The 70,126-nt window shown below is 38.5% G+C and overlaps 1 protein-coding gene across 1 annotated transcript; it reads right to left on the bottom strand.

Moving 5' to 3' along the window:
* Positions 1-11,896: 11,896 nt before the first annotated feature.
* LOC141914601 (uncharacterized) lies at positions 11,897-61,521 on the bottom strand. The gene is made up of 5 exons (XM_074805840.1): positions 61,357-61,521; positions 52,519-52,597; positions 18,195-18,331; positions 15,032-15,517; positions 11,897-12,056 (listed from the first exon to the last, which is right to left on the bottom strand). The coding sequence occupies exons 1-5, from the start codon at positions 61,519-61,521 to the stop codon at positions 12,033-12,035; spliced, it is 891 nt and encodes a 296-aa protein (XP_074661941.1). The 3' UTR covers positions 11,897-12,032.
* Positions 61,522-70,126: the final 8,605 nt, after the last annotated feature.

The raw sequence follows: 70,126 nt of genomic DNA, 5'->3' as shown, positions 1-70,126 counted from the left end.
GTGGATAAGGTGTTGACTCACTATCCAGGAGGTGGGCTCAAATCCTACCGAAACCATGCTATTCAGGCAGGACACATATCAATGCCAGTCGACTCACTAGTTTGACAACAAAAGTCGTACCAGCTTATAATACTTGTCTTACTTGTGCTCGGTAGTAACTTATAAGAAACCATCAGCGGATCTGGGTGATCCTAATGGCTATCCACCGCTAGAAGTATCATGTACCACAACCAAAACAATATCTCTGACCCTTAAATCAGGCTGAGGGTGAACCCACTTTTTCATAGAATTTTGTTCAGGAAACCACTCTTTTAGCTAGCAGCGCTAAAATTGTTTGACTAACTCATGTACCCTTCTCCACTGACATCTAGGAATAAAGCCTAATGAAATCACTCACTCTGGTGCGAATCTTCTACCTGACAGTCCAAATAAGAAGTTGTTAGGGGTAAGCGGAACAGTGCATAAGGCAATGGATAGGGTAATGGCCACTAATTTAATAACGACTCAGCACCTGTGAATACTGAACACAATTCCTTGTCATTTATGTTATTTAAAATCCTACACACGGCATGTTTTGCGTACATTTCCATTGATTCATGTACTCCCCCGAAACGTGGAGTGGCTGGGGGATTAAAGTACCCCTTCACTGCTGTATTGAAGTTCTGCGCTTTGTCTTTATCAATTAATTCGACCAACTCCAGTAGTTTCTTGTCTGCTTCCACAAATTTATTTTGTTATCTGAGTTCATCTCTGCGGGGCAAACCACGATGGTTTAAAAATCGATTAAAATGCATCCAGAAAGCTGTTTCAAGGCCATATGCCATTTCTAAATGAACTGCCCGTATCTTCAAACATGTGAACAGACATAAATATCAATTTCGCGCAAACTTTATCTTTTTTCATAAGAAACAGACCAGTGAAGACCACGGTAGTAGAACTAAATGCTCTGAATGACAAACGCAGATGAATGTAAGGCAGCAGAGCCATGATCTGATTTCCAAGTTTAGCTTCATGCCTCGTACACACTGCTCACTCATTCTCCCATTCATGACCAGCTTTTTGCACTGATATAATCCAATAACAAGCCAAAATATCCGACAGCATATGATTCGTCGCTGCAACATTGGTGATGTTTTACAATCAGTTTCCTTACCAAATTCTTTCTTGGTAAAAGAATAGGGAAACGCAAATGTAGAAATTTAACATATTTGAGTCAGCCGTCCAAACGCATAAACCCATCATGATCAAGCTAGTTCACAGTATTCAACTCAGTCAGACTTGAAAACCCCGTTGGTTCAAGCCTCTAATTAGCATCCGCAACTGTAACATACAAACTCGATTTGGCTTTCTTATCAACAGAGTTCTTCGGATGAAGATCCATGACTTCTCGCGGCCACATACTTATTACTTATCATTAAGTAACCTGGTCCATTCTAACATATCTGACAGTCAACTTACTTTGAAACGGTTGTTCCACGAGATTCTGGATCTGCCAGGTTACCAAGCGTTAATACGTAGCACAACTGGCTAGGGTCCTAATTAGACAGAATATAACCTATACAGTTAGCAACAAATGGATTGAATGTTCTACTAGACAGCAAATCCAACAGAGAACATCCATACTGTTTGACGTAAACAGACGGTCATTAATTGAGATTTCTAACGCTTTAACGAGAAGAGACAACTTCAATCCCAATAATTTCACCATAAGTTCTAAGCGAGGTATGGAAGTTGCAATCAGCTTTAGTTTTTGATGCCACGATACGACACGACACTTCACTAGTTAAACACATATCGAGCATAATGGCACCGTATGTTTTTTGGGAGGCATCAATGAAGGAGTGCATCTCCATGGAGTCGATGACTAGTTCCTGGTCTAAGCGTAATCACCTAGGTATGTTCACCAACGACAGATTACACAACTCATCAAACCAGTTTTTTGCTTTTCACACTAACACGTGATCTAATTCATCATCCCAGTCATAACCTGCTTCCTAAATTTCTTGTAGCAGGATCTTGGGACTCTCAATGACACGGGCAAAAAGACTTGAGTGGGTCAAATATTGTAGCGGCTTTAATAAAAATATTACGCCTCGTAAAGCGGAACAAATTAGGTAACTAAACGTAATTGAAACTGAAAACATACTCTTCCACCTTCCACAATAATCTTAATGTTTTTATCGATGGAATCCTTCTGGGGTCCAATTTTCTAGACCTATTTCTGCAGCTCTTTTCTCTAACAGAATCTGCTTGAGCACTGCAGTTGTGTTGAAAAGCCAGCAACAGTTCCAGCAATTTCCCGTAATTGGGATAACTGCTTACATAACCCAATACTGGTCTAATCGTCTTTTACTGAGTCCATGCTGTCTACATATACATTCTGAGCTTGAAATGGTAACCCTTACCGGTGTAAGGATAACTGGGTCAGAGGCTCAGTAGCTAAAAACGCAACTGCAATAGTAACTACGAACTATGTTAATTGATGAGTTTTGATAATGGTGCTGAAAATGAATTCCTTGAATATCAGACAGGCAAATTTGAAATATTAGAAAATTCTGGTAAAACTTGAAAAGTGGCAACTCTGTGTACATGCGCACTCTGGCTAATGTGGCAGGTATTCATGTTGTGGCTAAGTCTAGTGACGCAATCAGGTTCGAATCCCTGCCGAGGAAGCATTTCTAAGATTATCGAATTGTATAAAAGATCTTTGATCAGGGCGCTTACAATATCTAGGAAATGTTCTTTCGCCATATAAAACCAATATTCACTGTACTAGTATACACCCGATCACATTTATCTGAAATTTCATTAGGTAGTGTTTGAACTATGAACTTACCTGAAGGCTCAAATGAGTTAACACTAATCGAATATTGAACATCTTTGCCGTCATCCATATCATCAACCTTCTGAGGCTCATTGAGCGCATTGGCATTAGCAGAATCAATTTGTTCCATTTTTAAGATTCCTGAGTTATCCCTCTGAAAAGAAACTAGGGGTCCAGGGACGCCATGCCCACTTGGGAAGTGGTTTCAAGTGCTCAACAATCTAACAATTTCAATATTCAACACCCTTTGGTGACCATATACAAGAACCAATGACTTTGAAACCCACCACAATCATAGAACATGTCAGCAGCTACGATTTTGTAATGATTATGATAACGAAATATGCCTCCTTACCAATTCAATATGGAAATACTAATAATAAGTTATTCTACTATTCAACGCCCCCTGGTGACCATACGCAAAACCAAATGACCTTGAAACTCACCACAATCATAGAACATGTGATGAGCTACAACTTTGCAATTGATTGTGGTAACAAAATTTGCATAGGTACGATTATAAGATAGAAATACTAAGTAATTGTATAATCCAACGTGCCCTGGTGGCCATATACAAAATGCAATGACCTTGTTACTCACCAATATCATAGAACACATTATGAGCTACAACTTTCCAATTTATTGTGGTAACAAAATATGCTTAGGTATCAATATAATGTGGAAAAACTTTTTCCATAAACGAATGAGTACTGATGACACCAAGATGGCCTGCAATTGAAAGGCTGAATCCAAGAACATGTCTATTGCACTTTTGAGCCCTAATGTCTACTTTTACTTAGTAGCCACTTGAGAACAATAAGCAATAAACGATATCAGCTACTTTTCCAGTAGAATACATTTCAAAACAGTCACTCTGAAATAGTATTCCTTTCAATTCGGTTGGTTTTCTATAGTGGCTGTTTCGAAGAGTCTACTATTGAAAAGTGACCATTTTAAAACATCTGGTTTGATAGTGCACACTAGCAGTAGAGGTGACTGTAAAACCACCCGCCTGTTAACAGTGACTTTGTGATAGTAACTCCTACCATAACAGCTACTCTCATAACACATCGTTTCTAAGTCAACTATTGAAAAGTGACCATTTTGAGATAGCATGGTTAATTCCTGTTAAAAATAGCAGCATCTGTTAAAGATTTGCAGTGATACGTTACAAGTTCAAAGGTACTGTTAAACCCTATATGCTCTGTATACAGAACTCTGTATGCTTTGAATACCTTTTCTGTGAATAGAAAATCAAAGTTTTTGAGTTGCTAAGAATTATATTAAAAATTATATTACGCTAAAAAAATGGCAATATCCAATATAATATAAACAATATAATATCATCATGGATTAAATCCATTAATACTAAAATATCAGGGGCGGATCTAGACAGGAGCACGTGCTCCTGACGCAAATTCTGAATGCCCTTTTTGAAATAGGTGCGAAAAAAATTTTTTTACCGCGATTTCCACCCGCAAAACTAAAGTCCGCATTCCGCGATTTACATCCGCGTTTTAGTGTGAACCCGGAAATAAACTACATCTCGTACGATAACTTCCGCGAATTTCGCATGTGCTCTAACGTCATAAACGTGGTTTTTAAGATTTTCAATAAGATTTGACGGCCCCAAATTTGAAGGCAATCATGCCTAAACGAAAACATCGACTTCAGGAGATACAGAACGTAGCAAAGAAGAACAATCATAGAATTGATATCTTATTCAAAAAGACCTAAGTATAGAACAATTTAATGATGATAAAATTTGATGATAGGCCTACTAATCATAAAAGTGAATACGTGTGAGGAGATATGAGACAAAAACTGTCATTTGCTCAAGAAAAGGACACATCTTTAGTTTCCTGAAGGCATATTAGTTACTCCAATACTCAGTGGCATTGCATGGCGGCTGTCTATCATCATCGTCAAAAAAGTCAAAAGAAAAAAAGGGCACATTTATTCTCAAAAAAGGGCATTTGTTACTCGTGGGGGCGGACTGTTCTGAAGAAAAGGGCACAATTATATTCTAAAAAAGGCATTTGTTACTCGTGATGGCGGTCTGTTCTCAAGAAAAGGGCACAATCATTCCAAATAGGGGGCACTGATTATGCAGCATAGCAGTCTATCCTCAAGAGTCAAGAAAAGGAATAATTATTCTAAAAATTGATAACATGCAGCACGTATCTAGCCTCAAAAGAAAAGGGCACCATTATTTTTCGAAAAAGGGCATTTAATATGCGTGGCGGCTGTCAGTCGCTCAATTCAGTCAAGATTAAGGTGCATTATTCTCATAAAGGGCATTTAATACTCGTGGGCGTGGGCTCTGTCCAAAGAAGTAGAACCAACCTGTTTGGGAATAAATCATTTTACGAATGAAGTATATTTTTTTATTTATAGAGAGCCGATCAGTGAGAATGATACTGCATGTGACATCAATGATTCAGATATTCCTCCGTCCATAGAACTGTTATCTAGGTAAGTTGCATTTATGTCTTTATTCCACTGATTATTTACATGCATCGGCGGTCTGTCTCAAGTAAAGGGCATAATTATTTTCACAAAGGGCATTGTTTACATGCGGTGGCAATCTGTTCTCAAGAAAAAGGCACAGTTATTTTCAAAAAAGGGCATATAAAACACATAGTTTCTGTCCGTTGCTGAAGTGAGTCGAGTAAAAGGCGAATTATTCTCAAAAAGGGCATTTAATACACGTGGCAGTGGTCGGTCCTTATGGCAAGGGCACATTTCTTTTTGAAAAGGGCATTAATTTACACGTGGTCGCTGTCTGTCCATGGATTAGGTATCTGTTTTTGATAGAATTATAGAACCAACCAGTGTGGGAGTCTGTTTAACAAGCAAGATAATATTTTTATTTATAGCGAGCCAAAAACTAGTGAGAATGATACTGCATGCGACATCAGTGATTGATGAATTTTGTAGTGAGAAAATGGTTGATGATAGACCTGCTAGTACCAATGATGTAATGTATGATGACACTTCTTTAAATGATTCGTATGGTGATATTTCGATGGATGATTCCGATACAGATGATGATTTCTACGGCCCTTTACCAACAGATTCTAATAATAACAGCTTCAGGTAGGCTTTAAATCTTAAAATCATGTGTCAGGTTAGGATTTAATCATAACTGTATCTAAATCATAATTATAATAGTAAAAATGATAAAATAAATATTTCTTATCTTGAAATAAACTTTTCAACATTATATTATATAACTTTAACGCTCAAAAAGTCATCAAAAGCGCTATTCAAATTAGACACGTTCGAATCATTCCATGTTTTATAGGTAATAGAGACTCTGAGCTTCCAAAATTCCTTTCTTAAGAAGTTTTTTCATATTTGTATTTTGCAGCATGTCCAATCCAGATAGAGGTTTTTCAGTGAACACAGGTGATATGACATCAAAACTTTCTAATGCGGAGAAATATGCTGTCTTAAGGAACATTTGGACACCAAATGAAGATTATTCTTTTCCACGTCAAAAAGATGGTGAGAAGAGCCGGGCGTTCATCCATAAATGGTTCAAAATGTATCCTTGGTTGGTATATTCAGAAAATCTGGACGGTGCTTTCTGTCGGCCGTGTGTTCTGTTTGGCAGACCGTGTACTGAAAAAGGTGGGAAGCCGATTGAGTGTTTGTATACAAAACCTGTAGTGAAATGGAAAACAGCTATTACTAAGTTTGATGTACACCAAAGGCAATTGGACATGCATCCCAATGCTGTTATCGATGAGCAGAATTTTATACGTATGATAACGAATAAAGTGGTTCCGGTCGACGCTCAGTTAGACCAAACCAGGAGTGAGCGTATTGCAGAAAATCGTAAGATTTTAGAGTCCTTGGTCCAGTGTGTGCTCTTTCTGAGAAAACAGTGCTTGCCTTTTCGAGGACACCGAGATGATTCAGCATCATACTCAGATAAAAGTACAAATAATGGATTATTTCAGAGACTTGTAGATTTTAGAATTGATGGTGGCGATACAATACTGGCAAATCATACGAAAACCTGTGCTAAAAATGCGACATATCGTTCGAAAACTGTGCAAAACCAAATTATAAATTGTGTTGGAGATCAAATCGAAAAATCGATAGTGGATAGGCTAATTGAAGCCAAATTCTTTGCGATAATTGCTGATGAGGCAGCGGACTCCAGTAATAAGGAACAATTGGCATTGGTAATAAGATATGTGGACGGTGATGGAGAAATCCAGGAAGACTTTCTACGGTTTATCCATTGTGATGATGGGACATTTGGAGCTGATCTAGCCGAATATATTAAAACTGCCATTAAAGACCTCAGACTAGATATGGCTAACTGTAGAGGTCAGTGTTATGATGGGGCAGGCAATGTAGCTGGAAAGAACAAGGGCGCATCATCATTAATTGCGGCACAATTTCCCAAAGCCTTGTACACCCATTGTGCTTCTCATCGTTTGAACCATTGTTTGATGTCCTCCTGCCAGATTCAAGTTATCAGGAACATGTTAGACACGCTTGGTGAGTTGAGCAGGTTTTTCTCATTCTCGCCCAAAAAAGATGAGCTGTTAGCTGAAAATATAGAAATATGGTCCCTGAAACGAAAAAGCGGAAACTGTTAGATGTTTGTAAAACGAGATGGGTTCAGCGTTTAGATGTGGAGACATTTTCTGAACTCATTGAACCTGTGATAGCGACCCTGAATGATAATGCAACGAATCAAGGTGGTCACTGGAATGCTGAATCAACATGAAAAGCAAATGGTTTGGCAAAGGATATAGGTGATTTTCACTTTGTTATGTGCTTCATAGTTGCTCGAGAAATCTTTCAGCTGACCCGCGGATTGACTCTAAAATTACAGTACATTGAACAGGATGTTTGCAAACATATTCAAACTCTGCATGACAGCCTAGAAAAATACCGTCAAACGATCAACGCAAATCACGCTGTTTGGTTCCAGCAGCCTACATCACTGGCTGAGAAACTCGAAATTCCGGTCAACAAACCAAGAACATGTGGACGCCAGAGAAACCGTGAAAACACACCTGCTGATACAGTTGAGGACTACTACCGCCGCATAGTGTCAATACCATTTATTGATCACCTTCTCGAGCAAATTAAAACCAGATTCTTTAGTGGACAGCAAGATATTATACAAGCGTATTTGGTGATGCCAAATTAATTGTCAGATGCGAGCAGTGACTGGAAAAAATGCTTTCTACAGTTTTGTGATCAGTATTCTAGTGATTTGCCATCATGTACCAACATTTTATCAGAACTGCTACTTTGGGAGGCTTATTGGAGCAGGCAGGAGAAGAAACCTACATCGCTACGCCAGCTCATTCCACTGGTTGATTGTGGTCATGTTCCCGAACATTAGTACTGCACTGCGTATTTTAGGTACGATTCCGGTCACTAGTTGCCAGTGTGAGCGTTCTGTTTCTGCTCTGCGCCGACTTAAATCCTACATGAGGTCTACTATGTGTCAGGACACACTAAATGGGCTTGCACTCATGGCAGTCTATTATGGAACGGAGGTAGATGTGTCTGCTGTAATTGATGAATTTGCGAGGCGAAATCCACGTCGCATGACTTTTCTTGACATTTTTGAAGAAAAGTAATTAGCTTTAGTTCTTTATTCTTCTATGAACGTTGTGAGGTGTCTGACTGTATTAATCTACATTTAAAACCGTGGCATTTATGATAATTTGTAATACTACTGCATATTGAGTGACAGTTTCAGACAGTATACTGTAGTTGGATTACTTAAGTCAAAATCAGGAGAAACTGCTATTATTCTGTGAAATGCAATTAGTCAAAATCAGGAGAAACTGCTATTATTCTGTGAAATGCAATTAGTCAAAATCAGGAGAAACTGCTATTATTTTGTGAAATGCAATTCGTCAAAATCAGGAGAAACTGCTTGTAACAAGGATTTTATTTTGTGCATCAGTGCATAGAAATTATTGGAATTATTTTTTAGTCTACACATGGATACACTAAGATCACTTTTAGACAGATGTGTAGATTTTACAGTAAAGTATGTGTATTGTTCTTCATGCTCCTTGAAAACTTTTCTAACAATCATTATCCATAATCACCTTGTATAATAGTAATTTCAGGTAGTTATTAATCTGTGCAATACAATTAGTCAAGATCAGAAACTGCTGGGGTTCTTTGTGATATTGGATTATTTTTGTAATCTTTTCTGTCTTTAATGAAATGTGTGATTTTAAATATTCTGTGCAAAAGAAAACTAGGACATTCTTACATGGGTTAAATGTAAGCTATTGAAGTTATTCATGTTAAATGAATCTAGCTTACTTATAGAGAGAGAGAGAGAGTTCATTGAATCTTAATTAATTAAATTCCATACTTGGGGATCATTGTCAAATTCTAAAGTTAAATTAAATAGCATTAAAACATTGAATGGAGCGTTTTGTTTCACATTCCTTTTCATATGTCATTTAGTCCTGCTGTGAAAAATCTACATGTACTTTTTTAGCTGTCTCTTACCATAAGATACTGTCTCTTGTCAAAAGACACAATTAGTAGGTACTGTGCAATGCTTATTGATTAGTCATTACGCCTCTAATATTGGATATTATTATGTTACTCTTCTGATAATATCTTAAATGTAATCAGTGTATGAAAACTGCTGAAAAGTACTTACCTGGACACTTCAATTATAGAGTCCAAAATGTGAGATATTTCACTTTTTGCTTTGATTCAAATTACCTCATCTTAATGTGTAAATCTTTCTTAGAAAATGAGATATGTGCAATCTCATTTAGATTGTAGTTAATCAAAATTATTTTGTTATGTACCTTGTTTATTTTATGAAATACTTAATTGCATTCTATAAAGTTCGTTATCACATTGTTTCCATATTTATAAATTCCCATCTCTTAAAGAATTGTTGCAGAATGTCATTTTTGTGTCTCAGGTGCCTGGAAATTGCATTAAAATGGGTTGAAATTCAAAAATATTCTGGGGGAGGTCCCCCAGACCACCCGCGAACGCTTTGCGCCTTCGGCGCTCGTCTGTCATGGATAGTGCCTTTTCTTATGAATTGCCTTTTTTAATTCTGTGCTCCTGTCATTGTCTGCCTCTAGATCCGCCCCTGAATATAGTGCCAGTCCTAGAATTTTTAGAATTTTAAAGGGTAACTGACACTTTTTTGAAGATATTCTACTTTTTACACTAAACGATATGTTATAGTATACAATAAGGCTATGTGATTTCATAGTTGTCAGAATTGATGATTTTGATGTTCGCGCACCTGTTCAGTGTATACATTGCTTCTGCTGAATGCATGGTAATAAGCTACAAGAGCAATTCAACTTAATTTTATACCTATTTGGAATTGAGACAAAATGCCTCTTGATTTTGAAAGTCTACATATTAATGATTATAATTAGCTGTTTAACGGATCATATACGTTCAAACTAAGGGCAAAAATAGGATCTGAATAGCAATCCATGGCATTTTCTAGTAGACAGCAAGGAACACAGATGTTTAAATCATCCTTTTGTAAGTAAGATCATGGTTAGATCTAAGAATATTTCGACTTATGAACTGATGAAACTTAGACAGAATTAGCTGCAAGAACAATTTCAATTCTTTTCTTGAAATATACCTCGTATTGGTGGCGGCTTTGGTAAAAAAAATTCGAATATTTTCTCATCCACCCTATTTTAAAACTTAGAAATGATGTTTGTGAAAGATTTGTGATGTTATCTATCAAAACTCTTCTGCGGCGTGAAACTTAATAAAAAAACATTAAAATCAAGATCAAGAAAAACATCAAAATCAAGAAAAGTGGTCGATATTTATTTCAGGTCATTATTTACTACCAATTATAATCTATTTTGAACTATTTTATTTTTACTTTGATTGTTCCATCACCGCACAGCGGCAATGGTATACATTTATATAACGCGCGAGTTCATCGTACTACCACGTGTCAGTTCATACATTAGTATATATGCAAATCAGCAGTGAGCCGCGTACTGCATGTATGGCTGTGTGTATAGTAATCAGCTGAAAGAGTCTATATATAGCACAGTCACTCGGCGATGATAGTATACACAGCACTCTCACACATCGGCGGGCGCTACTGTCAGCCTCTTAAATCGTCAATTAAGACGAACTAATTGACAAATCAGTGAATTAAAATCTCTGATGAAGGGCCTCGGCTTATTGGGCGAAGCTTTATGAAATCCATGTATTTTAGGCTAAAAAACTGCCCTCGGCTTATTGGCCGGAAAATACGGTAGTAAACGAATATTATGAATCTATTTATTCTTTAGCGAGATCGAAATCTGTGATTGCTTATAAGACTCTGTATAGTATGCTTGTGGTGCTGAACTATAGGTGAACTATGGAGCAGCAGTAACAGTGCTGAGAGCTTAGCATAGTGTACTTTATTAGCTTCATAGCAGCGGATTGAAATCTGCATCTTCAATTTGATCGATTTAGCCTATTCAAATTACTCATTGATTCTTTGAAATAGGTTTATGCAATAGACAATAGATCCTTTTACCTCCCTGGCCAGTTTCAAAGCTGTAAAACAATCTGGCATTGAGATATAACAGAACATACACGCAGTTTCCTCAAAATTCAACGCATTTCTATAGACGCTATTTCTCAGCTCTGCCTTTAATGACGTTGCAGCGCGCCCCTGCTGATTTAGCCGACGCTGAACAGTAAGCGATTGTAAATAATGAAGTGAGGTAAAAAATCTTGTTACAAAATCACAAATTGCACGTAAACTAAACATTTTGGAACAGAACGGTTGAAGATGAGTGTATAGATCAATAGAATACATCATATTTTGAAATTTAAAAAAAGTGTCAGTTACCCTTTAAGATTTTTGTTTTACATTTGCGATTATAAAACATTCTGGTGCATTCATAAATCTTTGATTTTGTAGAAAAGAAAGACAAAAAAATAAATTTTAATTTTAGACTTAATTTTTTTAAAGGGTATATGAGAGAGGAATATACAAATAAAATCATACGTTAAAAAAATGAATTACGAAAAAAATACTAAAATACTTAGAATTAACCTTGAATTAATTGTTTACTTCGATACAAACGATTTCCATGTGATCCATGTGATGTTCACTTTGTCACGCTGTTCTCGCTTGTTCGTTAATGAAAATTGAATCGTTTAATCGCTTGCTAGAAGTAATACCCTAATCAAAATCTTATTTCGTAGTTATACGGTTTGGCTGAAATGAAATTACCAACTTATTATAAAAGATCAAAAGATTAGCGTTTAAAAGTGCAGTGTTGAGATGTTCACGTAATTTTGAAATCAGCAATTTCATTTGATAAAGAAATCTTTTTTGGCTTAAGATGTGAAAGAAATGCAATAGGCTGTAATTCTAGTTTCACATACTTTCCTACTTTGTTGAGTAAATTGTTTATACAGGTTATCAAAAACCCAGCAGCAGCTATCAGTCAGCAGGTCAATTACACTGGCTAACTAGACAGTGATTGATGAACGAATGAACAAACTGCACTGACCACCATAAGAGAACGAACCAATAGTAATTACCTCTTAATAGTAATAAACTTAGCACCGCAATATCTCTATGAGACTTTATTTCAAGGTGCCAATATAATAACACGCAAAATGTACGGTGTTTGAACTTCGCTGAATCGATGAACCAATGAATCGCTGAATTATAAGATAATTATCAGTTTTCTCCAACTAAACACTTTTTCTAAAATTATTGTAAACCAACGTTAAAAATACTTGAATTTGGAAGCAAATATGGGCTAGAACCAACAAAGGTACTGGTTTAAGGTGCAGATATACAGGGAATCCCTTTCATAGCGACCAACACGGTGGTATATCCCTTTTGTGTCGAAAAGTAAATAATTTTCGATCTAGACGACTACAGGGCCCGAAGAAGTCAAATAAAATACTCTAAACCATGTTAACTGTAGATCGATGAAGAAATTCCACAATAGAATTTTGTATCATGAAATTTATTTAAGTTAAACCACAACGTTTCGGCTGTTGACTGACAGCCATCTGACTAAAAGCCCTTAATCACTAGGAATGTCTACATTCCACCTGATGATGGCTGTTAGTCAACAGTCGAAACTTTGCCGTTTCACCTTAACAAATTTTATCATATTTAAAATTCTATTACGGGATTTCTTCATTCATGACCCCAGGGACGATCACCAAAGGCCGTTACCGTAATCCAAATGAAATCTTGAATACCATACAAAGTTTCTTCTATTAAATTCGGTCAAATATGGGCTAAATTTAGATGATTTCTTTAGAATGTTTAAAATCCACATGGATATAGCATATTTTGTTTAAAAACAATCAATGATTTCGCGTAATTAGAATTCAGGGAAATTCGAACACTCCGAAATGCACATCTTAATTTAAAATGCAAAGACATCCAGGCCACCGTTGAATATAAACCACCATTTCAATAATGAGAGGTTAGCCTGAATTTATGATTGCGCTTTTAATCTAAGAATTTAAATCAAAAAGAAATGCAGACCTATGCTTGAAAATAGCTGCATTTGTTCAAATTGGATTCTTTATTAAATTATAATATAATTAATTTATCATGAATTCTCATCTCACGCTTCATCACTCAAATGTCCAAAAGTGTTATATCAACGAATTGGTCCAACCTAAGTCGCTTTGTTGATCTAGCATTATCCATAAGACAATAAGCACACTTGTTATTACACATCAAGTCATTTTCTTAGCGTAAATTTTAAGTAAAAGCGCAAAATTTTTCCATTAAAACTCTTGAAGTTAAGTTTGTGTCTGTACTACCGATATAGTTCTATCAATATCCGCCAGGTGCAGACACTTCCTAGTGATATTCATTCAGCTCCCGACTATTTCGGGAGCGACAGTTTGGGGTGAAATTACGCTCCAGACTATCTCGGGAGCGGTAGTTATAGGGTTAAAGGTCCATATTTGTCAAATGTTTCATCATGGATAGGGCTGCCTAAATTATTCTTGCCATGAATAAATAAATTGGCTTGGACAGGAGAGAGGGTTTAACGTAGCAAAGCAGATGAGAAAATTATTTGATGAGAAATGATAGCGCCTTTGAGAAAAATGCCTATTTTTTATGAAATACTTCCATTTTTAGAACTAAAATTTGTACCTATGAATACCGTAAAAACCGGCGTATAAGTCTACGCGGCGTATAAGTCGAGGTCGATTTTTAGACCTATATTTCATGATTTTAACATATATCCGGCTTATAAGTCGAGTCCCTTCTCTCAGAAGAATAATTTCTAGTATCATTGTATTGAATAGTTTGTTTTGATAACGATGTGTGCCTTCACGCACGCCGCCGCGCGTCAGCCTGATTGCTGCTGTGTGTTAATCAATAGACTGTTACACACACTCAGGTATAATACACTACCATACAGTGAAACAGTAGTGTGAGTCACACGCTATATATAGCCTAATGTATTAAGCGCTGCTATGAGCGCGCATATATAAATACATCGTTTTAAATGAAGCTGTGTCAAAATGAAAGAAGTTTTTTTCATTAAATAACTTTATTTATCATGAATAATTATTCAAACTGTTATAGCAGTAAGAAGATGAACACTGTCTTTTTTGTCTGGTAGAATCAATATTTCTTGTGACCTGAAAATACTTCGTAGAAAACTGTACTCGGCGTATAAGTCGAGGTCAATAATTTAGTAAAAATAATTTAGTAATTTGGTAAAATCAAGGGTTAAAAACTCGACTTATACGCCAGTTTTTACGGTAGTTCTTGCCAATATTCTCTGAATTTGGATTGATTCCCAATAATTTTTTCTATACCACCACCCTGCAAGTGCTTTTAAGCAATCCAAGGCGATATCCATTATCTTTTTTCTCAGTCACAAGAAGTGATGCAGACTCCCACCATAGAGAAAGATAAGTACTGTCAAGTGGGGATACTTTTAACATGGGGGTTACAAATGTGTAAAAAGTGCAGATTTTGGTGAACAACAATGGCTGCCAGTCGGCCATCTTGAATCAGGTCCGGACAGTTTTCAGGCATAAGATGTATCTAGGGTAGATACATGCACAAACCAATGATCAAAGTTCTACAAAACTTCCCAAAATAACTGGACCTGTCCACAGACAGAAGATGAACGAGAAGTGAACGCAATTGCCCATTGGGACTTAAGTCCCAAGTGGGTTACAAAATCTTACCTCGTCCATGGCATGTGTGCCATTACTCATCTCAACTTCATGTTTGGAAGATGAGGTAACAGCCGCTAGCCCCTTTTGTTTCCTTCGCTTCACATGATTGTATTCATCATCCGCAACTTGATCCCCAGTAATCATAGAATCATCAATAAAATTCTGTCCGAATGAATGACTTTTAACTTCCCGTCCTCTCTTACTGAAAACAGGTTTCAAAATATCGCAATAGATACTAGAATCTTTGAATTTGACGGTATCTGTTTGTGTTTGAGTTGTTGAGGTGGCTGACAACCCAAATATTTGCTGGCGAAGTGAATTTTCTAACTTCATCAGATTCATGATGTCACCCTTGAAGAGTACAGATGTGCTAGCTGAATCAAGCGTACATTCAACTTTGTAGTCATCATGTAGAGAGGTCAACATCAAGTCTTCACTTCCATGGATCAAGGAAAATATAGCCTGAGGAAGCTTCGCAGTCACTTCTGAAAAAATCTAGAAAAAAAGGTGTATTGTATAACGCAGAAATGTATAAATGTAATAACTGTAACGTAATAACGTATAAATAGCTGATAAAGATGAAATCATGGTATACTGCGTAGTAAGGATGTACATGGTATAGGGTTTTTCCCTATGACTCACTAGCACATGGCAGAACAATCAATATTATGTTCCTTATAAGGATGTCACTGGGAAAGCCCTTCTTAAGGCTGTAGTAACACTCATTCAGTAACATTCTTAATTTAAAGTTATTTCTAAAAACTACTGAATAGCCAAATTTTGATTCGGATTAACCCAGTAAAAATACCTTAAACAGTGGCATATATTACAATTAAATATGGATTTACAGCATCGAATTAACCGATAATTTTGTTAATGTATTAAAGAGGAATTTGGACTAGGATAGTGTATGTATAAATCAAAATACAATATCAAGCCCAATATCAAACATGTTTGATATTGGGCGACGGAAAATTGCTCGTCGCTGAGAAATTTCTCACCGATCGCTCGGGAGCTGCCCCTGTGCGGAAGCTGGAGACGCCGAGCAATGAGCAACTCATGAACTAGCCAATGAGTAAGCGAATAATTATCATGTAATACTTCCAAATACGGCAAAACCCGAGGTAGTAGCGTTACCATCTTGACAAGTCACATGATACAGATGTTTGGCATGAAAGATAATCGCCTCTCCGTCACCAGTGGTAGCACACGGGCGACACCAAGCGATCGATTACTCAACTGTTGCTTAAAAATTGGTCGCAGCAACCAGCGACTAAAAATTGCCTCATGTGTACCGGGCTTAAAAACTAGGTAAACATGCTTCTGATGATATGCAAAAGCACCATCTTATATCATGTCTGGATAAGATCCCTTGATATTTCAAGACAGTCGACACTGCCAGAATTTTCTAAATTTGATGCAATTTTAGAGCTATCTGGGCTTTTCTTGGAAGCCTTTGCGAATCCTGTATCCAAGACATATATTAAATAGCCCAAGACATGTATTAAATAGCAAAAGATATGAGTCCAAAAGGAAGAGTCGTCTAGGCCCCCACATGAAAGTCACCAGAAAACATCAACTATATTTTTGAAACAGCCAATTACGAATGGTTTTAGTTTAATGAAAAATTTCACTCAAATAATTTTTAAAAAAATTTTTCTAGGGCACCTTGAAATTTTGAGGAGGGAGCGCTCCCCTGCTACCCCCTTGAATCTGCCCCTGTATAAAACAAGAGGCCCACGGGCCTTGAATCATTGGTACGTTATACTGTGGTTTGGTTGATGTTTTACATCTGCTGGCAAATTTTCAAAATGATTTTGTTGGTTGGGAGAACCACAGACTTAAGGTAAATTTGTCTTAATGTACGATTTTCATTTATGCTGAAAATGAATTTAATTTTTCTGCCGAACGATTTAGCCTCTGCGTATTATTAAACCTCATTAATGCGGGAAAGAAGAAACTAGTTTAACAGAATAATTTCGGCACTTTCGCCTACATGATTCGTATGAACGATGTACAACTGTAAGGGTCATCTCGACTGACTGCGGTCTTTCTTCCATGAACTCATACAGTAAGGCCCTCTTGCTGAGTAATGAAAACAAAAACAGAAAAATTTTTCTGAAAGCAGAATCCTTACTGATTCATAATAAGTAGCATCGAAACGTCGCCGGCGTTAGTGTCACAGTAGACTCAGGCCGGCTGATGATTCAATTCCGTATACAGCAGCAGCAAATAACCATCGCAATATTGCAACTTGCGACAAATAACGTGTAAATTTAATCACTGTTGTTCAACATATGGAAAAGATAATAAAGTTTTTGTAAAGCTATTTTTCCTGGTGCGCATTACAAAGCGAATCCATCTGCCGAGTGCATAAGGGGCCGCTCCCGCCTTGTGAGTGTGCTGAGCTGGCAGGGCAATTTAAGTGAAAACTTATGTTAGAATATAGCCGAACCGATGGAATTTTGCAGACCATCATCATCTAGCTTTCAATAAACATTCTCACCTACCGCCGTCATATTGCCGTGGCAACATTCAGCCGTATCTAATTTAGTGTTAAATTCTCCCGTAATAATGCCCCTCGCTTTCCGCCCACCGCCACACAATTTACAATACATTCCTATAGTAATGCATTGTTAATTTGTCCCATAATACCGCCATCGAGATTAAGTCTACCCTGCACGCACGCTATGTGTCAGCGTACAATGTGTGATAGTGATGACAAGCAATGACACACCAGTAGGAAGGGTACCTGCTAACCTGGTGTGTTCCTGACGCTTTAAGATGAAGGCCTTGCAAAAAATCTGTCATGGTAGGCAAAGCAGCATTTTTAATCTGAATCAGGGGCCGATTATGTCTAAAAATAATTTTTGGCTGCCCTTTTTGAATTGAGTCTACACCTTTTTATTTGGTATTTTAATGCTTTTGGTAAATGATTTGGAGGATCATATAGATAATTTCTTTATACCGCCATTCTCGTTATAACGCCAAAATTAGCCAGGTCCCGATGGTGGCGTTATAACGAGGTTTGACTGTATATACAGTTTGTATCTAAATATTATCCGTACACAACAATTCATTCATTATTCCCAAAATCTCAGCATTTGAACAGAGGGTCATGAAAATGCACAATTTCAGTTGGTCATACGTTAAGTAATTAGTCCACCCTTACCTTATATGGTTTTAGAGTCAAATTAGCAATTTCATGAGGTTCATCTAATGGCTGTGATGCCTCCACTGCCAAATCAACTATTTCATAATTATCAACCGGTATATCTTCAACACGGGAAGTTACTATATCTTGACATTCTGAAAATAAAACTGGTTTATGTTAATGGTAAATATGAGCTAAGATATTTGGAACTGGGTAAAGATTAAGTTGTTTTTGATACATGCAGTTTCAAGATTTTGCAGGAAATGGTCAACCTTGGGAACTCCATATTGGCATTAACATATGTATTTACTTCATTAGTAAAATTCAATGGTACATATTAAATGCATGCATAATATTTAAGATATGATGTTCAAACATCAATTTTGTGTGGTCAATTTTAAAGTACTAAATGGAATTACAAAATACAGTAGACTCCTCTCAACTTGAATCCCATTAAGTCGAAAGTTATTCGCTGTCTCCTATGTTAAACCAGACATTTGAATTCACTCTACTCGAAATTGCTCAACTCGAATATTCGTTCAACTCGAACTATTTTTTACCAAAATTACGTTCAAACTCCTCTAAACTCAAATGCCGACAGCAACAACAAGTATCGGTTAAAAAATGCATGTGTTTACTGCTTTGAATTGTAGGCTACATGGAGACATTTAGTCATTCGTACGTAAACGATCTCCAGCTTGGTTAGTGATCCTAAATACCCAAAAATTAAGGGCCTGTTGCCCGTTCACTTATTAAAAATTTCACTACGGTAATACGGCAAGTGGCTGTTCATGATCGATCAATTTTCGCACCAAGTAAATTTACTTTTATTTTGCATCTTTTTGTCAAACAAGCCATGTTGGATTGAATGTTTTATTGAGGTTCAATTTTTCAATGATTTTTCTTACAAATTTCGTCAAAACCCCAGATCGAATTCCGCTAAAATCGTTGATTTTTTTTTTCTGGTCCCAATGATATCGAGTTGAGTGGAGTCTACAAACTGTACTTAAGTGCGAAACAAAATAGGTTACGAAATAGGTCCTAGTAAAGTTGAAATCAAATAGGATGAGTGTCATTTATTTTCACATAGTAGTAGCGGTCTCATGGAAAAACAGCCAATCGCATTCGCTCTTTGAGACAACGCCCCCCCCCCCCCCAATTGAGGTCATTGCAATTTTATACTGTTACCTGGTATTTTATTGTAAGAATTGTATTGTACTGCCTGGCTGACTTGCATTTCCGGCAGTGGTTCACTGGTTTAATCCAGCTGTCACAGTTTGTGCCTCCTTAATGCCGGCTCATATATATAACACTGCCGGGCTTGTATTAGTCATTCAGACCTAGGCCGTTCTTGGAACTATTAAAGTGTTGCGCTGTTTTATATCCGTTGTTAGCAGTTTCTTGTTAGCTTAGACGTTTACTCCACATCAGAGGATTTGTCTTTGACCCGCGTGTAACAAATTGGGGGCCTGTCAAACTGGCGAATAGCGGTCTGGCTCCGGAGTCGTGAAAAGGTACTGTAATCGTTTTTCTACCTTTTCCGGCCCCGTCAGTATTTAGAACTTTCGCGTTCTGTCGGTGTATGCTTTTTGCTTTTTGTTATGTTCTTTCTGAACTAACATTTGGAAATTTCGAAACTTTATAGTTTGAACAGTGTTGTATATTTGAAAATTAATGACAATGTCTGAACGGTCTGAACAGTTCGTTTTATCCCCGTCAGCGGAGGGATTGTATAGATTGTTGAAAGCAGATCTGTTCAGTGTTGCAGCACATTATGGGCTTTCCACGCAAACCTCTATGAGGAAGGCTGAGCTTCAAACCTTAATTGCTAATGCTCATGTGGTTAAGGGTATGTTAAAATCTGAGTCTTTAAGGTTACCAGTCGCGGATGTTGGTGGTGAACTGGAGCAGCGCAGATTGGAAATGGGATTCGAGGCGGTGGAACGGGAGAAGGAACGGACTCATCAATTGCATATGTGTCAACTGGAGAACGAGCAGCAGATGCGTTTGAGGCAGTTGGATTTAGACAGTCAACGTATGCGGGCTCTGTTTTATAATTCAGATATCAAGTCTGGTTCACTGAATGAGTCTATGAGTTTTCAGGCTGGCAAGGTTGCTGTTAGTCCAAAGTCAAATTACGCTCGCGATTCTGGAGGTCAAGTAATTTGTCGTTATTGTAAAAATGTGGGTCATTTAATGTCGAATTGTTTAAAACTTCAGCAAAAAAGAAAAGAGCACAACTCCAGTACTTCCAAGACTGGTGTAGAAGTTGGTGGGAATGTGACGATGCTTACACACCCAAGAGAATCGTATGGTCTGTTTTTACGAAGTGGTCTGGTGTCTATCTCTCAGTCTGACCCGGTGAGTATCATTGTCCTTCGGGATACTGGGGCATCTACGTCCTTGATTTTGAAAGACGTATTGCCGTTTAATAATGATACTTACACGGGTAAAGATGTCTTGCTCCGTGGTTTAGGACCTGATATAAGTGAATGTCCCATTCATAATTTGTTTTTGCAGTGTGACTTATACACTGGATGGGTAGAGGTCGGGGTACGCCCATTTCTTTCAGTTCCTGGCGTGTCATTTCTTCTAGGAAATGATTTGGCGGGCGATAATGTACATAACGCCAATCCTATTGTTTCGGCTAAGCCACGGACGGACGATAGAGTAGAGGTCTTGATAACGGAGATATCAAGACCTATTCCCTCATTGTGTAGTTACTCGCTCTATGTCGAAGAAGACTTCTGAAGTAGATGCTAGACCCACTGGAAATAATGTAACAGTTATTCCCGCCTGTGAAAAGAAGGCTATTGAAACCGTTGATTTGTCCGATACATTTTTGGCTAAGGTATTTTCATCAGCTGGTGTTGATCCTAACAAGTTTATGGAAATTGCAAAACCTAGTTTAATTGAAGCTCAAAGTCAAGAATTATCATTCAAATGGTATTACAGTCTGGCTGCAGACAGTCCTGATAATGTGGATGGCCAGACTGGTTTCTTTTTACAGTCTGGGGTGCTGATGCGCAGATGGCGTCCATCTGATGTTAGAGTAGATAATCAATTGGAAGTTGTCTATCAAATTTTGGCACCCTCAAGGTACCATAATTTAATCATTTCAACAGCTCACGAAACGCCATTTGGTGGTCATTTAAAGGTTGAGAAAACTTATAAGAAAATTCTCCAACATTTCTATTGGCCTGGGATGAAGGATGTGTCGGCATTTTGTGCTACCTGTCATACATGTCAAGTCACTGGCAATAGTCCTAATCAAGTTATACCGCGTGCAACCTTGATCCCAGTCCCGGCTTTTGGAGAACCTTTTAGTGAAATTCTGTGTGATTGTGTAGGGCCACTCCCTAAGTCACGTAACGGAAACGAATATTTACTTACGATTATGTGCAAGGGGACACGGTTTCCTGAGGCAGTTCTGCTCAGAAAGATTACTGCCCCTGTTGTTCTCAAGGCATTTACAAAGTTTTTTACGGTTTTTGGTCTCCCAGCTCACATCCAAAGTGACCAAGGGTCAAACTTCGTCAGTGGGGTCTTTCAACAAGTAATGGACCAATTGGGTAAATCACAACATTGTTCGTCTGCGTATCATTCCGAGAGTCAAGGTGCAATTGAAAGATTCCAACAAACGTTGAAGGCCATGTAGAGAGAATCCCACAATTATAACGAAAAAGTCCGAAAATGAAACTTTGAGATAGTAGTTTATTTCAACGTTTCGACTATATCCTAATAGTCATCTTCAGGAATAATGAGAAACTACAAAAATTATGAGATATATATACAATCCAGAGACAAAGAGACTAATTCAAGTAATCAGAGATGATACAAACTAAAGGAAAATTAACGTAGAAACAGTTACCCGCTAAAATAGATTAAAGGGAAGCAAACTAAGGGGTAATTATAAACAACAATAGAGAGTATAAATATAAATCAGAACTAGAAATCAGTAGTAAAAAGACAAACAGGGGGCACTTAAATTAAAACAATGGTGATTACAAGTACAGAGACTAAAATAGATGAGAGAACAAATAACAAATAATCAAAGGGGAATCAAGGGTTGAGTTTAACCAGTTTACAGAGGAGTTTAGATATAAGTTTATTATGGGGTGAAAAACCATTGTTTAGGTTTACAACGTTGTTAGAATTTTCAATTATTAATGCAGATTCCAAAATATGTCTTTTAGTTTCATCGCTGCAAGGGTAAATTAATTCAGCATTAGCGAAATCAAAATTGTGTGAAGTCTAAAATACATGACTAGCAACTCCTCTTTCAGGTTTAAAGTTTTTTACATCTAACGTATGCTCTTTTATGCGTTGATTAAGGTTCTGACCTGTTTCTCCTATATATACTTTGTCGCAAACTTTACAAGGTATATTATAAATTCCACAGTTTAGGGATTCAGTTTTCGGTTTGTTATTGATCAATATATTACTAAGTTTATAATTGTAAAGATAAGTTGTTTATTTAGTGACCGAAGAGAAACTTTAGAATTCTCGAGGAAAGGTACATACGGTACAATGATAGGCTGTTTATCGGTAGCCAAGGTAGGAGTTCTAAGGTTGTTATTTCTAAAATGCGTAGTACGAGCTTTAAGGAGAGCTTTTTTCAATATGAAATCGGATATGGCAAGTTTTTTGAGAGATTGGTTAATATGTTGAATTTCATCGGGTAGAAATGAGGGGTCGCGAATTCTAAAAGCGCGAAGAAATAATCCCTGAGCTAAACCGAGTTAAATATCTGGAGAAGTAAAAGAGAAGTAATGGAGGTAGGATTCAGCGTTGGTTAGGTTTCCTATAAACCGCGAATTTCAAAAAGGATCCACAGTTAAAAATCAAAACATCCAGAAAGGGTATTTTACTATTAGATTCCAATTCATATGTAAAAGCCAGAGACGGGTAAAGGGAGTTTAAATATATAAGAAAGTTATCAACATTGAAGTCAAAGGGAACCAAAGCCAGAACATCGTCAACATATCTGAGCCAGATTTTAGGGTGGAATATCAGTATAAAGAGGCAATATTTCAGATTCAACATGTTCTAGGAATAAATTAGCTAGAATAGGACTAAGAGGGTTTCCCATAGCGATACCGAATATCTGTTCGTAAAAACAATTGTTGAATTCAAAAAAGGAGTCCGTCGTACAAATAGAGATAAGGTCGATGATACAATCCGTTGGAATGCCGAAGTTAATATTAAGTGATGGTAATCTGCGTTTTAAGAAATCAAGAGTAGGTCCAAGAGGAACATTGGTAAAAAGGGAAGTAACATCAAATGATATAAATTTGTCGTTGCCAGGGATAATATTCTTAATACGTTCAAGTAAGTGTTGATTATGGCGAAGGTGTGACGGAGAGAACGAACCGAGCACAGGAGATAACTGTTTCCCTGTAAAACTGTGAAGGCCATGCTCAGGGCCTACTGTTTTGAACATCAAAGAGATTGGGATGAGGGTGTTCCCTTTCTGCTATTTGCAGTTAGAGATGCTGTTCAGGAGTCCCTGGGGTTTTCTCTATTTGAATTAATCTTCGGGCATCAGGTTAGGGGTCCACTGAAATTGTTAAAAGAAAAGTGGCTGGCCGAAACTGATAAAACTGCGCATTTGCTTAAATATGTGTCTACTTAAAGACAGGTCGATTAACGCTTGGTCATGTGCCCGTCAGCATTAAGTAAGTGCACAAACCCGTGACTTGCAACCTACTTCATTCAGTTTTGCCTCTAAGCTGGTCTGGATCTTCATTGCCTCCATGGTTGAGGAAAGAGCTCTGTTGATGTCTGCTTCATCAAGACTTAGGAGCAAATCATGTGGCCTACTAGTATCCAGCCGGCCTGTCCCCCGATTCCTCTTGAGTCTGGGTTGAAGTAGATATTGTCATTTAAAATAACTTGTTTATGTTATTCTGTATGAATTATGCATGTGTCGTGCATGTTGTTTTTTCTTATTATAAAATTTGTAACTTCATAGAATTTGGGAATATGTAATAAGGATCAATAAAGAATTGAATTGTCACCTAATACACAAACCATCAGAGGACGCAGAGCCTTATATGACAGCTATGCTATTATAAATTGTTAATCTCATGAAACCTGCATACCCCCTAATATCGAACATATTTTCTAAAACATTTGAATATGGGAATTATATGCTTACACAATTTATATTGACTGCTTGTAGCCGCCGATGAAATTCACGCTGGCCCCATAGAGATCGTAGATAGCTTCGTCATTCCACCAGTATCCTCATGTTAGGGTCTTACTTTTATAATAATTAACAGACAAGTAATAGTTAGGTGCATTCTTGTTATATTCTCTTTATGTAGCCACTACTATGGGGGGTCCCATCATTTTAGTTGGAACAGCCTGTAGTCGGTTTTATATTTATTTCCTTAAAGTCCTTATGTTTTATATCTAATTTTTTTTATCATTAAATGTTCGATCTTAAAGTTAAATGTAAAATCTGTTGGTTCGTGTTGTCCAGTTTTCATAACAGGCATTTGCTGAATTTAGTTCACTAGTTTAAATATATTCAAGTTTTACGAGGTCGCTGGCTCATGTAGCCTTGGTGTTAATTATTATGTGATGTGAATTTTGACACGTATTGGCTGATGCAATTTTTACCGGAAGCTATGGGGTTCACAAGAATTTCAATTACTCTAATCTCATAAAGTATTCATTTTTCTTATATGAAGAGGAATATTACGATTTCACAATTATGTGGCGGGAGTTAAATACATTAGTTTTATTTTGGGTAAGTTCTTTTTCACCATTTTAGGGGATAAACTATCTAATTTTTGACTTGAATGGATTTATGAGAGATTATTTTTAAGGGAGCCCCTGCAGGAAGTTGGGCGTGGATAGTTTGGAGAGAGGGGAGACGCTTTTGAGATTTCGAGGAAGCTCAACTCGAGTTCTCCTGCAATTTTTGAGTTTTTACAACTAGTAAAACTTGATATGTAATTTATATAAGAAATCTTTTGTGGCAGTTGTCATAATCGTCACAAACTTTTTTTACTGTTGGAGAACTTCTAACGGGATTGAATTTTAATCATTACGGAGTTGTGTTCGTGATTCGAAAATGATTCGGAAGGACACTTGTTATTAGTGGTAGTTAAAGTTTTACGGCCACAGGTTTAACCAGCTTGGTGATAAAAAACATTAAGTAAAACTGTTTTTTTTTCCGTCTACCAAACTCCGCGTACCACCAGTGGACTTTCATCATCAGTGATATTTGCGTGACGTGTAAATTATAAATTCGACAGATACGACGCATTGAGCAAACGTTTAAAAATTTTGGAACCACAGATCAACAATTACTACAGATTTTTGACAGCAACAGGAACCACAGCGAACTATTCCGGGAGCAGCGCAGCGAACAATTTCGAGGAGCGGCAGAGCGATCTTTTTGGAGCGACGCTAAGTTAAAATTTATAAACTTTTAAGAAAAAGAACTTTAATTGATCATTGACTTACATTTAAGCTAATTTAATTTGATTTTATTTTTATTTTTCTGATCTTAGTTTCGTGAAAAGGGCCCTGTTTATTTTCATTTTTTTTCTAAGTACCTTAGTTATTTTGTTTTTTGAATTATAGACTTAATAAATTACTTATCTTCCATATATATATATATATATATATAATCTAGGAATTACTGGTTCTTTTTATTTGCTGTTCTGGACTCATGCCCGCACGGTGGCATAGTTTTTATTTTAGGCAAGTGCGGTTACATTTTGGCGCCCAACGTGGGGCATTTATTTAATGCTCCAACAAATTATAGTAAATTGATAGAAGTATTCGTCGGGTCAAGCAAGTTGTTACCCCTGGCTTCTTGTGGCGCGAATACTGTTCAGGGAGAATTAGAAGTACGAATAAGACAGTAATTCGTAGAAACGGTACATTGATATTGTGTTTTATTACAGCTCTGTAAACAAGCTGGTTAGATGTTTATTTTGAAGTACGTACTGTTGAGTCAGAATATCACTCTGAAATTATGGGTCACTAGGTAATCTTCAATTTAGCAAAAACTTCCTGCACGGGTTGGGAATTTATCGCGTCAATATTGTTGATTGCATCAGCTGTTGCGTGTCGTTTCAGTAGTATTATCTATATTTCGATTACAACCGTTTATGATTAGTTCATTTTTGATTGGACGAGTGCAGCCATCGGTTGTACTGATTTTTGGTGTAAATATTAATTGATCAAATAGCATGTTTTTAATATCTTAGTATATCGACGACAAATTTCTAGGTCAGAATCTAGGGAGCTTTAGATGTTTTGTTTGGGGTCACCGTATCGAGTGCGCGCGGTACTTCTAGGAATATTCTAGGTCAGTTGTTCGCAGTTACCGCGAGTTTCCGGGAACTTTAATTACTTGTAGGTTTGACCTAGTTCTAAAGGTTAAACCCTGTTTTATAGGTTAGCCCCACTTAATCACAAATTTAATTTTTCCTATCGTATTCTTTGCTTCTTACTCATTACTTATGGATCCCGACCAGGGAAACGGGGAGGATATGGCCGCGGTTAATCATAGAATTAATGAAAAGACTTGGGCATGTAGATTATGTACCTTTACGGGTAGGAAAAATCCCCCGGCAAATGAGCTCGAGTTTGAGAGTTGGACATATCATGTGGCTGAACTCCAGGCGGAAGCTGGGGACGACAGAGACAAAAAGAGGCTTGTCCTCCAGAGCTTAGGACAACCTGCTCTGGGCACAGCTCGGAGTGTAGGTACCGATGCTGAGCTTCAGATCTTAGATGTGTTGAAGGCGGTTTACGAGCCAACAGGAGATGGTCATAGCGTCTTAATGAAATTTTATGATGCAATTCAAGCCCCTGATGAAGAATGCAGTCGTTTCTTACAGCGTTTACAAACTTTGTATCACCGGGCTGTGTCTCTCAATGCTGTCCTGAATGAGGATCCCCTTGCAGTCGTTATCAAACAATTTAGCTGTGGTAGTCATGATGAGAAAATGATTCTCGTTTTGGAGGTTGAATCAAATCCAGAACGCTTTCAGTGATATAGTGAATTCCTCTCCGCGGTTAAGAGGGAAGAAATAAAGAGGAGTGAGAAAGAACAACGATTCAAGGTTAAGACAAGGGACGAAAAGAAGGCGGTGATTAGGAATGTCACTAGTACTACAAATGACGAATGCCCATCTCATTTAGTCGCGGCCCTCAAGGCGCAGAGAGATACGTTCAAACGACAAACAAACGCTTTAGTAGATAGTATAAAGTCTGTCACACTGGACCCAGCTTCCCAGCAGCAACCCCAGAGGATTCGAGGCCCCTGTTAGTGTGGCCGCACTGGCCACTTTGCACGTGACTGTAGGGACATGAGACGACAATACTTTTTCTGTTTTAATTGAGGGGGAGAGGGCCATATGGCACGTGATTGCAAACGTGCGGCGGATCCAGTTTTGGTGCATACTCGCCTGAACCGCGTTAACTCGTCAAATCAGGGAAATTCAGCGCATACTCGCTTTAACCACCCTAATTCTATGAGCCAAGGAAATAAGAGCTCGGGAAACTAACAAGGGTCTGTACACCAGGGCGACTACAGGCCTGTTCCAACAAAGCCCAAGATTATCGTAGGGGTACTGCGTCCCAGCTATTGGGGGAAGTTTGTGATTTATCTTGTATCATAGAGGGAGTTTACACAGGTTGTCTTATAGACACGGGATCGCAAGTGAGTATCATTAGTGAAACATTTTATAATCGTCATTTGCGTGCTAGCCATCCTATTAGAACATTAGAATCATTGTTGAAGTTAGAAAGCGCTAGTGGGTCTTCGGTTCCTTATTTGGGGTACATTGAAGCTAAGATTCAGATTCACAGTTTAAGTGGATCAGGTAATGAGATTAGCGCTTCATTCTTAGTGTGCCCAGACACCCAATTAGCGGCGGAACTTCCGATTCTGATTGGTACGAATATTATAAGACGGGTATTCTCCGAAGAGAAGAATACTGCATTATATCAGATTGGCAAGGAACGATTTACATAAGGTTCTAGCATGGAAAGTAAAATACATAACGTACGTAGGATAGTTCAGTCAGTTTCCGACATTGATAAATTTGTAGATCCATGTAATGGAAAGGTGGGCAGGCTAGTTACTATTAACAATCGGCCTTTTGAGGTTAAGCCGGGTAGAGTAGTTAAAATTGACTGTATGGCTAGCTCGTTCCCAGTCAAATCAAGTTACCCTGCCCTTATAGGTACAGCTGATGAAAGCTGTGGTCTTCCTGGAGGGGTGCAGGTTCACAGTAAATTAGTAACGGCCTCCGGCCATAATAAGTGTAGAATGAAAGTTCCAGTGGCGAACTATTCTAAGAAATCAGTCTTTGTATCACCAAAGGCACATATCGCGGACTTATTTTTACCCCAGTGGATACGACCAATCGGTCGCGAAGGACGTAGCATGGGCTCGACACCAGTTCAATCAGTGACCGCGCAAAATGACCAAAGTGAGAAATTTGAGAACGACCCTTTGTTTTCAGGTTTTGAATTCGATACATCGCTCACCTGAGACCAGAAAGCGAGATGCAAGGCCCTTCTGATGAGAAATAAAGACATTTTCTCTAAAGATGATCTTGATTTTGGATTGACGGATGCAGTAGAACACAAGATTGAATTAACATCTGACCGACCTTTTCGTGACGGTAGTCGTCCGGTACCCTATTCTGATTTAGAAGACTTACGCCAACACCTACAACAATTAATTGACGCTAAAATAATTGAGGAATCCTGTAGTCCTTAAGCTGGTGCAATCGTTTTGATAAGAAAGAAGAATGGCGAGTTGCGACTTACTGGTGATTTTCGGAAACTAAACAAACTGACCATTAGAGACCAGTATCAGTTGCCCCGGATAGAGGAAGCATTCACCAGTCTTTCTGGCTGTCAGTGGTATTCAACGATGGAGCGGGTTTTACCAAATCGGCCTTAAAGAAGAAGATCGGGACAAGAACAGTTTCGTGTGTCCGGGTTCATATCGATAGATCCGTATGGCCCAAGGTCTCACGAACGCACCAGCAACCTTCCAGCGGTTGATAGAAAAGTGCCGTGGCAATACAAATCTACGACATGCGCTTGCATTCCTTGATGATTTAATAGTATATTCACAAACATTTGATGAGCATTTAGTACACTTGCAAGGAATGTTCGACCGTTTACGACAGTTAGGCCTTAAATTGAGTTTGGCGAAGTGTCAGTTATTTAGGCGGTCGGTGTCATACTTAGGCCACGTGATTGGTTCTGAGGGTATACGCACTTGCCCGAAAAAGATCGAAGCAGTAAAGACATGGCCAACCCCCACGTGTCAAAAAGATGTGAAGAAATGGTTAGGTTTTGCATCATACTATAGACGTTTCATCAAGATCTATTCCAGCATTGCCGTCCCATTGCAGGCCCTATTAAAGGGGTATACCAGTAAGAATTCTAAAGGAAAAGTTTCAATCAACCGCCAGGTAGCCACTGCACCTTTTGGGGAGAAATGGGATGCCGATTGTGATAGGGCGTTCAGGAGCCTCAAGGAAAAACTGATTGACGCACCAGTGCTTAAGATAGCTGACCCTAGGGGTCCATACCACCTCCACACTGATGCCAGTACCAATGGGCTGGGTGCAGCTTTGTATCAGGAAAAAGATGGTTTGCTAGGTCCAGTAGCCTATGCTAGTAGATCCCTATCTACTAGTGAACGAAATTATCCTGCTCATAAGCTAGAGTTCTTAGCCCTACATTGGGCGATGTCGGATAAATTTCATGATTATTTGTATGGTGCTAAGGGCATCAAAGTGTCCACCGATAACAACTCTTTGACTTATGTCCAAACCACAGCTAAATTGGATGCCACTGGACAACGATGGCTCGCAGATCTTTCTATCTATGACTAATCCATCACGTACCGACCCGGCTGTCAGAATGTAGACGCTGATGAACTATCTAGACGCCCGCACCCGGGTGAGGCTATAGCAGACAGTGAAACTGACCCTGCAGACAGAATAAACTCGATGCTGAAAAGAGTAAGGCCTTTGCCAGAGAATGAAACTGATGGCACCATAGTGGTCAACGCGGTCCTACTCAATGACAATTCACCTGGCATTCAGTGCCTGCCAGTAACTGGTAAATCTCTCCAGACTGAGGATCAGTACGAACAGAGTATTTCGGTTGAAATTGCCTCATTGAGCATTGAGGAGATCCGTACTGCACAACAAGATGACGCAGCTATCAAAAGGATGACCGAAATTTTGTCAATCCATGGCGAAAAGCCTAGGTACTCTCTGTACAAATCTGAGACCCAAACAGTAAAGACTATGCTTAGGCAGTTTGATTCATTATTCTTAGACGATGGCGTCTTATTCAAAACCTCAAACTTTTCGGACGAGGTGGTTAGTAGGCTAGTTGTACCAGAAAAGCTCAAGAAACTAGCAATGACTGGGACACACGATGACGTGGGACACTTGGGCTATGATCGCACTTAAGACCTGGCTAAACAACGATTCTATTGGCCAAATATGGCTGAGAGTATTAGTCAGCATTGTAAGCAATGTAAACCATGCGTGTTGAGAAAAACTAAAGACAAGAAAGCAGTACCCATGCTCAGCTTGCAGTCTAGTGGTCCTATGGACTTAGTGTGTATCGATTTTCTCTCGATTGAACCGGATGATACAGAAAAAGAAAATGTCTTAGTCATAACTGACCACTGTCCTCTCGTATATATGGCCGCTGTGTCAGTCAGGTTGGTCATGTAAGAGCTCCTGGTTAATTAGGCTTTTTCAACCTGTTATACTTGGATTTGACATTGAAGCATAGGATCAATAGATATATACAAATATTGTGACTTGAAGCTGTGAAGATTTCAGGGCGAATTATGCTTGCGAAGCTGATATTTTGATGGATTTATATTCGAATTTACGAAGATTCTGTTATAATTTGCGATCATAACACTGTTCACGACACTGTTCACTGCTCAAATTGTCACTTCGACACCTGACAGTTGAGTTTGACAGCTATTCACGCAATCAGTGCATTGTATACTGTGTGTCAACTGTACTCGTGTTTGAACTCTCAGCAAATAGTAATTCGGATCTATGTTGAACCATTCTCTTAATACATGAGTAATCTACTGAAGTTGAAATGGAATCACAGGCTAGCATTACAGATATATTCGAACCGAAATCCTCAGAAAAAACTGTACCGAAAACCAATAATGAGAATAATGAAAATAACGTGAATCAGATTACTGCAGCACCAAATGAACAAATTCCTGCCCATGATAACAGGGTCGACATAGAAATCGAACGACCACCAGCTGATGAGGTGCATGACAATGATGAGGTTTTTATGGATGCGAGTAACAATGAAAGCAGCGGAAAAAGGACCACCAACAAAAAAACGCAAAGAGAGAAGCTCAACTGTAGAATCCGCAGCCTCATCTCAATAATCTATAAAGTCTATTTAAAGCAATTGCCGATATGTCTCACAAAATCGACTCCTTGACATCATTCAAAGATGAAATTTTGCTAACGATTAATAAGCGACTCGATGTCCATACCAAATCTATTGAAAACCTAGTATATAGAACTGAGGAATGGTTATACGACCTTGAAAAAAAATCTGCAGACGACAATAAAACACTGCAGGAGTTCCAACTCACCCATGATCGTGAAATGCAAGAATTAGCTAATGAAAATTGTGAGCTACGTAAGCAGATATTAAAAACAAAGAAACTAGCAGCGGAGAATAACCAGTACTCTCGCTGTAATCATCTGCGTTTATATGGAATTGTTCAAACACCCGCCGAAAATTGCGTACAATTAGTCGTTAACTCTTTGAATGCCGGCCTCCAACTAAGTGATTATGAAAAAATTTGTTCGGAGAATATCGAAGTAGCCCATCACGTGTGTGAAATTCTAAATTTCCTCATTGCATTAGTAACTGACAAATTTAATCCTATTTTGTATCCAATATCCAATATATATTTATCAATGCCCCTACCTTAAAATTAAATTAGACTTTTTTCAGGTTGATCTAATAGCCTAATGCAACAACAACTGGCCTCTTTTATTTCCGCCAATTGTTGACGCCGGTCTAACCGGACCATCACATGACATTATTGATAATATATCACTATGAAAGTTTTTCTCTGTATTTACGTACAGGTTTATCGAATATTTTCTATGTATCATATCTACGTTTTTACAATACTTTTCATTTCAACTCATCTCATCACCCTGTTGATTACTCACTTATATCCGCTGGTTGAACTAATATTAAAGTTTATCATTTTTAAATATGTGTTTAGGAAACTTTGAACCAAAAGCACGCAATACACAAAATTATGACAGTCTTCATTTAAATGACCTAACAGATGAGCAGTTATTTCTAAATAATGATTCTCCATACAGTGAAATACAAAATGTAAAGCAAGTTGATAACAATAGTTTGAATATCCTACAATACAATATACATAGCCTTCCAAGCAAACTTAATGAGCTAAAAACTTTGATACATAAATTTAAAATGGCTAATATTGATATACATTTAGTTCTTCTCCGTGAAACCTTCATTAAAAAAGAGAATCTACCCCTATGTCATTTACCAGGATATGAACTTATAGAAAAACACAGAGACACTCGTAGTCGAGGAGGCGTTGCAATTTATCTAAATAAAAAACTCTCATTCAAACCTAGAGATGTCCTAGGTATTTTCAAAGAGGGTAAACTTGAAACCTGTTTTTTTTTTAAATCTTATCGAAATCAGTTAAAGTCAGTGAAAATCTTATAGTCCGTGAGTTATACCGTGTCCCTGGAACAAACGAACTAGACTTATTCCAGGATTATGAAACTATTTTGAATAAAGTGAAACTAGAAAGAAAGAATGTCATACTAGGTATGGACCAGAACTTAGATTATTTAAAACTAAATATTCATAAAAATATAGCTAACTTCCTTGATATCAATATTTCTAATGATTTACTGCCAACAATATTTCGACCTACTAGAATCACCCATAAAACAGCAACCCTCATAACATCTACTTAAGCTCTAAATTACATAATAATTATAAATCTAATATAATCACTACATATTTATCAGATCATCTTCCTTGTTTTGTTTCTATTGTTAATCAAAATTCAAATACCAAAAATGTACCCAAATTGTCAAGAAATTTAAATAAAGCTAATATTGAATTAATTAAACAGGAACTATCCAATGTGGATTGGACCACAACATCAAACATGACGTGTGATGACAGTTATGACTTTATAGTTTAAAAAATTCAAGCATCATTGAATCACTATGCTCCGCTTGAAAATGTGAAAAAACGACAATCTACACCTGTGGAACCCTGGATGTCATCTGGTTTACTAAAGTGTTCTAGGAAATTTGATAATTTGTTTAAGAAAACTTTAGATCTTCCTAAAACCAACCCCAAATATATAAATTTTATAAATTACAGAAATAATTTTAATTACATTAAGAGAAAAGCAAAACAGAATTTTTATGCAAATAAGATACTTAACTTCAAAAACGATAGTAGAAAATTGTGGAGTTTCATGAAACATTCTATTGGTAAGTTGAATAATAAATCTTCCTTCGTTGAATGTATAAAATCTCAAGGCAATAATATATCAGATCCGAAATCAGTCAGTGACACTTTTTCAACATTTTTCAGTAAAATTGGAGAAGAATATGCTAACAAAATACCAAATTCAAAATATAGCTGCAAAGCAGCGATAACGGGTTTTCTGCTGTCTTAGAATCCTGTTCATCGGTGGATTTCGACAAAGCATTTGATAAGGCACAACATCAGCCATTACTTACTAAACAGGCTATTAGGAAACAGTATCAATGACAGGTCGCGACGGTTTTGTACGGGTCCCATATATACGGAAGTACGGAAGTGATAAAGGGCCTCGAGTTGTCGCGTTCCAACTCGACAAAGTCGCCATATTTATGTCGACATATCGCGATATATTGCTTCAAGTCGACATGAATATGTCGACATATTGTGACGCTTTGACGACATATTTCGTTTTCTCAACCATTTTCCTCGCAACAATTCGACATATTCATGACGACTTGAAACTCAGTCGCCATATAACTGGCGTCCTCATCTTATATTTCGACGTGTCTTCAAATGACGCCTTGTCCCGTGGAAAATGGGCGAAAAAGCGAAATTTGTCGTGAAACCGTCTCGATATGTCGACATATTCATGTCGACTTGATGCGATATATCGCGATATGTCGACATAAATATAGCGACTTGTCGAGTTGGAACGCGACAACTCGAGGCCCTTTATCGCTTTTGACATATAAGCTTCCGTACATCTTTAGAAAAAGGAATAATATGTGATCTTTCATTAAGTAGGATCACTTGAATGATCGCTTTAATATCACTTTAAAAAAAAAAAAGAATCTGCCAAAATGACCTTAATATTCGACACTATATCAGATTAATCGACAAATAGGCGAAAGCATAAGTCTTTATTACGTTATTAATTGGCCTAATTATTCAAAAGCTAATAAAGTGGTCAACAAAACCAAAAAAATTGTCGCGGGCGATAAAACCAAAATAATCAATAGTTGCTGGCGATAAAACCAAAATATTGAATTGTCACGGGCGACAAAACCAAAAAAATGAATTGTCGCGGGCAATAAAACCAAAATCTTGAATTGTCGTGGGCGACAAAACCAAAATATTGAATTGTCGCGGGCGACAAAACCAAAGTAATGAATTGTCGCGGGCGATAAAACCAAACTAATGAATTGTTGCGGGCGATAAAACCAAAATAATGAATTGTCGCAGGCGATAACACCGCGACAAAAAAAAAATTGTTGCGGGCGATAAAACCAAAATAATGAATTGTCGCGGGCGATAAAACCAAAATATTGATTTGTCGCGGGTGACAAAACCAAATTAATGAATTGTCGCGGGCGATAAAACCAAAATAATGAATTGTCACGGGCGATAAAACCAAAATAATGAATTGTCGCGGGCGACAAAACCAAAATTATTGTTTTGTCGCGTTATTTTAGTTTTGTCGTTTTGTCATAATGTCGCCCTCATTTGCATATACGTGTTTTTTTTACGCATGGCCCTTATCAGCCACCATACTAAAGCCTTAAGGTCGCGTAAAACTCGATAAACACTTCAAGCGACACAGCGAACGATCTCCTTTCCCCCACAGCGAACGCTTAACCTAGTAGAGGCTACTAGCCTATGTAGGCCTAACATCCGGACAGATTGGTCGTAGGCCTATTGAATAACAACCCTCCTAAATATCGTAAATTTTGTAAAGTTCAATCCAATGAGTCCGTTAATAAACGCAACAATTATACTGTGTTTGTTTGAGACAGTAAAGCTCAGTACCGGTAGGCCTAAAGCCGCGTCAAACTCGATAAACACTTCAAGCGACACAGCGAACGATCCCTTTCCCCCACAGCGAAAGCTTACTCCGAATGTCAAGTGTGAGTCCAGCATACGGAAAGGATTGTGTTATATACTTGTATTTAGTAAATACCTTGTGCATTTGACAATGATCGGTATGTACTGTAGGAAATATAGAGTATTGATGGTATTGATATAGAGGTTGAAGCCCGCGGCCGAATAAAGTAATGTATTCTTTTATTTTGATACCTCGTCGACATAACAGCTTTTCTCCGCTATATCTCTTCGGCGTATTTCGTTTAGGCCTACGACTCCCCGGTACACTTATGATTTATCTTAGTAAATAGGCTACACGGTTAATTTGATAAAGAAAAATAGGTATTGCTAAACTAACTGCTTGACGCCCGCAGCCAAATCACTGGTAGTAATAAATCAATTTGTACTCGATTTGATTCTCATGATGAGGTGAAACTCGCAGCTGATCCCCGGAACGACGATGTAGTGCCACGTTTACGGCTCGACAGTGCTTTTAAAATCTAAAGTAGTAAATTTCCTGTATATCGGTAATACGATTTGATGAGGAAAATGGGCTGTTGTTAAAATTAGTTTTTAAAAACCGCGACAGAATGTGCCATCTTTGGGTAATAAATTTGTTAATTTATGCTTGAATTGATAATTGATGTGACAAGAAACGTGCGGTAGATTTCGGAAAGAGGACTTAGAAAAACATGTCGGCTCTTTGAATGGGGCTCAATTTTCGATGTTTACGGCCCGACAGTGCTTTTGTAACGATGATTCTTCAAAATACGCACGGGTTATTTGTAGATCGAAGTGAGCTGAATGATATCAGACGGATTGTATCGACAACAGCGGCAAGGTAACAAAGCCTTTGTTCTTTTAGTAAAAATAGTGTGGAAGAAAATAATAATAATAATAATCACGGGGATATCAATAGGGTTTTCTGTGAAATAACAGAAAACCCTAATAAACCCTTCACCGATTACCTAAAGACTCATAATGATAACAATATATTTCTGTATCCAACTGACCCAAATGAAATACTAACTCTGGTCAAATCCCTACCAAATAAAAACAGTTCAGGACACGATGATATAAATAATACCCTGTTAAAAAATATTATTACTGCCATCAACCAACCATTAGCAAGCATTTTCAATAAATCGTTAAGTGAAGAAGTGGTGCCTGTAAATATGAAATTAGCTGAAGTTATTCCAATTTATAAGTCTAATGATAAATGTCTAACAACCAACTACAGACCAATTTCCCTCCTCCCTGTACTTTCTAAAATCCTAGAAAAGATTGTTTATAATAGATTATACAAATTTCTTTCAAAACATAAACTACTATATAAAAGTCAACACGGATTCAGATCTAACTACTCATCAAGTCAAGCAATTATGGAATTATCAGGAAATATTTTAAAGGGATTTGAAAGGGGAAATTGTACTATGGGTCTATTTTTAGATCTTTCAAAAGCATTCGATTCTATAGATGTGAACAAACTTTTAGTTAAACTGGAAAAATATGGTGTAAGGGGGGCCCCACTTAATTGGTTCAGCAGTTATCTGACAAACAGACGATTGTACGTAAAAACTAATGAAACAAAATCAAAAATAGATCATCTAGCGTATGGAATCCCTCAAGGTTCAATATTAGGCCCTCTGTTATTTCTTGTATATACAAATGACCTTTACCAATCCCTTAAATATTGTAAATGTATTCTTTGCTGATGATACAACTATTTTTATAACAGGCAAAAAATTGTTAGATATTCAGGAAAAGTTAAAAAATGATGTTGAAATACTTGTAGATTGGTTTAGAGCGAACAATTTGACTCTGAATTTCATCATTTTCCATCCGAGAAATTTTATATTGAATACTCGTAATTTTGAACTTAAAGTTAATGATCAAATTATCAAAACAACCAATTTCTGTAAATTTCTTGGTCTCTATATCGATGAAATACTTTCTTGGGGTCAACATGCCAAGCATGTACGGGCAAAAATTAATAGTAATTTATATCTTTTAAGAAATCTGAAAAAGTTTCTGCCCTCATGCAGCAAGAAGCTACTCTATTTTAGTTTCATTCATCCCTATTTGACCTATGGAATTATATTATGGGGCCCATTACTCTCAAAGAAACAGTCAAAATCAATTTTCAAATTACAGAAAAACGCCATGCGTTACATCGATAATGCGTCTTACAATTCTCCATCTATACCTATTTTCAAAAAATATGAAATTCCAAAATTTGATGATATTATCCAAATTGAACAAGCAAACTTGGTTACAGCTTCTCAAAACAGCTCCTGCCGGAACCCATTATGAATTTTTTTACAACTCACTCCTCAAATCACAGGTATAATACAAGATCTCGCAATTTCCCTAAAACGATCCATCATAAAAGTACAATTTTCAACAGCTCATTCTTAAACAAGATTCCTACCATCTGGCAAAATTTAGAGACTAATATCAGGAATTCAAGAACTATCAGCTCTTTCACTTGTGGTTTTAAACAACAACTACTGAAAAAATATTAGAACAATCACGCTTCAACCAGCATAATGCTATACATGTATATCTAATTCATCCAATTAATTTCCATATCACTCCATCCATTCACCCATCCATCCATATCTTATCATCATTATGATATCATCTTATCATAAAGGTATGGCCCTTGCATTTGCGATACAGCCATGAGGCTTTGGGTCAGTCCTTCATAGAACCATCTCCTACTTAATGTATTAAACCCTGGGAAGCCCAGGGTAACACGGGTGTCACATAGATTTGGTAGGGGGTCTACACCAACATAATAATGAATAAATGCTTTTTACAGCCTTTATTACCCAAAGTGACATCCCTGTCGCATAACTAGCGACATCTGGTGGGTGAAATTTACTCTAACTTATTCTGATTGAAAATTCAAAATGGCGGCGCCCACAGATTTTGGAAATTGGTGAAAACTTCGAATTTGTATCCTTCTCAGCTTGAAAATTTATCCAGCTATATTGATGTTACATGGCTAATGTGACACCGGTGTCGCACTGGGTCATTCTGTCACTTTTTGCTTCAAAATCACTGTAAGGATTTATGTTTCCATATCTGTATAAATAGATATATGGTGCCTTCATTATGCTCTGTGGCACCCTGTGAGTAAACAGTTATGGTTGTGCATGCGCTTGTCGATCTTATAACGTCAACGATCCTGATCAATAAATAGTTGATCGCCGACTGGGGGTAAAGGACTCATAGTCATGGTTCAATCAATGACAGTTATTTGAACATTTTACTTATCCAATTTCCAAATTTTATTTTCCAGATAAAATGGCTGGTAGACGCAGACTTCAGCTGAACGATGTATTGCCATTGATAGACACAAACGATAGTGATTTCGGCGAATCAGATTCGAATGATTCCGAATCAGAACGCAATGCATCTGCCGAAGATCCTCAGTCATCTGACGATGATTCTCAGTCCTCTTCAGAAGGGGATGAGAGCAGTGAGGAGTTTGATTCATCTGACGATGAGCCACTATCAAGACAAGCTGGACCATTATGGACAAAGGGGCCTCCCCATCGATACGAGCCACCAGACACGCAGTTCACTGGCCCTACATACAAATTACCAGATGATATGATAGAGCCAGAGACCCCTGTTTCGTATTTTAGAAAATTCGTAACAACAGAAATGTTGGATAAACTGACCGAACAGACAAACATTTACAGCATCCAGAAAGGCGGAACATCTGTTGACACAAACCTAAAAGAAATCGAGAAAGTCATAGGAATTTATTTGCGCATGGGTCTTCACCAGATGGCAGGAACACGCTCATACTGGGAAACTAACATTGGATGTGAATTTGTCAGTAAAGTGATGAGTCGAAATAGGTTTAGTAAGATTTTGACTGTGTTGCATTTTGTTGACAATATGCTGGTCTCTGATGAAGAAAAAAAAAAAGACAAGATCTGGAAGATCAGGCCATGGATTGATGCTCTCAGAGCCAATTGCTTGAAACTTGTCGCAAAAGAACAAAATGCAGTGGATGAAATGATGGTTGCATTCAAAGGCAAAACAAGCAGCATAAGGCAGTATGTGAAAGGGAAACCACACCCGTGGGGATTCAAAATGTGGGTGCGCTCAGATGATACCGGAATGACATATGATTTTGAGGTGTACCAAGGTGGTGATGGGAAGAGAACGGAATTAGGACAGGGGCCAGATGTCGTGATGAAATTGACTTCGACCTTGCCGAATGATGTCAACTACAAAATCTTCGCAGATAATCTGTTTGTATCTGCCAAAGTGTGCATCAAACTGAAGCAGTCCGGAAAACACTTGACTGGTACTGTGCGTGCTAACCGCTTGGCTACTGTCGGCCTAAAATCTGAAAACCAATTGAAAGAAACTGGACGTGGTACGTATGACTACAAAATAGATGAGCGCCATAACCTTGCTGCTGTGGCTTGGTACGACAACAGGCGAGTAGTACTCTTCTCAACATATGTCGCAGTTGAACCAGTTGACGAAGCTCGTAGATGGGACAAAACACGAAAGGAGTATGTCAATGTCACCAGGCCAGCCGTAGTGAAAGAGTACAGCACGTTCATGGGGGGCATTGACCTCATGGACTCGTACATAGCGAAATACCGACAGAAAATAAAATCACGTCGATGGTACCTCTACTTGTTTTGGCATACCGTCACCATGGGGGTGATAAATGCCTGGCTCAGTTATCGAAGGGACTGTGAACTGTTGCGAATACCTAAACAAAATGTACTGAAACAACGACAGTTTCAGGCAATTGTCGCGACAGCGCTTATTGAGGTTGGTGTTGCCAGGAAGCGTGGCCGACCAAATATCGCTGATGCTGTAGTTCCATTTTCACCACCACAGCCGAGGAAACAAAGAACTGCACCCATACGTGATGTACAGAAAGACTGTGTTGGCCACTGGCCAATAAAGGTTGCGAAGCGTGGACGTTGTAAACACTGTGAAAAAAATCAGACAACAACCTTGTGCGAGAAATGTAACGTTCGATTGTGTTTTGTAGAGGATCGTAACTGCTTTCGCACATACCATATATAGTGTCTTTTCAGCTGTCTATCAGCAGACCTCTGTGTTTTAACAACAATGACAGTATTTGTATCATATCAAACTGAAGGCCTAGGCATAGTCTATGTGGTACTGAAATGAGTCCAGGTACATTTTCCCCGCGTTACATATGGGACAAAATTATTGTAAAATTTTTTCCTTGTCTGATGAACTTGAAGTTTATTTTATGCTTTTTTATGAATTTTGTGTTTTTGAATTTTTATGAAAAGTGTATTTTTAATAAAGCCATAACATGGCAAGTGTATCTTTGAAAAAAATATTTTAAAACAATTTGGAAATTTTTTTTGCTTTGGTGACACATATGCCCAATGTGACATATATGTCACATTTCCCAAATTACAGAAAAAAATTTAAAGAAATTAAAAAAACCATGTATATGCCTATTAGACCTTATTTGTAATAAAATGACCAAATAACATAATCTTCCTGCAACTTTAAGATACCCTGGGCTTCCCAGGGTTAAATTAGTATTTTCATCATGTGTTTAATAATTCTTGTCTCTGTATTATTGTATATGTTCTATGTAAATAAAATATCAATCAATCTATACAAGATTCTCTAGAGCTATAGTGACTAGAAATCAGACTACAAAACAAGTCGCAGAGGTGCTGTGGTAAAAACTTCTTCCTAGATTTCGGGTTCCCTCGTAGACTCCATAGCGACAGAGGATCCAGTTTTACTAGCAAGTTATGTAGAGATCTAAAGAAGATTGCGGGAATTAGGAACTCTCTCTCCAGTCCATACCATCCACCTAGTAATGGTCAGTGTGAGAGGTTCAATCGCACACTCCTTGGTATGTTGGGAACTTTGAGCGAGGATAAGCGTAGCCGTTGGTCACAGCATGTGAGGTATCTCACATATGCCTACAACTGTACCAAAAATGATGCCACCGGTTATTCACCATTTCAGTTGATGTTTGGGCGACAACCCCGCCTCGCAGTGGATTGGCTCTTCAATCTCAGAGACACACCTTCAGATCAGAACAAAAGTTATTCTAAATACGCTAGTGATCTAAGATCTAAGCTAGATACTGCATACAGGCTGGCTCAAGAAAGTGCTATGAAGAACAGCGGATATAATCAAGCTCGCTACAACCAGAAAGTGGAGAAAAGTTTCTTAGAACTAGGGGACCGAGTACTGATTCGGAATGTTGGCATCAAAGGTAAACACAAATTGGCTCCTAGGTGGAAGCCTGATGTCTACATCGTCGAGGAGAAATTAGGAGAGGTAGTCTACAGAGTACAGAGGGAAGATGGATTAGGGGACAAACGTATTTTTCATCGAAACTTACTTCTTCCATGTGGATTCCTGCCTTTACCAACCCCAAATCTCGTAGATAAAGGCAAGACAAGAAGTAAAAGCAATCAGGCTGTGCCTGTAAAAGACCCCTTTCTGAGGACAGTTCCGACTCTGACAGTTCAGATTCCGAGGGGAATCGTCTAGTTTTGCCTCCCCCGAATAAAGTCGTTATTAGTGATGCTGTCAGTGATCACTCAGTTTCGGAGTCAGATGACTCTGATATCGTCATATGAGAACAACCGGTCAGATCACGGCATGAGAGAAGGAGACCTGCGCGACTGGAATATTTTGATCGTGGAAAGTCAATAGCCAATAGAGTTTCAGTATTACACGACATCAGGGGTTCCAGTGATCTGGTCCATAAAAAAAAAAAAAGGAAGAGTGTCCAGAAATAGGAAAATTTCATAGAATATATAGGATATCCATCAGAAAATAGGACTTTAATATATGAAGAGAGGATACAGCCTGCAGCATCATCTTCACAGATGTCTTGAATGAACTTCAGTAATCTGAAACTAGAAAACAAAACTAATTTATTACATTTTTTCATTTCTTTTTTTCGAAAGAAACATTTCACAATTAACTGATTGACAGCAGCAACTCAATATACATCGCAGTGAGGTACCCGGTAAATACAAAAGGTATCACAATATTACTACCGTAAAAACCGGCGTATAAGTCGAGTTTTTAACCCTTGATTTTACCACTAAATTATTGACCTCGACTTATACGCCGAGTACAGTTTTCTACTAAGTATTTTCAGGTAAAAGAAATATTGATTCTACCAGACAAAAAAGACAGTGTTCATCTTCTCACTGCTATAACAGTTTCAATAATTATTCATGATAAATAAAGCTATTTAATGAAAAAAACTTCTTTCATTTTGACACAGCTTCATTTAAAAGGATGTATTCATATATGCGCGCTCATAGCAGCGCTTAATACATTCCGCTATATAAAGGCTATATATAGAGTGTGACTCATACTACTGTATCACTGTATGGTAGTGTATTATACCCGAGTGTGTGTGTAACAGTCTATTGATTAACACACAGCAGCAATCAGGCTGACGCGCAATGGCGTGCGTGAAGGCACACATCGTTATCAAAACAAACTATTCAATACAATGATACTAGTAATTATTCTTCTAAGAGAAGGGACTCGACTTATAAGCCGGATATATGTTAAAATCATGAAATGTAGGTAAAAAAATCGACCCTGACTTATACGCCGCGTAGACATATACGCCGGTTTTTACGGTACTTAAAATCTTATCTACAGTGGAACCTCGATTTATTACAATTATCACCTGATATAACGAACTAGATTTCAGTCCCATGGAGTTCGTTATATCGAGGTTACACTGTATAAACTTACAAACATAATGTCACTGCACACAGCTAGATCACAACAGAGCATCCCTGTGGTGATACTTGGCAATGCATACCTGAGGCGGACCGCCTCTGGTTATACATGATTGTAACCCTCATATAGCCAAAGCCCAGTTGCACAGCAACATGTGACATTTGGAACAAAATCAATGGGCATGTTAGGATATAAAGATTAGAAAAGAAGTTATATAGCCAGGACTTACTGAACATGAATGCTGCAGGTTCTACCAAACTCTCAAAATGGTGTTGCACATCATATGAAAAGATATAAAGAACATTTTTGTCGATAACAAGTGGTCGACGAGCTGGAAAATGAGAGAAAATAGGACAAATAGGACTTTTTCATATAAAAATAGGACAAAATAGGACAAGCACTGGAAAATAGGAAAAAATAGGAAAATTACAATTTTTAGTATGAAAATTTGTATTCTCGAGTATACTTACCTGCAAAACATACTAGCCAGTAACCTTAGCTTGCTGGTATAACCGCCCGAAATTCAACTTGGCCTACTACCACCAGCCGGTGGCGCCACCGGAAATACGCTCATATTATTCTGGGGTAACATAACCCAATGAGCGGGGAGGCGGGAGGGACTTAAACGTATGTTTTGCAGGTAAGTATACTCGGGAATACAAATTTTCATACTAAAAATTGTAATATTCCCTTCATATACATTCCCTGCAAAACATACTAGCCAGAATCCCACAGATAAGGAGGAGGGACGGCCAAGTTGAAGAACAAATACACCCAAAAAACGAACACAGACCTCCAAAAATAAGGAGAACTATGCTCACCTTTCGAGCTGAAAGACAGCGACCAGAACGAATGAGATCCGATCCCTGCCGAGACGCTCCAAGGGTTAATAAAAATACACGGGTAGTCCCCTCTGTCCTACCACAACATCGCATACCCAAGAAAAAACAAAAATTACTTGGTAATTACAGTACATGTCCAATTTCATCCCTGTGAAACCCAGACAGTAAACAAAGCGAACTGAAACACGAGATTCCCTGAATCGCACGCAAATCCTTCCAGTGAAAAAACCCTAATCCCCTGGACCCGGTAGAAAGGGGTCCGCAGGAATACGCGAGTCAACCGGCTTAGGGGGACGACTAACCCCTTAAGCCATAACTACAGAACCAATGGCCGTTAACGACCCTAACTGGCCTGACACGTCACGAAGAAAGAAGGACGAGAACGTAGAGGGGGAGCCCCAGAAGGCCGCCTTACAGATTGCATCAATAGACGCGTCCATGAAGGCGGACCAAGAAGCAAGCGATCTGACCTGACGCGAAACTACTTCCTGGGACTCTGGGGCTCCTTCCCTATTTAAAGCCTCTTTAATCAAGGTCACAATCCATCTCCATACTTTATCTCTAGAGATATCCCTGTCCGAATTCTCCATCAGAGACAAAAACAACCTTTCCCTCCCCTTTCTAAAGAGTAAGGTGCGAGCTAAATAAGCTTTGAGCGCCCTGACTGGGCAGAGAGCCCCATCTGGTAAATCATCCGAAACCTGATAGGCTAAAGCCGGTATCGTCCATGACCTCCCTGCCGAAGACGATTTTTGGTTCTTGGCCAAAAAACCAAGCCCAGGCCTCAAGGTGACCGAGCGATCAAGTGGACCAAAAACCACATGCCCAGGCCTCACCGACAGAGCATGGAGCTCGGACCTCCGAGCTGCCATAGCCAAGCATAAAAGGAAAGCAGTCTTCCTGGTCAGTCTAGCCAAAGAAAGAACTTCCAATGGCTCATAAGGACGCTCCATTAAGTATTTCAAAACCACAGTCAGATCCCAAGGAGGAATATCTCTTGACAACCGCGGCCGCTGAATCGAAAAACCCGCAATTAATTGGGCTATTCTAGGGTCATCTGTGACCGATGGACGACCTCCAGCCTTCAAGGTGTGCGCTATAGCCGACCTATAGCCTTTGATAGTCACCACCTGCTGACCTTTGTCACGGAACGAAAACAAGAGAAAATCCGCCACATCTGCTACAGCGGGTAAGAGACAATCAACTTGTCGCCCATCGCACCAATCCTGGAACAGCTGCCACTTGGAATCATACTGGGCCCTAGTGAACGACCTCCTAGACCCCAGGATAAATTTGGCAGATGCCGACGAAAAACCTTGATTCTGCAAGGATCGCTCGACAGTGGCCAAGCGTGTAGATTGAGCCATTGCAGGTTGGGGTGCTGACGAAACTGCCCTTGAGACAGGAGAAACGGTTCCTGAGGAAGCAGCCTGGGATGGTCGCAAAGTAGATGTAACAGCCTCACGAACTACGACTGAGCCGGCCAGCAAGGAGCTATCAGGAGAACGTTGCACGACTCCGTGTCCTCGATCTTGGACAGCAGCTGATTCAGCAGAGGAGAGGGCGGAAACGCATAAGCGTGCAGACCCTCCCAATCTATCGACAGGGCATCCACCTGCCACGCCATTGCGTCTTGAAATGGGGATACGAACACCGGGCACCTGGCGTAGAACCTGGTCGCAAAAAGATCCAATACAGGGTGGCCCGTCAGAGCCTTGACCCTGTTGGCCACAGACTGATGAAGTACCCATTCCGTCGGGATCGCTTTGTCCCGACGGGAGAGGGCGTCGGCCACTACATTCCGCGCCCCGGCTAGGTGAGACACCGACAACTGAATGTTGTGGGCTTTTTCAGATAAGCCCGGACTGTTGTGTTGTCGGTCACTACCCAGACATGACAGCCCTCTAACCTCTTTACGAAAAACCTCAGGGCCTTCAACACTGCTAGAAGCTCGAGGTAGTTTATGAAACTTCGACTCCCGGCCCGATCACACCCCCGCCTTCCGCGACTCCTCGACGTGAGCACCCCATCCGTAATGGCTCGCATCCGTATAAAGATAGACTGGAGCCTGGATCGGGGCTAGGGATGCTCCCTGCCTCACATTCCGTGGAAGCATCCACCATCGAAGGGCGCCCAACAGATGGGGGGGCGTGGGGGGCATAAACGCATCCAAACTGAGGCTTAAGGCAGCGCACGCGGTCTTCCAAAACCTCTGCAGCGGCCGACTGTGAAGCCTGCCCAATGGAAATACGGCTGACATGGAGCTGATCTGACCCAGCACCCTGCTCCAATACCGAGCAGAGTGGGGAACTCCCTGTAACAGAGGACGAAGAGCCTGGAACAGCTTCAGTACTCTGGCTGCAGTGGGGCGAACGCGTCCCTGTCGCAAATCGAAGTCCATACCGAGGTATGTGAACTCCTGAGACGGCGAAAGCCGGGACCTCTCTGTGTTGACTCTGAAGCCCAGGTCTTGTATCATGCCGAGGGTCAATTCGACCCCGTGGCGACACTCCTCGCGGGAGGCCCCTACTATCAGCCAATCGTCCAGGTAGACGTAAAGCCTTACCCCTCGAGATTGCAACTTTTTTTTTTTTTTGAACGGCCCTGACTAGTTTGGTGAAGACCCAGGGTGCCGAGCTGAGCCCGAAGGGCAGAGAACGGAACTGATACACTTGCCCCTTCCACTTCACCCGGAGATATTTCCTGTAGCTGGGGTGGATAGGGACCTGGAAATAAGCATCCTTTAGATCTATGGATGCTGCCCATTGACCCGGGCGTAGCCCTTGAATGATCTCCTTTGGCGTGGTCATTTTGAACTTTTGACAATCGAGGTACTTGTTCAGCATCGACAGATCTATGACCGTTCTGAGACCTCCCGACGCCTTGGGTACTGTAAAAATTCTCGAGTACCAGTCCCGAGACCCTGGATCCTCGACCAATTCCAGTGCCCTTTTGTCCCAGAGCTCCTGAATGGCTGGATCTATGTGCAGCTCCTGGCCCTGTTTGGGCTTCATGTCCTCCGGGGTCCTGGTCAAGGGCGGCCTCTCTCTGAACGACATGCGATACCCAGTCGAGACAACCCGAGTCGGCCAGGTATCGCCAAAAATGGCGGACCAGTGGGAAGCGCAGGTTTGTAAACAGGCCCCCACTGGTCCCTGGCCTTCATAGCTTGTCCTTCCTCGCAAACTTCCGAAACCCCTGTCCATTCTTGGGGCCTTTTCCCTTCCCCTTGAAGGACCTATTCCGGGCCTCGGGCTTGCCCAACTGCTGTCTAGGGGCTGAACCCAAAACAGACTTCTGTTGCAGCTTGGAGGACAAATCAACACTGGAGGTCCCCTGGTCACCCGACTTCTTCTGAATACGCCAAACTCCGGGCTTACTCTGAGTTTCCCTGATCTTCTGTGCCTGGACTGCAGCCGGACCACACCAACCGGAAAACAAGCGAGACGATTCGCCGAGCGGAGCCCTGTATAAGGCCTTCTTCACTGGGTCCGGAAGTTTGGCATCCTTTAGCAACGACTGACGCGCCACCAGAGCCAAATTAGCTTGCACCCTTATCGCTAAGGGTACCTGATGGCACAAGGACTTTGCCAAAGACTGTAACAACCTATCCAAGACCACAACCTTGTCGGCTATCTCGTTGGGGTCAGGGTTGTCTCTAGCAAGAACCTCCTTGACCGCCGACAATTCACCATGCATGGCTAATAAAGCGTCCTGGAAGCTATTTATCATACACAAGCTCTCTGACAAACTCTGTAGAGCCTGAAGAGCCTGCTTAGGCATGGAGAGCGATGGTGGTAAAACGGACGGGAGCCCTATCGAGCTGGCGTCCACGTCCAACGACGTGTGCGGTTCGAAGGAGAACCCCGGGGTTGAATAGAACCCGGTTCTGAACCCTCTTATCTTCGGGTCTACCGCCGTGAAGAACCTATTATCCTTCGCCCCTGACTCCAGGGGGGGCCAAGTCCACTCCTGAGAGGTTCTCTTTGAACCCCATAATGTGGAATCCAAGGCCTCTTTCAATTCCTCGCGGTAGCTTGCATGAGGGGCGAGGACCACCTCTTCTTGACCCTCCTGAGCCTCAAAGATCTTACTGGCCGCCGCCCGGTGTTGAGTGGGCTTAGGCCTCTGAGACTTACCCCCATAGTTGACCAGGACCTCTCATCAAAACCAGGACCTCTGAATCAACTGCTTCCACGATAAGTCGGGACCCTGATCCCCCAATTACACAATTATATGGCGGGAGTTAAATACATTAGTTTTATTTTGGGTAAGTTCTTTTTCACCATTTTAGGGGATAAACTATCTAATTTTTGACTTGAATGGATTTTTGAGAGATTATTTTTAAGGGAGCCCCTGCAGGAAGTTGGGCGTGGATAGTTTGGAGAGAGGGGAGACGCTTTTGAGATTTCGAGAAAGGAGGAAGCTCAACTCGAGTTCTCCTGCAATTTTTGAGTTTTTACAACTAGTAAAACTTGATACGTAATTTATATAAGAAATCTTTTGTGGCAGTTGTCATAATCGTCACAAACTTTTTTTATACTGTTGGAGAACTTCTAACGGGATTGAATTTTAATCATTACGGAGTTGTGTTCGTGATTGGAAAGTGATTCGGAAGGACACTTGTTATTAGTGGTAGTTAAAGTTTTACGGCCACAGGTTTAACCAGCTTGGTGATAAAAAACGTTAAGTAAAACTGGTTTTTTTTTCCGTCTACCAAACTCCGGGTACCACCAGTGGACTTTCATCATCAGTGATATTTGCGTGACGTGTAAATTATAAATTCGACAGATACGACGCATTGAGCAAACGTTTAAAAATTTTGGAACCACAGATCAACAATTACTACAGATTTTTGATAGCAACAGGAACCACAGCGAACAATTTCGGGAGCGGCAGAGCGATCTTTTTGGAGCGACGCTAAGTTAAAATTTATAAACTTTTGAGGAAAAAGATTTTTAATTGATCATTGACTTACATTTAAGCTAATTTAAATTGATTTTATTATTATTTTTCTGATCTAAGTTTCATAAAAAGGGCCCTGTTTATTTTCATTTTTTTTCTAAGTACCTTAGTTATTTTTTTTTTTGAATTATAGACTTAATAAATTACTTATCTTCCATATATATATATATATCATCTACGAATTACTGTTTTTTTATTTGCTGTTCTGGACTCATGCCCGCACGGTGGCATAGTTTTTATTTTAGGCAAGTGCGGTTACATTTAGTTGTAGATATTTCGGCCATTTCGCCTTTTTCGGTACAACAACAAACAGCAACAGTTATCAGTTACATAGACTTCAATGGAAACACATGTCCTTAGTAAGAACAAATTTAATACATTCAATTTTCACATTTAGATAAATACATACATTTATGACCGTTTATATGTATCGTCTTCCTGATTTAAACCATATGGTTGTAGGGTTCCTAGGTTTTCAATGAGCTGGGATACTTAAATTCTTCGATCATGTGTGTTATCAATTGTTATTAGAGCCATTACTGTTATATCATTTGTATCATGACCGTTGGAGTTGAAATGTTTACTAATGGGATTAGAGGGAATGTTTTTCCGAATAAGGCGCAAATGTTCTCTGAAATGATCACCTAGTCGATGGGATGTTTCACCGATGTATTTCATGTTACATCGAAGGCAAAGAATGCAGTAAATTACATTATCACTAGTGCATGTGAATGAACAACGAATTTGAAATTCAAAATTGTTACCATAAATGTGACTTGAATTGCATACATAAGGGCATGTAAAACATCTAGTTCTTTGACAGGTAAAAGTACTAGGTACTTCATTGTCAGCTCGGTTTAGTTTCGCGCGAACTAATTTGTTTCTTATATTCTGATCGTTTTTGAACGTGGTTATAATGTTGTCATCAAATAGTTGACCTATATGTTCATCATTCATTAGTATGTTGAAGTTATCACGGATGACTTTAGCTACCTTCACATTATATTCATTATATGTGAGAATAAGGGGTATACAGGCTTTGTCAATATCTTTAAATTTGGGTCTAAGGGCGTCTTCTCGTGGAATATTCTCGCATTTTTTTTATGCTGAATTGATTATTCGTCGTGGATAATTGCGTCGTTCAAAAAACGATTTCATTTCTTCGGCTTTAGCTAGAAAGTCGTGATGATTTGAGCATATTCGTTTTAACCTAAGAAATTGCCCGAAAGGAATATTGTCCTTGATCGTGTGGGTGTGATTCGATTGATAGTTTAGGTATGAATGAGAATCCGTATCCTTATCATGTACGGTTGTTATAATGTGTGAAGACACAATTGATACCGTAATGTCTAGAAAGTTGGATGGATTGCTTATAGCGGAGGTGACTTTGATGGCAGGGTGAAAAGAATCAAAACTTTCAATGAATCTTTCTAGTTCGTTAATGGGCGTGTTTGTTATGCCAAAAATATTGTCAATAAAACGTTTGTAGATAGATATTAGGGATGCTCCCTACATAATTGTTTAAGAATCTTTCTTCTAAGTGTCCCATGAAAAAGCAGACTATGGAAGGACCAAATTTGGTACCCATACAAATACCTGATGTTTGGCAGTAAAATGAGCCATTGAATTCAAAGCAGTTGAGTTTTAGGACTAGTTCAGCAAGTTTTAATAAGGTGGTTGGGGGGTATGGTATATTAGTATTTTTCTCAATATAATATTTCAAGGCGACAAGGGCATTGTTATGTGGTATTACGGTGTACAATGATTCGACATCCATAGTGAACAATAGGCTCTCATGGCAAACAGGTAGATCTTTGATTTGATTCAAAAAATCGGTGCTGTCTTTTATATATGAGGGTAATGTGCGTACGATGGGCTGGCAGATGTCATCTAAAAATTCTGAAATATGTTCAGTGGGGCAATTATATGCTGATACAATTGGTCGTCCGGGGTTGTCTATTTTATGGATTTTAGGTAATAGATAAAATACACTAGTTCTAGGTTTTTTATTAATTAGAGATACTGCGGATTTAGGGAGGTTGCCTTTTTTGATTTCATCAGATACTACCTTATCAACATGTTTATTATTAGACACCGTTGTATCTTACTTTTATATCAGACTTCCAAATCGTGTATACATCCGCCATTTTGACCGAATAATCCGATGTACTTATCATTTCTATTTTATGCCTGCCGCTTCTGATATAATCATACATCCATTGCTATTACAATATGTCTTCTAATGATATTCAATGCAATATAATATTTTGACGTTCAAATAGAGCTCATTGCATAATCATAGGAAGTCATTCTACATCTTTGTCAATAATATTTTGCCAAATAGCTTGTATGTGTACACATAGACCTGTGAAACAAATTTTGAAGGAAATGCCAACTAAAAAGCTTTATTTCTCGAAGAGGAGGGCCAAAAACACATTTTTGACTGCAGAAATGAATATATTACACATTAATACATATGTCTGACAAAAAGGAGGATCCAAATCGAATAACTGACAGAGAAAATAGGAGAATTCCAGTTTCAAACCGTTGGAGCTCTCCACTGCACTATGGCTTCATGGGTACTGCCATCTTTGACATTGATTGGGCTTTTATACTGTTCCTCGGCCTTTAAGTATATTTGTTTATTCTTTATTGCCACCTACTTTTTAAAGACTTATGCGATGTGAAAACACCGCCAGATTCTGAAAACTATTAGACCTGTAGAATGTACTTTCAACAATTACGTAGCTAATATGCCATATAACCGCAATATTTACGCAATATCGTTTTGTTTTTCTTCTCATTTTCGATACCACATATAATGTCCCTGGACGATTTGTGGTCGTCCATTCTATATTGTAATTTCTATGACCACAATAAGATTTCAATGGTTGAAAAAAAAGTAAATGACGAACCTCCTTCGAAACATAAATGTAGGTCATCAGATGTTTATGCCTTAAAACCGAAGATTGGAAAATCAGCCATCAAAAATATCATTTTTGGCAGAAATCTCTTAGAAATAGATGGTTACTATCCCGGTTCTTTGATATGTGGCTTGGCATTCATGTCATGAACCATTTACACTCATTCAAATTGACACCACTATTGGCATAAAAATTTGTGCCACAAAAAAGCGGACGCACTCACACAAGTGACAGCATAGGTTAACCAAAAACTGTGAAAAAGAATTTTGACTGAGACTGACCTACTTCAACTTCATCTCTGGCAACCTGACTTCAAACCCCTTTATGCATGCTTCACTAACACATTGTTTTCATCCTCTGAGTGAAAGACACTTTGTACTTTCAAGCATTTAGAACAAGAGTTACATTGGTCTTACATACCTGTAGAGTTATCAGTATAGTGAGTCAAAAACTGTAGATCATCAGGTGCTCTACTCCGATTGTACATACTATTCATCAGCTGAAAAAGTGTCACCAAGAAAATAAGAAAAGAATAAGAATGGCTCTATACCCAACCTTTTGCTTTTTTGCGTTTTTTTCATTTTTAAGGCGAAGTGGGGATCAAACTAGGGGTCCAGGAGCACCATGCCCACTTGGGGAGTGGTTTCAGATTCTCAATTATCTAACAATTTCAATATTCAGCGCCCCTGGTGACCATTTACAAAAACCAATGACCTTGAAACTCACCACAATCATAAATTTGTCAGCAGGTACCATTTTTCAATTGATTGTGATAACAAAATATGCCTCGTTACCAATTTAATATGGAAATACAAAGTTATTCTACTATACAGCGCCCCCTGGTGACCATAGGGAAGGGTGACCTAAATTCGGCATCGTACCCGAATTCGGCACAGTTATAAACACGTCAATTGACGAGATACCTAATATGGCAAATCGTATATCAATGGTTGAGGTCAAAAGCCATATTCCTGACACCTGAATGTTAAAGAAATTTGATTGGTTAGGGGGAGGAGTTTATGTTAATCGTGCCTTTTATGACGACGAAGAAATCGCTTCTGCTAGCTGCTGACCCGTCGCCGTTTTTACTATGATTTGACCTAGTTTTGTATTATTTTTGGCGTCATCTACGATCGTAAATATAAATTGAGGGTACATAGTACAATCTTAAGTGATAAAAAATAGCTTTAATTATCGACTCTACGCTTAAATGATTGATTAGCTGCCAAAAATATACGTTTTACTACTTGCACACGAATTCGGCACTCGGTTTCAAAAATATACGGCAACTAGAACCTGAATTCGGCATGCCGAATTCAGGTACACTGACTGGGTAAATGATGTTCCTATCTTACTTCCATACTGGTGGCATACTAAATTCAATAAATTTATCACTTACCACGCATCAATACAATCTAAAATGACTATATATCCAATCCTTTATCCTCAAATCAAGCAGACAGCATAAACTAACGATATACAACTTAAGACATACAACATCAAAGTTGAAAACTTTTTTTAATGAAACGATGAATAAATTCAATTCAATTCGTACTTTATTGATCCAATTATGAGAAAATATTTTTTTAAATGTTTAAAAATTCGTTAATCATCAATATAATTTTATTTATTGAAATGTGCATTTTAATTTCAAAGGCCTCCATCAATATTATTTGAAGCTATATAAAGTGACAATTTTTGCAAGGAATGGAAGTATTTATCTATTGAGATCAAACTTTATTTTTCTAATGGAATGTTTATTGCAACTAAAATGACATGACAATTATAAATGACAAAAGTTTTGAATAAATTTTCATTTCATCTAATTAAATGAAACAAATTTCAGATGAAACGGTATCTTCAGTATTCTGTCGATCAGAAAGCAAATGCTATCGATGCTATAAATGGTGGTATGCCTATCAAGACAGCTGCCAAACAATTCGGTGTACCTCGGTCTACACTACAAGATATAATCAAAGGAAGAATCGAAATGGGGGCAAAAAAAGGAGGACAAACGATACTCAATCATGAAGAGGAGAGGGAGCTAGTGGACTTTGCCTGCAAAAGGTCACAGATGGGAATGGGGTTCAATAAACAAACATTGTTAAGGTACGCTGGAAAAATTGCAGATAAAAAAGGAAAGCCATTTTTAGGTGGTAATCCTTCGGAGAAATGGTGGAGAGGTTTCCAGAAACGCCACCAAGACTTAACATTGAGGACTCCGGAGTCAACTGCTAGTGTAAGAATGGCAGGCATGCAACCTGTTCGAGTTATGAAGTTTTTTCATTCATATCGCGGTGTCATCGACGGATATGATTTTCAGCCGCGCCATATTTGGAATATGGATGAGTCCGGGTTCCAAATGGATTTTTCTCCACCGCAAGTTGTTGCAAGGTAATAATATTAATTCAGTCATAAGTCATAGTAAACTAGGGGTCCAGGGACACCATGCCCACTTGGGAAATGGTTTCAAATGCTCAACAATCTAACAATTTCAATATTCAACGCCCCCTGGTGACCATTTACAAAAACCAACGACCTTGAAACTCACCAAAATCATAGAACATGTCAGCAGCTACGATTTACGATTGATTGTGATAACAAAATATGCCTCGTTACCAATTTAATATGGAAATACTAAGTTATTCTACTATTCAACGCCCCCTGGTGACCATATTCAAAACCCAATGACCTCGAAACTCACCACAATCATAGAACATGTCATGAACTACAACTTTGCAATTGATCATGGTAACAAAATATGCCTAGGTACCAATATAATAGGAAACACTAAGTTATTCTACTATTCAACGCCCCCTGGTGACCATATAGAAAAACTAATGTCCTTCAAACTAACAACAATCATAGATGATGTCATGAGCTACAACTTTCCAATTGATTGTGGTTACAAAAAATGCATAGGTACGAATATAATAAAGAAATGCTAAGATATTGTATTATTCAACGCCCCTGGTGGCCATATACAAAATCCAATTACCTTGAAACTCACCACAATCATAGAACACGTTATGAGCTACAACTTTCTAATTGATTGTGGTAGCAAAATACGCTTAGGCATCAATATAATGTGGAAAAACTTTTTCCCACTCACGAACGAGTACTGGTGACACCAAGATGGCCGCCAATTGCGTCATAATTGGCTGATGAAAAATACCTGTCTCAGGTATAAAACATCCCTTTCCAAAGAATACCCATCACAAATTGCAATGAGAAATGGTAAACCAGTAGGAAGCTACAGGGCTCAGAATTCGGGGCAAAAATTAACATTTTTGGGCACTAAAAAGGTCATAGGATGGCCATCTTGAGTCCGACCGACCCAATTTTTGTTTCGTTGATGGGCCCTGGGGGGATTCATATATATCCGAAAGATCAAGGTAGTTGATCGAAGCGTCTTTAAAATTTCCCTCAAAAAGTTCAAAAATGTGTAAAAAGTGCTGATTTTGGCGAACAACAATGGCTGCCAGTCAGCCATCTTGATTCTGACAGGGCCAGTTTTTGGGCTGAAGATGTGTCTAGGGTAGATACACGTGTAACCCAAATATCAAGACGTTACCATGAAGCGTCTTCAAAACTTCCCAAAATAACTGGATTCCGTCTACGGACGGATGAACGGACGGACGACGCACGAAAAGTGAACGCAATAGCCCGCTGGGACTAAAGTCCCAAGTGGGCTAAAAATCAGCATGATATCAAATGAAATGAAGGTTAAGGCCATTCAGTTTTGATATATTTCATGCAAATTGAAGATTATTAATTTCAGGCGTGGAGTAAAGACAGTACCTGCTAGATCGAGCGGAAATAAGGAGCTCGTTACAGTGATTGGCTGCGCGTCAGCAGTCGGGCAAATCCTGAACCCACATTTTGTGGTGAAAGGAAAAACCCGGCTGGCTGTCACTTTTGATGTTGAGAGGGCGCCGAAGAATTGGAACATCAGTGCAAGTGACAGTGGTTGGACGAAACAAGTAGGTGTATATTTTCATGTACCGGTATACCCCTGAAAAGAGAAATGTCGAGATCATGAGTGATGCCAAGAATAGGTAATTACTGCACAAAAACTTCAATCAATATACCCGGTAACTTTTTCTTACAGGTTATTGGTCTACTTTGGTTTGAGGAAACATTCCTTAAAGCTATTGGGAGTGAACGGCCACAACTTCTTATCGTTGATGGTCACAATAGTCACAATTTTGTTGAGCTAATAGAGAAAGCCAGAGAAAATAGAATAGTGATCGTCGAACTTCCGTCGCACACAAGCAATTGGCTCCAGCCTTTAGATAGGTGACAAACCATTTGTTATGAATTATCCGTATAATTATTGTCTTTGTTTTATTATTATGGCATATAATTCTATCCATTAAAATATTTGCAGAACTATTTTTGGGCCACTAAAAAAGGCCTGGAACTCCACTTGCTCAACACTCATGGCAGATAATCCTGGAGTCATAGTTGGGAAAGGAATTTTTTTGGACTTTTCCGTCAAGCATGGGAGGCTGGAGTGACACCGGGAAATGTCGTCAGCGGTTTCAGGGCCACTGGATTATACCCATATAATCCCCTGGCAATTCCCACTGATGCGTATGTTCATTCAGCAACAGTTGATGAACTGAAATCATTGATCATGGAGGTAATTATAATACTGGTAGGGACAGATAATCAACAACTAACCAAAACCTTCAATTACTACTTACATATTTTGTTTTTAGACTGCCCGAATGCCCGAATTCCATCAACCTGAAAACATCAACAAGGAGGTAAAATCATGAATGTAGAAATGTTACCGTCCTCACGTTTGGTTGCAATAAAATATTTTCATTTTCAGATGAATTCATGCAACAGTATAGTGGGAGAAACTGAAATTAACCAGGTAGTAGGACAAATTAACGATAACCAGACTGATATGACTGATGTAAGACTGAGATGAGAAATAATATCATATCAAAAGATAAAGATATTTCATAGGCCTTGAATATATTCAAAATCGTTTTACAGGATCTTGCAACCGGAGTGAGTATCACTAAAGCCTGTCCAGCTGATAGAGCACTTTCTGTGATTGAGAGCACTCTCACAAAACAACAACTGGCCTAGTATGACAAAAGATATCAAGAGGGGTTCGATTTAAAAAGTGATGCGTTATATATGACATGGAAGCGGTTAAAAGAAAAATCATTGGTGAGTGACAAGTGAATAGATTTAATAAAATAAATCCATCCGTCCTGACCGTGAAATCTTTATTTTGTAGCAAAGTGACTAGGCCTACTTTCCATTTGATAACACCTCTTCAAGATCAAGTAAACTAAGCGATATTCTAAAATACCCTCAAGCTGAAGCACGTAAACCCTGTCAACCCAAACCCTGTAGGCCGACTGCAAATTATTTCGTTATAACATCGGATGAAGCATACGTTGAAAAGTGTTTACGAGAAGAGAAGAAGTCACAAGAACCTCGAAATAAGAAATTAAAAACCATCACCAAGGTAAGTTAAATTGCTATGATGTATCCTAATGATTGTTACCCAGCACTTACCATGCATATTTCTTCCATCATTACAGAAAACTTCACCTGCAAAAAACAAAAGACATGCCCAGCAATCGAAGTAATGGAGAGTAGACTTGATGTACGTCAAACTTCTTTATTTCTAAAGATTTTTTGTATTTTTCTCATGTTTAATTAAGTGTTCTTACTTCCTCACCAGCACAACAAGGCAAGTACATCGACGGATGACCCAGCTGAAAAAAGCAGCCCTATACCATCGTTAGAGGATACACACCAGGAACTAAGGTAACCTTTGCAAACTAGGTACTCTGTAAATAAACGATCAAAACAGATGATTAGTTAAGAAAATCCAAATAACATTCTATGGTTCTGAAGCCTTGATCGAGTAGACCGTGATTGTGATTCAACGGTACCGGGTTATTGTTCTTGGAAGGATTAAAGTGAAGTCCCAAAATAATTCTTATTATTGAATTTACATCTTCAGAGCTGATTCTTATGTTGCAATTGCTCAAAAGAGCGAATGAGGAAAAAATCACCTCTATTTTGGAATAGTAAGTACAAGAATGGATGGGCCTTGACAGAGGATTTGCTGATCCTGTAACACTAGACTGCAATGTTCATTTCAGGTCGAAACTAGGGGTCCAGGGACACCATGCCCACTTGGGAAGAGGTTTCAAATGCTCAACAATCTAACAATTTCAACATTTAATGCCCCCTAGTGACCATTTACAAAAACCAATGACCTTGAAACTCACCACAATCATAGAACATGTCAACAGCTACGATTTTGTAATTGATTGTGATAACAAAATATGCCTCGTTACCAATTTAATATGGAAACACTAAGGCATTCTACTATTCAACGCCCTCTGGTGACCATATTCAAAACCCAATGACTTCGAAACTCACCACAATCATAGAACATGTCATGAACTACAACTTTGCAATTGATCATGGTAACAAAATATGCCTAGGTACCAATATAATAAGGAAATACTAAGTTATTCTACTATTCAACGATGCCTGGTGACCATATAGAAAAACTTATGTCCTTAAAACTCGCAACAATCATAGATGATGTCATGAGCTACAACTTTCCAATTGATTGTGGTTACAAAATATGCATAGGTACGAATATAATAAAGAAATGCTAAGATATTGTATTATTCAACGCCCCCTGGTGGCCATATACGAAATCCAATTACCTTGAAACTCACCACAATCATGGAACACAATATGAGCTACAACTTTCTAATTGATTGTGGTAGCAAAATACGCGTAGGTATCAATATAATGTGGAAAAACTTTTTCCCACTTACGAATGAGTACTGGTGACACCAAGATGGCCGCCAATTGCGTCATAATTGGCTGATGAAAAATACCTGTCTCCGGTATAAAACATCCCTTTCCAAAGAATACCCATCACAATTTGTAATGGCAAACCAGTAGGAAGCTACAGGACTCAGAATTCGGACCAAAATTAACATTTTTGGGAACTAAAAAGGTCATAGGACGGCCATCTTGAGTCCGACCGACCCAATTTTTGTTATGTTCATGGGCCCTGGGGGGATTCACATATATCCGAAAGATCAAGGTAATTGATCAAAGCGTCTTCAAAATTTCCCTCAAAAAGTTCAAAAATGTGTAAAAAGTGCTGATTTTGACAATGGCTGCCAGTCGCCCATCTTGATTCTGACAGGGCCAGTTTTTGGGCTGAAGATGTGTCTAGGGTAAATACATGTGTAACCCAAATATCAAGACGTTACCTTGAAGCGTCTTCAAAATTTCCCAAAATAACTGGATTCCGTCTACGGACGGACGGACGAACGACGGACGAAAAGTGAACGCAATAGCCCGCTGGGACTAAAGTCCCAAGTGGGCTAAAAATGTTGCCGGAGAGCTCTTCGCTGCAGATCAAGTTTTTGGAACAGCTCCAGCGAAGAAATTTATTTGTATGGACCGAAGACGTTGAAGATCACCCGGTATCAGGGTTCATTATGGTGCTGTCTCCGCCCCGCGTCATCAATCAACGATGCCAGCTTTCATATGAATGTAGAGAGTACGAAAACACCAATGACATTTTCTGTGCAATGACCTGATATGATTTAGGCCTAGTATAGTAATATTAGTTTTATTATGATTTGTTATTTTTTTCTGTTATTAAATAAAAAATTGAATTTTCGTTTCTATGAATGAAATAGGCCTGCTGAGAAAATTTATTTGAAAAATTGTTATTAAATATATCATTGTTACGAATTGAACGAATAAAATTTGTTCACTTTTAGCAAATTTCAATGACGCAATAGACATGATTGGATGGAAACTCTCTGATTTTGTTGTACAAGTGTCGATCAAAAGCATCTACTACTTACCATGAATTAACAGGCTGTACAATACAAGCTTAAGTTTCAGTTCTCTTGCTGCGTTGTCTTCGTTCCAGAAGTCCATTCCTCCCCTAAGAAACTTCGCCTTACAGGCCCACATTACTTTCAAAATGCTGAACATTACCAATTCAACACTGTGATGAAGCTTTCAAAGTTAGAATTTTAACACAGTGAAAACCAGTACGGAACAGCTGACTGGCTGGCTAAGTGCCAATTTACATTGAAAATTATACGCTGAAACATCACCGTTTCATCTGATTATGTATAAGTTTTCAATTCAATTTAAGGCACCTCATTAATATGCACATAAACATAATACAGATTACGGAGCCTTACTTTTTCCAAGAAAAGCCGATACAGGCCCTGTAATCTGTATGAAGATCAATTTTAAACACACTGCCGAAGTCAGGTACGCGGTGCCGAATTTAGGGAATACAGTGCCGAATTCAGGTCAAAAATTTAAAAAGATCGCCCGATTTTGTCGAATCCTCATAACTTTTTAAAAGCTTGACCGGGAGTAACAATATTTAGGCATTAAACTGATGTTATGGTCTCTGAATGATATGGACATCCAGTAAGTGATTATCTATCATGAATTGCATATAATTCAGATAGAAAATTGCCGTAAAAATTTACTGTGCCGAAATCAGGTCACCCTCCCCTATAGAATAACTTATGTCCTTAAAACTCACCACAATCATAGAAGATGTCATGAGCTACAACTTTACGTCGTTTGGATCTTGGTTTCCTGAGACTAACCCTATTGGGTTGTTCATTTAACCTCAAGACAGGACGGGCTTTGAAGTGTTGACCGCACATTTCAAGCAGCCAGCAGGACTCAAACCCACTTGTAACGTAGCACTAAAAGTCAGGAATGAAATTTTGAAAAAGTCGGCAAATATTTTTAAAAAATAATAATTTTTTTTGGGAACAAAAATCAGTAACTTTTAGCCAAAAAACTTACTTCTTTTTGGTCAAAATGTTAATAGTTTGGGCCTGAATTAGAGCCGCTTTTTGAAAGAGACGCCATATTGGTTTCTCCGACTCCACAGTTGTGCTAACAAATGCCAATGCTTAAGGAGCACTCCTAACTACGGAGCGCTCCTATGTGACCCCTGCGATTGAGGTGATTCACTCTGTTCTCAGGAATAAAGAAAATGTTAGAAAAGGTCGGAAATCCGTCTATGGTCGGAAGATTTTCATCCCTGAAAAGTGGATGCAACAGCATCACGCCTTATCACACTGAGCTACAGACGCCGCTTACATGGTGTCCTAAATCAGGGTTCCTTTAAAAACATGTTTCAATGGGCACTCTACGGGGAAACATAGCCCATTTTCAATGCAGAAATAGCATACATACCGTGTTATTATCATGACTCTGATATTTTGTCATATCCTGCAATAAATTTATCGTTGCGACTCCTGACGATGTTGGTATCATAAATGGTATCTGTAAAATTCGTCCACTTGCATTGTTGACAGGGTCCAGTCTTTCATTTGTAGATGGGACATCAGTTGACTCCATTACTGGTGCGATGTATGTGTAGGCAATTTTCAACTTATCACATCTACCAAACCGCAAGACCTTACTAATTGGTTGAGGCTATAATGAAATGGCAGTATTTAAGAAAAAAAATCCTACTATTGTTGAGCTGCTCAACAACAGTAGGATTAGAGCAGGGGCAGATACAAGGGGTCGCACCTGCGGCACATGCAACCACTTAAATTTGTCAAGTGCCCTTTTCAACAATTTTTTCGCAAAATACCGTCCAGCCCGGAACCAATAATGCACATTCATAGAACATGTCATGAGCTGCAACTTTGTAATTGATCATGGTAGCAAAATATGCCTAGGTACCAATATGATAAGGAAATACTAAGTTATTCTACTATTCGACGCCCCCAAACTTTTTCCCACTTACGAATGAGTACCGATGACACAAGATGGCCGCCAATTGCATCATAATTGGCTGATCAAAAATACCATTAAATACATTTCATCATTGATATCAAGGATAAGGTTGTAAAAATGTGGTGCCTCATATATAACAATGACTTATTGACTCCAGGCATATTCTACAGGAACAAGGAGTTCTATCAACATCCGGAATTTCAGTCAATCTAGCCTCAATTTTGTCTACAATGCCAATTTTAAAAGAAATTGTTGCTAATTCTATTAAAATGTGACTGATGGGACACATTTTCTATATCTCAACTCTGTTTACTGAATGATTATATGAACTTGCTTATTGGAATGACGTAAATTAAAACAACTAAAACTATGAGTGACCTGATAAGATACGGTACAAACTTGGCGAAAGCCTGGGTTTCATCGGAGGTTTTTCATAATCATACGGACCAATCAGGACAGAAGGTCTTCAAATTTGAGGCCAGTGCCGGTTACTGACGAAACAAAGTTTATCGACTGACATGATTTTAAATTATTTCACGATAGGATTGTTTTACGTAGCTTACATTTTCACTCAGACAAATTGTTGTTACTTGATAGTTGATACAAACACGCAGTGAACGCAGGACTATAAGGCGATATTGTCTACGCGATTGTACACTACTGTTACAAACGCAAACGCTCATCACTGTGCCGCAGTTAACAAACTAATACTAATAATCAGGCTCCAAATGTAACCGGCTGGTTGTTGTATCGGCAGGCTGGCTGGGGAACTAGCATTTACACCAGCGGTACAGGATTCCATCCATCAGGAACAACAAGGCAGTTAAACCTTATATGTACAATCTTTATTGCATCCCGGAATGAGAATGATTATCATAGCTTTACATAGTCTTTATATACAGAATCATGAGTATAATGTGAGAACTAGGTGTCAGACAAGTTGTAGACATCAGGACTCACAAACAAACACCTAGTGACACGTTTGAGAGACATTAATTAATTATCGATGAGGACTGACTATAGCTAATTATTGTGAAAACATATTGAGTAATGTCACATGTTGATTATGACCTTAAAGCACATATTGACACTATAGTCATAAGTTATATTATATTATTATTACTATTACTATTATTATTATTATTATTATTATTATTATTATTATTATTATTATTATTATTATTATCATTATTAATATGTAGTAGAGCTATGAAATGTTATGAACTGATCGATATGACATTGTAGATCTATATGATTATGAAATACGCAAATTATATCAGGGTGACACAAAACAGATTGCTAATGCGAACGTTAATAGAAATACGTCAATTAATGATGATAAAACATGTATTCCAGTCATGTAAATATCAGACTCATCGATGCTATCAGTTAATCAGCCGCGTGGCGAACACAGAAGTAAATTTCCGCATTTTGTAACCACATTTTCGTCAGATATCTTGATGCAACATTACCTTACACGCGGGATATCAAAACTAGATGAATCATCGTACACATCGCACAAAATAAATCGTTATATCATACCTCTTAAATATCAGTATTCACGCTAGAAATGATGAATATCAACCTATTCAATCGTGCCGCCATTCTGTTTGTGAAATAACGCGCACCAGCTGATCCACCTTGTTCATGTTATGACGTCATGATGGATGTCAAAACCGGGCTAACACAAATAATACATAACAAAGATTTTAGGGGGGTTTCATCTTTGAAAGCCCATAACTACCGAACAAAGCGTCAGATCTTGGCAATATAAAGTTCTTCCGCCGCAAAATAGCATTGAATTTTTACATGTGTAAATTTCCAAAACCACCTTAACACGCCATTCGACCAAAAAACTTACTGTTCCAACAAGAAAATCTTGTTCGAATGAAAACTATTCTGTTTGATGGAACAATACGCTTTTCTTTTGAACCAAAACTTTTCTTCATTCTAACAAAAAATGTGTTCGAATAAAAAGCTATGTCATTGTTGAAATGAAGAACTTTTTGTCCCGGCAAAAAATTTGGTTGAGCGAAAACAATTTTTTTCGAACGAATGTTTGAATGAAAACAATTCTGTTCGATTGAACGAAATACTTAATACTTTTGGTTCGGAGAAAAAACTTTTCACAATATACTTGTTCGAACGAAAAACTTAATGTTCTGCCAAGAAAATTCAGTTCAAATTAAAACGATGATCGAACGATTTTTCGAACGAAAAACCTCGTTTGGACCAAAAAAGTTTGTTCAACTTTGTTCTAACGATTTTTTCAAATTGGTTCAATCGAACAGAATATTATTGGTTCGAACGAAATTTTGTTCCGACGAAAGAATTTTCAAGCGAAAGGTCTTATGAGCAAAAAAAAGATATTTCTGGGGCTCCGCAGTAACTTAAAGCCGGACGTAGGTCGGCCTTGCAACGCGATGCGATCCTCGCGTTGCATCGCAAGTTTCGGTGCAAGTCGGTTGCGATACGATTGTCAGCGCCTGTGTGCGACTAGTTTCTGCCAGTCGCTAGAGCGCGTAGGTCGTTTGTAACAGGCGTGTCGCGCCGCAGAAAGTAGAACATATGCGACTCCTTGTCACTGGCGTTGCTGACAGTCGCAACCCCTCGTAAGGGAGCGTAGGTCGATGAGTCGTTGCGACACAATCGTCACTGGTGGTCGCAGTGAATGGCATTGCAGTGAGTCACAAGCAAGGCCGACCTACGCCCGGCTTAAGTCATTAGGAATTAATGAAATACCAGTTTCATTTATGATGAAAAAACTCAAATGAAAAGTCTGGCTTATATAGCTGTCTGCTCAGACGAAATTTTCAAAAAAATCTTCATTTTTGCCAATAAAATTGATAATTGTGATTGATCATTGCAAGTCAGAACCAGTTAATCACTAATTAACATGCATTTTAATTAAACTGATTCCTCCTTTACAGTGAACTTAGCTTTTACCTCGTAGAGGCTACTAGCCTATGTAGGCCTATGTATATGCGTAGGCCTAAAATCCGGACGGATTGGTCGGAGGCCTATTGAATTTCAACCCTCCTAAACATCGCATACACCTTATTCAACAAAGATAGGTCTCCGGGGTATTCAATTCGTAAAATCGATATATGCGTCGCAAGTGTGGGCGCAAGTCGGTTGCGACACGATTTTCAGTGACTGTGTGCGACTAGTTTCTGCCATCGCAAGAGCGCGTAGGTCGCTTGCCACAGTTTTGTTGCGTCGCGTCACAGAAAGTAGAACATGTGCGACTCCTTGTGACTGGCGTCGCTGACAGTCGCGACCCGTCACAAGGGAGCATAGGTCGATGAGTCATTGCGACGCAATCGTCACTGGCGGTCGCAGTGACATGAAATACCAGTTTCATCAATTATGAAAAAACTCAAAGGAAAAGTCTGGGTTATAAAGCTGTCTGCTCAGGCAAAATATTGAATTTCAACCCTCCTAAGCATCATATACACCTTATTGAACAGAGATAGGTCTCTGGGGTATTTTATTCGTAAAATCGATATCATTTACGGATTATGAAGAAATCTTTTGTACATCGTAGCAATCTTGCCAGAATTTTATTTCAAATTTTGTTTTTGAAATTCAATCCAAAAAGTACATTAATAAACGCAACAATTATACTGTGTTTGTTTGAGACACTAAAGCTCAGTACCGGTAGGCCTAAAGCCTAAAGGTTGCGTACAATGAAATTGTATTTACTTGTCCATGAATTTAGTAAATACCTAGTGCATTTGACAAAGTTTGGTATGTACTATAGGAGATATAGAGTATTGATAAATGGTTGAAGCCCGCGGCCGAATAAAGTAATATATTCTTTTATTTTGATACCTCGTTGACACAACAGCTTTTCTCCGCAATATCTCATCGGCGTTTTTAGGCCGACGACTCTCCGGTACTCTAATGATTAATCTTAGTAAATACACGGTTAATTTGGTAAAGAAAAATAGGTATTGTTAAACTAACTGCTTGAAGCCCGCAGCCAAATCACTGGTAGTAATAAATTAATTTGTACTCGATTTGAGTCTCATGATGAGGAGAAACTCGCAGCTGATCCCCGGAACGACGATGTAGTGACACACGTCGATTCGTCGATGTGTATGGCTGGACAGTGCTTTTAAAATCTAAAGTAGTAAATTCCCTGTGTATCGGTAATATGATCTGATGAGGAAAATGGGCTATTGTTAAAATTAGTTTTTAAAAACTGCTACTGAATGTGCAATCTTTGGGTAATAAATTTGTTAATTTATGCTTGAATTGGTAATCGACGTGACAAGAAACGTGCGGTAGATTTCAGAAAGATGACTTAGAAAAACATGACGGCTCTTTGAATGGGGCTCAATTTTTGATGTTTACGGCCCGACAGTGCTTTTGTAACGTTGATTCTCCAAAATACGCATGGAGTATTTGTAGATCGAAGTGGGCTGAATGATATCAGACGGATTGCATCGGCAACAGCGGTAATGTAAAAAAGCCTATGTAATTTTGACAAAAAAAGTGTGGAAAAAAAAAAAAATAAATAAAGCTGCAAAGCAGCGATAACGGGTTTTCTGAGCAGGTGTGCTATTCATAGTTTGAAAAGTGGATAATAGAAATATGTCAATACGGGATACGCATTTGACGTGTCAAGTCACACCAATGCGGTTTAACATAACATAATTTATAGTTATAGTCAAATTGGGGGTTACTCGGGTCGTTTAGTTGTCTGCGGAGTAGATTGGTTACCTGTCTGTAACATTGGTTACGGAAACGACTCGTCAGTATTGAACGACTCGTATGTATTATGATTGTGCGCCACCTGCATTTTCCGAAATAATGTTCATATAATTATTTGAAGGGAGGATTGAAATCAATTATCAACGTACATCTGAATATGTTATAGTCCTTAGTAACTTTCTGTTGCAGAGGGCATAGAAAAGATTTTGAAATTATTTAATTAAAATATAAATTTTATTTACGAAAAATAAACTATTATAGTCAGTACAAATTGAAAATTCATAGTGTATTTTTAAGAACAAGCTTACATAGCTTACAGAATACATCACGTACATTTGAATTTTATAAGTGATGGGTAAAAATAAACGTGTGACGGAAAAAAATGTAGTTAATTATTTAACAATATCGAAATATGTGCTCTCTTTTTAAACTAATGGAGTGATACGCAATTAATCACATGGCCTGTATTAAAAGATAGAACATACAAGTTGGATATTTATAAGTCGAAACATGTGAACAAAAACTAAAACTTTGATGTCAGTGACCAGTATCGAATTACAAAACGACAATTAGCTTTAAACTCAACAAACATTATTAAAGAATGTTTCAAACAAAATGCTCTATATAACGACATGAATAAACTTGTTTTACAAAACAAGAAAGTACATTCTGAACTTTTGAATGGTCGAATCCCATTTATTCCTGTGATGTGGCGATTCTCGGAGCCATCCTTCTTGATGACGTCACTAACGGCCGTCGCGTGCACTCATTTCTTTGAAAATCTAGCTTCCTCGCTAAGCGGGACCTGGTGACGCTGCGCCCCGCCCCTTTCGCGCTGAGAAATATCTTATTCCCAGTCAGCAAAGACAGGTTCTAAAGATCATAGAGTGCATCGCTGGAGTGTTTCCGATCCATATATATAATTGAATTTGAATTGGTGCGGTGGCGCTCTCAATGCGGAAGTTTTTGTGAATTTTTCAGTCGGCGACGGACGTTTATCGTTGTAAGTGATGTAATATGTAAAAAAATGCAGGGAAACCTATCTCAATTTATTTTTAGCGATGCAGCGGAACTAATAAGGAACATTTTGATATATAACATGACTATAGCACTATAGCACACTATCCCGGATGGAATAATAAGCTCCACTCGACAAACTCGTTCCCGTGCATTTTTATCTCTGTTTCAGCACTTACACAGCCCCTCTAGTCTCTACCATCAATGCCTAACCCCTGTTCGACCAACTGTGGGCGTTTTCCTTTGAAACATAAGCCTAATTGTAAAAGATAAGCATTAATCTAAGTTAATGCTGCATCTTTATCATGAAACCTAAGAAAGATTATTCTATTATTTAGGCCTATTCAAATTTTCTGTCCAAAACCACGTGGAAAAAAGACCCAGTCAAAATTGTGCATCACGCTTTGACGAAGAAATTGGTTCTAGGCTATAAATTTTACGACTCAAACGAATCTTTTCCTCAACAAAGCCGCTTTTAGTTTGATGCAAAATGAAATTTGCTTTTAAAATGTGTAACTAGGCCTAATCAAAAGGATATTTCAAAAGCAAACTTTGCCGGGCCAAGAGCCATATTGAATTCAATTTTTTCCGAAGCATTATGCCTCTTTCATCATAACATTATTTATCCTATTTCAAGATCTTAGGCCTACAAGTAGAGAGAGGGCCTACGTTGGGTTCAAATCGGAATTTAAGAGTTATTTCATTTAATTTCAGGTTTTCACTGTAGATTATCAAAGACATGTGGCGTTGTGGGAGTTCATAGTTGTTTGATAATCCATCATTTGTAAGTGTAAGGCTATTTGAGGGATTCGAAACCGACATTTTGTAAATTTTGTAGCTTTATTACGTTTAATTCCAGATGTTTATCATGACACGTTTCATTTTGGGGGTTTGTCAGCGAGTTGGTATGCTGTCGGCAGAAGTAGTTTGATAATTCGTTTCATGTAAGTAAACAGCTATTTGAAGGATTCGAAACCGAAATCTGTATTGTGAATTTTTTAGTTGTATTTTGTTTGATTCTAGGTGAATAGGACATACTTCATTTTGGGAGTTTGTCCGCAAATTTGTATACTGTCAAATGAAGTTTCTTCGTCAATTTGTCGTATGTAAGTAAGAATCTATAGGTTATATATTAGGGGTTCGATACAGAAATTTGGTGAATTCCTCAGATTTATTTTAATTTATTCCAGGTTGTTAAAAATATGTACTTTATTTCATAGGTTGGTCTTTGATTGAAAACTAAAAATGGATGATAGTTCTAAATTTGATGTTGATTCACATGACCAATCTAGTAAGTATGGCTCACTCGTCTTTTAGAATAAGAGACCTATTGCATTAATCCTTCAATTCAAGTTGCTATACAACCTTTTATACAGATATTTACCTTATCAATATAAACATGTATTTGCCATTAGCCATACAATTCAGTAAAACTTTTCCCGTCCAGATTTTGAAACATCATTTGACTCAATTTTTCCTCCTAGCAAATTACTTTAGCTCATTCCAATGTTCGCAGTAAAAGTGAATTGTAGCATGTGTGATTCCCATCCATCAATTTTGTCTTGTTTCGTATTTTTAGCGAAAATCTCGAAAAAGTCTGATGTAGAGGCAGGTGGTGGCCAGAAAAAGATATATTCTTGGGAAATATTTAAAGACGCATGGCAAACACACTTATTGTTCACTTTTTTCCTATCCTTATTTTGAAATTGAAGTATTGTAATAAACTTTTGATTAATTTTTGTTGATCAACGCAACTAGTTTTGTTGTTTTCTTTCTTAATTTACATTTGAATTGGATGGTCATCTTGCGTAGGAGTCAGTTTGTCATCGAAGCAATAGTCTAACTTGTTGACGTCTCAGATGCAGCGGGGCAGGGCAGTCATTATATTGTGGACTTATCCAAATTACACTTACACAGCCCAACGTGTTTCAGTGTGTAAACTCCGTCGTACTCGGCATTATAAGACAGTGAGGAATTGAGTTTTAGTCACCTGAGCATTCGACCAAAAAGACCTTAACTGACTTCACAGAATTTGATTATGTAAATTTCTGAATGCTTTCTCTGGTTTAAAGATCAATTCAAATTGAATCTTCAAAATATTTTATTGAAAGAAATTCTACTGAAGACAGATTTTGAAATGAAGGATATATCCAGGCAAATAATTACAGCAAAATCAACTGATGATCATCAAGGTGAAGTTTTCATTCATCTTCGGCTAATTTGTCTACCCCTGATGATTGAAGCATTTTGGTTACTCGCGCCAATTAGTCAGCCACAGTCGATTTTCATGCCATCTGACCTCTTTCCATCTGTAATTAAGCAATCAAATGTAAGAATTACTTAGGTAAGGAGCGAAATAATATATAGATATCTTAGGAGACTATTTGAAATCATGAGTTTGTTGTGAAAATCTATTACTACAGTCTCGTAGAGCATAGACACCAAGCCATGTGGCATTGGTATTTTAAGGGCTATTCAGTTT

The sequence above is a fragment of the Tubulanus polymorphus genome, unplaced genomic scaffold, assembly GCF_964204645.1.
Source record: "Tubulanus polymorphus unplaced genomic scaffold, tnTubPoly1.2 scaffold_52, whole genome shotgun sequence".
NCBI classification, from domain to species: Eukaryota; Metazoa; Nemertea; class Palaeonemertea; order Tubulaniformes; family Tubulanidae; genus Tubulanus; species Tubulanus polymorphus.
This window is presented reverse-complemented; position numbering and strand designations above follow the sequence as displayed.

What these genes read in the sequence shown, in the direction of transcription:
- LOC141914601 (XM_074805840.1), bottom strand. Translation starts at nt 61,521, where the DNA reads ATGGAGTCAACTGATGTCCCATCTACAAATGAAAGACTGGACCCTGTC. An exon ending in AGAGTCATGATAATAACACG is followed by an intron (nt 52,598 to 61,356) that starts GTATGTATGCTA and finishes ACACTTTTTCAG; the next exon opens with CTGATGAATAGTATGTACAA. An exon ending in CTATACTGATAACTCTACAG is followed by an intron (nt 18,332 to 52,518) that starts GTATGTAAGACC and finishes TTTTATTTTCAG; the next exon opens with AATGTCAAGATATAGTAACT.